Here is a 60,971-nt window from a genome sequence, read left to right on the forward strand (position 1 = left end):
TTCTTTCTTTTAAGTGGAAAATAAAGCATTTTCCCTGAGAGGATAGCAGTATAGTTACATATATTATACATTTTAAATGTTTTTTCCAATAATTAAGATAGATTTTGAAGTGCCCCAAAGAAGTATAATGCCTATTTGTCAGTTTCACCAATACTGTTGAGTTTTAAAAAATTATGAGCAATTTTTTTAGCATAATATTGCATTTTCTTGAAAATCAAATAAGAAGTCCTGTACTCAAATGTATGTTTATCTAATAGCTCTATCTAATAGCTCTATCACAATATCATAGATATTTGTATATATATATGTGATAACCATTGGGGGACTTAAAAATATGGATTCACAGATGTAAATGTTTATATGAGATGGTTCCATTGTCAACACACTGAAGATTGTTGATCCATGCTAATGAACAGAGATCATTTCTGGAAAAATTTAATACCAAATACCAAGTAGCCAGCACTTACTAGATAACATTTTATCTGTGCTGACATCGCTGATTTGTAGTATGGAGGGAAATTTAAGTGATGAATGTAGAGTAAATATTCTCTTTTCTGAGATAACAACCATTGTTTAAGGTGTCAGTATCACAAAATGAAGAGAGGTTAGAATGTCAGGATAAAGGACCATTTTAGTGACCAAAAGTGTCTTTATGAATTTGTTATATTAAGGGCTGGTGTGGTAGTACATGCCTATAATGGAGAGAAAGGAAGATAGCTATCTAAGATTAACCTGGATAAAAGAATTAGATCCAGTCTGAGACAATAAAAAGAAGCTGATAGCATTATTCAGGTAATAGAGCTTTTGCCTAGCAAGTACAAGATTTTGAATTCCATTCCCAGCATTGAAAAAAATAGTTTGATATATTTCCATGAGTTAACAGTCTAATCATCTGTTACAGTGACTCCTGAATTACATGGAAATTGCATGACCTTAGATTAAAGATATATATTCAGATCCTTGAATTTTTGGTACAGAACACCCTTTGGAGACGTCCTAAGACAGTGTTGTTCTTTAGTACTCTCCTCATGGACTGTTTCTGTCTTATTTCTCTTTTATCTCCCCGTCATTACTCCTCTCTTTTACATGCATACACACATGTGCACATGAACCCAAACACACACACACATACACACACACACACACACACACACAGAGGAAATAAAGCAAGTACACAAAGCATAATTTAGAGTGATGACTATTCATGCCATATAAACTTCCTTTTCTCAAATAGTCAAGTCTCTGTGTCTGTGGACTACTTATCCATGCTTTTGTATAAATGCTGCTAGAAACTATTTTGGAAAAAATTGCTTGTATGTTGTGAAAGGGTGATATTTCATTTTGCCACTATTCTCTAATAAGCCATTATCAGAGCTAGTTATGTAGAATTTACATTGGTTTATTTGTTGTACATTATTTCAAGTTGATTTAAAAATACAAGAAAGTAAATGTAGGTTGTGTATTAGACTTTTTTTTTTTTTTTTTTTTTTTTGGCCAGTCCTGGGCCTTGGACTCAGGGCCTGAGCACTGTCCCTGGCTTCTTCCCGCTCAAGGCTAGCACTCCGCCACTTGAGCCACAGCGCCGCTTCTGGCCGTTTTCTGTATATGTGGTGCTGGGGATTCGAACCTAGGGCCTCATGTATCCGAGGCAGGCACTCTTGCCACTAGGCTATATCCCCAGCCCCTAGACTTTTTATTATTTAGAAAAAATTAAAAACAAATAAGAGTTTTGTGTCTGTAATCTTACTTCTGCATCTGTGTCTATTGGTACAGTAATGGTATCTAAGTTTGGTTTTATAATCAGAAGCTTCTATTAGAATGATAACAATTTTTAGAAATCCTAAAAATCCCAACCAGGCTTTGCAAAGCTATGGAACAATTAGAAACATTAGAAGCAAATGGTGAACTGGAATTATTCCTTTGGAAAACCCCTCAATTTTATCTATTCAACATTCAGGAATCCTACATCCAGAAATTTTATATCTGTTTATATACTCAAACAAAAATAGATACATTTGTTTTTTAGATATGATTTACTATTAAAGGAAAATTCACAACTGCTTATAACTTAAAAATGAATCATGTTATATACCTGCTGTGAATCAATACAAAGAAGTAAAGATCTTTGACTAACCTCATGAGTTCAAATCTGTGGAACATTAAATTGAGCGAAGTATTGTCTACAAATAAAACTAATTTAGGAGAGATAGTATTGCTAACCTTTCATTCCAGTGACACAGGAAGGGTTTTCTAGATATTATTGTGCTTTCTGTCTTAACCTGGATGGATTACATTTTGCAACACTGATTTGCACCCAATTATGCTTTTTCTTTACAATTCAAAATGGCATAAAATAAAGTAGGCATCTTTATTATTTCCACTAGGTGTTCATCAAACTGTGTACTTAATTTCAGTGAACAGCTAAGTTTATTCCTTAGGTAATAATCTTAGATTAACGATCTATTAGCAATAATATTTTTCTTTAGAAAAACCCATCTGATGCGCTCTCTCTCTCTCTCTCTGCTCTCTCTCTCTCTCTCTCTCTCTCTGCTCTCTCTCTCTCTCTCTCTCTCTTTTTCTCCCTCCCTCCCATTCTCAGTCCTGGTATTCTCAAGCCTCAGAAAACAACCACACAAAGACAAGCATGTTAAAGGAGTAAATAGATAAATTAACTCATAAGAAACAATATTTATAGAGAAATACAGTTTATTTAATAATACATCTTTTCACAAAAATCGAGACAGATGTGAAAGCACTTTACATAGAATAATAAAAATGCACAACTATTTCTTCAAACTATCACACAATGAAAATAAAAGTGATAATTCAAAATTAATACTTTGTGTTCCGCTTAGTTTTTTTTATTAGAGAGTTTTATGTATAGTTGGGATTTCTGAAGACATTCAAAAATTTTTCATATGAAGAAACTTGGAGAGAGTTGCAGGAGGACAGGAGACAGCCAGTCATCTCTGAAGGGGAGAGAGCTCCTCAGTAGAAGCCATAGGACCAGTACCTTCCACAGCACAGGGGGCGGCAGCAGCCATAGCCATAGCCACCATAACCAAGGCCACCATAGCCTCCATAGCCACAGCCACAGCCATAGCCACAGCCTAGGCCTCCATAGCCATAGCCCAGGCCTCCATAGTAGCTGCCGTAGTAGCACATGGTGTCAGGAGTGGACTGTGGAGAGGAGGAGCAGAAGGTGGGGTTCTTGAGTGTGGGTGTCCCTGTGTGCCAGGTGCCTTTTATACCCCTGGGTGGTGGGTGGGGAAGCCACAGGCACCTGAGAATCATGTGCCTCCCTCAGTGCTTCCCACAGCATCCCGAGCGCCTCAATGTAGTGGAAAAACAAGGCTTTCATAACAGATGATTTTGTTCTTATGTCAGAATGCAATGAGCCAAATTCTTCTGCAATGTCATGATTTTCTCTGACTCTATATTTAGTTTATCCAGTAAATGTGACCTCATTATACATATTATGTAAATTATTAAAATAGCTATATCATGACTATTTTTGTGTGTTCATTTTTCCATAGGGAAAAGGTTTTGCCTTAACCTTCTGCTCTCTGTCTGTTACTTTCTCTCTCTCTTACACCCCCACCCACACAGAACCACACATCCTGCTGCCAAAATCCCTTATCTCTCTTCTTTCTTTTCTTGTTTTGAAACAATTTTCATCTAGAGAGATTGGGTAACTGAGTGTAGATCCTGAAGAATGAGCTAGTTTGTTTTTATATTAAGATTATTTAATGGTAAATTATGACAACCTGTATATGTATTTGAGATTATTCAGAATCTGTTACTTAGAGCATATTATTTGAAATTGTACAGAAAATAAATAACCATAATAGATAGTAGACAGTTAAATCTTACAAAAGGAAACCATAACGTTTTCTTTCTTTTGAACTGAAAATAAAGCCTTATTTTTCCTAAGTGGGTAGATGTATATGGACACAGATTTTACATAAATGTTTCTTCCAATATCTGAGATATTTTGTTCCTATATCAAAATCCCATGATCAATTTATCAGCCAAATTCTTCTTTCATTTAGAGCTTCATTTTACTCTATATTTAGGTTAGGCAGTACATATGACCTTACTACACAGTATGATGTAAATCTGGAAACTTTATCTATCGTTTCTACTCCTATTATTTTGTTTCCATTTCTCCATAGAGAAAAGATTTCTGTTTGAATTTTCCATTTGCTTACTTTTTCTCTCTGTCTCTCTGTTTTTCTCTTTCTCATACACATATATATTGTTCTTTTCATCCTTCTTACCTGCCTTCTCCTCTCCTACTTTACTCTTTGGTGCTTTTACTTTCTGCATACTTTGCTGCCCAAATCCCTTATCTCCTTCACACATCTTCTTTCTTAAAAAAAAAATTTTTATCCAGAGAGATTTGTTTACCGAGTCTTGCTCATGAACAGCGGGCTAGTTATCTTATGTTTTATTACTTGATGGCAAGTTACATATATTTCACACATATTCAGAACCCACTGTTTAGAGCTTATTATTTCAATTTTTCCAGAAAAGAGATGGTCATCATACAAACTGCAACTATAAATACTAAAATGTTCAATCATACAAAAGTGACTATAGTGTTTTCTTTCTTTAGAATTTTAGTGTGTACATGTACACATAATATATTATACGTATTAAATTTTGTTCCAATAATTATGATAGATTTTTAAGTGCTCAAAGAAACTTCAGCCTGAATTTGTCAGTTGATTTGTTAACAATAGTGTTTATTTAAAAAAATGTTATACTGGGTAGATAGTTTTGCGCAAAATGTTATGATTTCTTAAAAATCAAGTGAAACATACTGTGTTCAATTTTGCATGTAATTATTTTGCCTAATGCTTGTTTCACAATATTGGCACTTTTTTTTTTAGAAAATATGGAGTAATTGATACCATTTGGGAAAAATTAAGAAAAAAATGGGCTCACAAGTATAAACACTTATATGAGATGGATGCAATATCCCAGCATATTAGAGATTATGGCTCTGAAATGGTGAGCAGAGATCCAATCTGGAAAAATTTAAAACCAAACATGGAGTAATCAGAAGTTGTAAGACAGGGCTTTTTTTTTTTATCAGTTCTGATATTCACTGATAGGGATGATAGAGGTAGAATTATGTAATACATATGGCAAAAAATCTTCTGAGGCACCATGTTTAATAACTAACATTATACTTAAGGTGTCAATACTAGACAAAGACAGTGATGATTAGATGTAGTAACAGGATAAAGGATTATTTTGGTGACAAAAGTGTCTTTGAAAATTTATCATATTAAGGCCTGATGTGGTAATAAATGCCTATCATCATAGCTACGCTGGATACCAAGTAGGAATGAGTACACCAATCCAAGACTAGCCTGGGAAAAAGCATGAAATCCTTTCTGACACAATGAAAATAACAGTGAGAAAGAGCTGGTCCCATGAATCAAGTGATGGAATATTTACCCAGTGAGTACAGGGCTCTGAGTTCCATTTCCAGCACTGCAAAAGTAGTTGGGTGTATTAGCACGATTTGATAGGTTCATTTAATGTGGCCTCAGAATCACATGGAAGATTGCATGATATTGATTAACAAATTGATTTGCAGGTTCTTGAGTTTTGAGGTACACAGAAACTGAGAAAACATCCTAAGACAATGTTATCTGTTTCTCTCTATTTCTCTAGTTGACTGATCCTTTTCTTTGGGCGGGGGGTCAGTAGTGGGACTTTAACTCTGGGCCTGGGCATCGTTGCTCAGCTCTTCAGCTCAAGGCTAGTGCTCTACCACTTTGAGCCGCAGCACCACTTCTGGTTTTCTGATGGTTAATTGGATATAAGAGTCTCACAGACTTTCCTGCTCGGGCTGGCTTTGAACTGCGATCCTCAGAGCCCAGCTTCCTGAGTAGCTAGGATGACAGGTGTGAGCCACCAGCACCTGAATACTGCTCCTCTTTTGCATATGTATGCAATCACTGCAATCACACAACACACACACACTCTCACACACACATACACACACACACATGCAAAGGAGCAGGATTAAAAGCAAAAAATATTAAAATGAACCCAGATGCTCCTCAGTAGATGAATGATCAGGAAAATGTGGTACATATACACAATGGAATTTTATGCCTCTATCAGAAAGAATGACATTGCCCCACTTGTAAGGAAATGGAAGGACTTGGAAAAAATTATACTAAGCGAAATGAGCCAGACCCAAAGAAACATGGACTCTATGATCTCCCTCATAGGAAATAATTAGCACAGGTTTAGGCAAGTCACAGCAGAGGATCACAAGAGCCCAATAGCTATACCCTTATGAACATATAAGATGATGCTAAGTGAAATGAACTCCATGTTATGGAAACGAGTGTTATATCACTGTTGTAATTACTTTCAACATGCGATGTGAAACCGTAGCTTCCATTGTTGATGATCCTCTTGTATCCCCTTCCTGTGATTGTACCTACACTATCGCTGTATCTTATCTGAGTATATTGGAAACCGTATATACTGGTATTAGAACTAGGAAAGTGAAAGGGAATACAAATTCGAGAGAAACAGGTAAAAACACAAATGACTATAAAAGCAATACTTGCAAAACAGTTTGGTGTAAATCAACTGAACAACTCATCAGTTTGACAATAAAAATTTAAAAAAAATAAAAAGGAAAAAATATTAAAAAAGAAATTAAACTAAATTCATTGGAGCATAGTTCAGAATGATAACATTTTTTCAAATTAAACTTTATTTTATCCTATGAAATAAATGTTGTCAAACCCTCTGTGTCTGTAGATTCTCATACATTCTATTGAGAGAACTTAGATACAAACTGTTTGGGAAAAAAATTGCCTCTATATTAAAGAAGGAGAGAGATTTCATCTTGTAACCTGGTATTATAGCTAACTATAAGAAATTTACATTGTTTTTTTTAACAATAAGTTGTTTAGAAATAGCTTAAAGGTACAGGAAAATATATGTAGGTTTTGTCTATTGGACTTTTCATTGTTTTGAAAATGTATGAAATAATGTTAGGAATTTGTGGTTGTATTTCCATTTCTGTATATGTGTCTGTTGGTAAAGTAACAATATCTAAGCATATAAGAGTGGAATCTACTAGAACAATTACAATTGTTTCAAACCTGAATATAGTTAAGTTTCCAAGCTGAGAAAGAATTAGGAGCATCATTGGAAACAGAATATGAACCGGAATTATTACTTTGGGAAAACCTTCAATGTTATCTATTCACAGAGTGCATTCAAGCACTCATAGCCAGAAATTTTAGGTCTATTTCCACTCAACAGAAATAGGCATTTGTTTTCCTGATATGTTTTAATCTTAAAAAGAAAAAATCTGCAGTTCTTTATTACTTGAAAATGGGATAAAAAAGAAATAAGGGAAAAATGTAGTTACTCTTATGAATTTGAATCTCAGGAACATTAAAATGAGTACAATGAAAAGGACAGCACAATCTTATTTTTTCTTTAAATTCTATTTACAAATAAAACTAATTTAGAAGACACTATTGTTAGCTTCTCATTGAAGTGATATGCAAGGGTTTTCAGGCTATCATACTTTCTGTTTTATCTGTGGTGGGCTATAATTTGTATCAATTATTTGCATGTAGTTCGACTTGTTCTATACAATTCAAAAGTGACATGAGATAAAGTAGGCATTTTTGTTATTTCCACATGTTGATCATCAAGTTGTACCTTTAATTCTGCTGTACATTTTCTGCTCACTTTCTTTCTTGGTAAATCATGTTAGGTTCAGGATCTGTTAGAAGTAGTTAACATTTTTTTCTACTACATTTTAAAATACCCCTCTCTCATTCTCAACACTTCATTCCCATTCCTCAAAAGCCAAGAGCAAACACGCAACTAATCAAACACATATGTCAAAGTGATAGCAATTATCAACTCATAAGAAACAATATTTGTTGTAAAACATGGTTTATTGAATAATACAAATATTTTTACAATAATTGTGATTGAAACTTGAACACATTGTACTACTCCAGAGTACAAAATGAAAAATAAATCTCACCAAGTTATCACACAGTAAATTTAAAAAATGGGTTATAAGGGATTCTAGGCATTTCTCAGATTCTTTTCTGCTAGTTAAATGTGTAGTTGAGATTCTTGAAGACATTCAAAAGTTTCTCATGGATGGAACTTGAAGAGCGTTGCAGTAGGACAGGACATAGGCAATCATCTTAGCAGGGGAGAGAACTCCTCAGTAGAAGCCATAGGACCAGTACCTTCCACAGCACAGGGGGCGGCAGCAGCCATAACCATAGCCACCATAACCAAGGCCACCATAGCCTCCATAGCCACAGCCACAGCGATAGCCACAGCCTAGGCCTCCATAGCCATAGCCCAGGCCTCCATAGTAGCTGCCGTAGTAGCACATGGTGTCAGGAGTGGACTGTGGAGAGGAGGAGCAGAAGCTGGGGTTCTTGAGATGTGGGTGTCCCTGTGTGCCAGGTGCCTTTTATACCCCTGGGTGGTGGGTGGGGAAGCCACAGGCACCTGAGAATCATGTGCCTCCATGAGGGCTTCCCACAGCATCCCGAGCGCCTCGCTTTAGTGGATAAACAAGGCCCTCATAACTCGGATGGTTTTGCTCCTATGTCAGAGTTCCAGGATCCGTTTATGAGCCAAATTCATCAGTTTTGAAGGCTTTGGCACACTATATTTACTTGATTCAATTCATGTGACCTCACTACACGGTATGATGTAAATCATGAAATTAGTTATTCCCTTTCTATTTGTTTTTTATTTTTGTTTTTTATTTTTGCCAGTCCTGGGGCTTGGACTCAGGGTCTGAGCACTGTCCCTGGCTTCTTTTTGCTCAAGGCCAGAACTCTTTCACTCGAGTCACAGTGCCCCTTCTGGCCTTTTCTGTTTATGTGGTGCTGAGGAATCGAACCCAGGGCTTCATGCAAGCAAGGCAAGCACTCTGCTTTTAAGTCATGTTTCCAGCCCCTCCCTTTCTACTTAGTTCTGTGTTTTTTTTCTTTGCATTTCTCCATAAGGGAAATATTTTTGTTTTGTATTTTCCTCCTTTCCCCTCCCCTCTCATTCTTTGCCTGTTTTTAGTCATCTCTTTTTGAAATATGTTTCATCTAGAAAGGCTGGTTTACTGAGATTTTCTCAGGAACTATAGTTATTTTTTTCTATTATGATTACTTGAGATAAATTGCTATAATCTGTATCTGTGTTTGAGATTTATTCAGAATTCATTATTTAAAAACAATATTTGAAAATTTTCAGAAAATAAATGACCATCTTTCAGAGTAGAACTAAAAGTACTACAAGTTTTGATCTTACAAAAGGAAAATGTGAGTTGGTTTCATTCTTTTGCATTGAAAGTAAGCATAATTTTTCCTAAATGGTTAGAGGTATAGTTACATATAAGACATTACATATATTAAGTGTTTATCCTAATAATTAGGATAGATTTTCAAGTTCCCAAATAAAATTTGAAGCCTATGTTTACCAGTCATAGTTTCATCAATAGTGTTGAGTTTAAAAATATTATAATCAGTTTATTTCTTTGGACATAATGTTGCAATTTCTTGAAAATCAAATAAGAAGTCCTGTATTCAAATTTGAGTAAAATTCCTCTGGCTAATAGCTATTTCACAATGTTATAGATGTCTTTTTAAGGGTACAGTAGAGGGCTTTTGGGGGGGAGTTTTAAAAATATGGTTCACAAATGTTAATGTTTCTTTGAGAATGTTGCAATGTTTCAGCACACTGAATGCCGGGCTAGATTTACCTCCCCCGGTGGGGGGATGCTAAGCTTACTCCCTTATCAGTGCTCCCTTTCACCCTCTCCCCTGGGCACCTGACCAGCAGGCGGCCAAGGTGGAGCGAGGGACACGGGCTAGCCTAAGGTGCACGTGGCCCCTTTTCCTCCCTCCTTACCCACCAAGGAAGTCAGGTGCAGACGGATCTCAGAGACGCTTCGGAGAGCAATCTGGTTTATTCAGGAAGGGCTCACAGTAATATAGTAGTGATGACGAGGATTGAGCATGAGCTGCAATAGGCTGGCAAGCTTGTCCGTCCAAGAGCAGCTCCCAAGGACCTCCCTCATGGGCTAATGTCACTTCCCATAGTACCGCCCTGTGTGCTCACTGGCGCAAGGTGGGGGATGGTCTCAAAGCTACCCCTTCTGGTTCCAGACCCAGAAGTGGCTCACTTCCACACTGCCCCAGGGCTGGGGGAAGGGCGGCGTCTCGGGAGCGCTCTCCTTGCCCTTCCCGCCCTTAAGGCCAAGATGAGTCCCCAACAACTGAAGACTGTGGCTTTGCCTTGATGAACCATCATCATTTCTGGAAATTTTTAATACCATGCATCAAATAGCCAGCATCCCCCACGTATTTTTTTTATCAATACTTACTTGCTTGACATGTGCTATGGAGGTAAAATTACCTCATGTATGTAGAGTAAACATTCTCTTTTCTGAGATAATAGCCAATGGTTAAGGTGTCAATATGAACAAAGTAAAGGATCATTAGAGTGGCAGAATAAAGTACTATTTTGATCACCAAAAGTGTCTTTCCACATTTGTTATGTTAAGGCCTGTTGTGGTGGTACATGCCTATAATCCTAGCTAAGCAGCATGGAGAGAAAAGAGGTTAGCTACCCAAGGTTAAAGCATGAAATCCAACCTTAGGCAATAAAAAGAAAGGCTGGTTGCACGACTCAAGTCGTAGAACTTTTCTAAGTGTAAGGTTTTGAGTTTTATTTGCAGCACAGCAAAAAAACATTTCCATGAATTGATGGTCTCACCAATTGTCACAGTGTCTACATGGGAATTGCCTGACTCTAAAGTTTCATATTCAGATCCCTGAATGTTTGGTACAAACCACCTGAGGACACATCCTAAGGTGGTATTGTTCTTCAGTACCGTCCCCATTCTCTCTTCTTTCTCTGTATATGCTCCTCTCTTTCACATGCATACACACACACATACACATACACACACAAATAAGCAAACACACCATACACACAGAAGCAGGAAAATAAACTAAATGTACTGGAGCATCATTTTCATTCAGCATAAACTTTATTTTCTCCTATGAAATAAGTATAGTCAACCCTCTGTATCTGTGGATTTCTCATCCATTCCTTTGAGTAAATTCATATGGAAACTACTTAGGAAACAGTTGCCCATATCATAAAGAAGGAGAGACATTTCATCTTGTTACTATTTTCTAACAGCTCATTATCACTTGTAGTTTGCGAAGTTTAAATTGTTTTGCATCATAAATTATTCAGATTTTATTTGATAAATACAAGAAAATACATGTAGGTTGTATGTGTTATACTTTTTTTCAGGAAAATATATGATAAAAACATATAAGAGCTTTTTGTGTGAGGTCTTATTTCTGTATCTGAGACAGTTGGTAAAGTAACTATAACCAAGCACAAATATAGAATTAGAGACATCTACAAGACTGATTAAAATAGTTAAAAATTCTAAAAACCCCAATCAGGTTTAGCAAAGTAGAGGAAGAATTAGAAACTTTGCTAGAAGTAAACTGTGGACTTGGATAATATCTTTAAGAAAGTCTTCATTTTTATGTATTCAACAATCAGGGATCCTACATCCAGAAATTTTATGTCATTTATATTCTCAACAGAAGTAGACACATTTGTTTCCCTGATGTTATTTACTATTAAAAGTAAAGTACATACTTGGTAATTATTTACAAATCAATTATGTTATACACCTGCTGTAGATCAACATGGAAGGATACTTATTTTTTTTATTAAACTGTTTGTTTCAAATCTCAAAAACATTAGCAAGCATAATAAGCCAAAGCGCACAATCTTATTTTATTGTAAAGTCTTGTAATATAAATAAAACTAACACAGAGGACAGAACATTGCTAACCTTTTTTTATAGTGACATGGGAAGACTTTTCTGAGAATCACCATTCTTTTGTTTTAATGTGGGTGGATTACAGTTTATAACAATGATCTGCACCTATTTCTGCTTATTCTCTATAATTTGAAGTGACATGAGATAAAATAGGCATTTTTGTTTCTTCCATTAGGTACTAATCAAACTATGGATTTAATTTCACTGAACTGTTTTCTGTTAATTTTATTCCTTCGTTATTAATGTTAGATTAATAACTTATTAGAAATAATATTTTTCTATTAGAAATGTAATACACATTTGGTGTATACTCTGGTTCTCTGTCTCTTGTTTTCTGACCATTCTGTCCTCTCATTCTCGTGACTCAGAAAATAACCATATACAGATAAACATATCCACTGGACAGAAATAACTTAAAAACTCTTAACAAACAGTATTTGTAGTAAAATATGATTTATTTAATAATATAAATCTTTGCACAAAATTAAGTCACATTTAGTACCACTTTACATAGAACAATAAAATGTAAAAATATTTTTTAAACTGTGACACAATCCAATTTTAAAATGAGGAGAGTGAGCACCCTGCATATCACTTAGATTGTTTTCTTTTTAGACAGTTGTTGCCTAGTTACAATTTCTGAAAACATTCAAAATTTTCTCATGGGAAGAAATTGGGAGAGAGTTGCAGTAGGACAGCAGGACACAGCCAATCATCTCAGCAGTGGAGGGAACCCCTCAGTAGAAGCCATAGGACCAGTACCTTCCACAGCACAGGGGGCGGCAGCAGCCATAACCATAGCCACCATAACCAAGGCCACCATAGCCTCCATAGCCACAGCCACAGCCATAGCCACAGCCTAGGCCTCCATAGCCATAGCCCAGGCCTCCATAGTAGCTGCCGTAGTAGCACATGGTGTCAGGAGTGGACTGTGGAGAGGAGGAGCAGAAGGTGGGGTTCTTGAGTGTGGGTGTCCCTGTGTGCCAGGTGTCTTTTATACCCCTGGTTGGTGGGTGGGGAAGCCACAGGCACCTGAGAATCATGTGCCTCCCTCAGTCCTTCCCACAGCATTCCGAGCGCCTCAGTTTAGTGGATAAACAAGGCCCTCATAACTGGGATGATTTTGTTTCTATATTAGAATTTTACCATCAATTTTAAACCAAAATTTTCTGCAATTTTAAGATTTTCTCCAACTCTATATTTAGTTTATTCAATATATATGACATAGACGTTATTGCAGAGTATGATATAAATTATGATACTTGGTATTTCAATTTCTATCTTTATTGTTTTGTTTTCATTCCTCCACAGGGAAAATATTTTTGTTTTACCCTTCTACTCTCTCTGTCTCTCTGTCTTTCTCTCTCTCTCTCACACACATAGGGTACACACACTTGAACTACTTTCTGCCTTCATTACTCCTTTGTCACTACTTCCTCTTTCTCTTTTTTATCCACTCTCTCTCCCTATTTATTTCTAGATACATTGTTGCCCCAATCCTTAATCTCCTTCCCTTCTCTTGTATGTTTGGAAAAAAGTTTCATGTAGAGAGACTGGATTACTGAGTCTTATTCCTTATTTTTATGTTATGATTACTTGATGGCAATTTACTGCACTCTGTAGATATATGTCAGACTTATTCAGAAGCCATTGTTTAGTGTACTTTATTTGAAACTTTTGAGGAAATAAATGACTATCTTATAGAACAGAATACTAAATACTACAACATTCAGTCTTAGAAAAAGAAATATAATGTTTGGTTAATTGTGTAATTTAGATCTTTAGTGGGTAGACATATAAACGTACATAGCATATCATATATGTTAAATGGTTGTTCCACTAATTAAAGTTTTCATCCTGACCTTGTCAGTTAGGATTTAATCAATACGGTTGATTTTGAAAGTCTTATATTGCTAAATAACTTTGAGCAAAATGTTATGATTTCTTGAACATCAAATGAAACATCCAGTATTGTATTTAATTTCATGTAGAATTCTGCAACTTAATAGTAATTTTGCAATGCCACAGTGATTTGTTGCAAAATAAAATACTTGGTATCATGTGGGGGAAATTCCAAGGATAAATGGGTACAGAAGTATAAATTCTTATAGGAGATTCATACAGTGTCTTAGCACATTGAAAATTATGTCCCTGAGATAGTGAACAGATAACGTATCTAGTGAAATTTAAATCCAAATATGAAGTAATCAGAAGTTATCAGTTGTAGTATTCACTGATAGGTATGATAGAGAAAGAATCATGTATGTATGGCAGAAATGATCTCTGTTCATAGACACCATGCTTTGTAATTTAGCCTGTACTTTAGGTGTCATTAGTAGATGAGGACAAGGATAATTACACATAGTGACAAGAAAAAGCACTATTTTGGTGACAACAGTGACTTCGAAAAGTTTGTTTTATTAAGACCTGGTGTGGTAGTACAAGTCTACATCCATAGCTATGCCATATGCAGAGGAATATGGCATTCCATGCTGGGCAAATGCATGAAATCCTATTGAAAACAACCACACAAGGGAGGGAAACGGCTGGTCGCACTCATCAACTAATTGAACATTTAGCTAGTGAGTGCAAGGCTCTGTGCTTCATTCCCTTCATTGCAAAAAAAGAGCTGCAGAAGTTACCAGGATTTGATAGGCTGATCAATTGTAGTTTCTGTATCACATGGAAGATTGCGTGATATTAGGGTAACATAGATTTTCAGATCCTTGAATTTGGGGGTACACAGAAACTGAGGAAACATCCTAAGCCAGTAATGTCTTCCAGTACTGTCTGTTATCTCTCTCCATCGTATCTGCCATCACTGTTCCTTTTTTTCCACATGTATACACACACCCACACAACCCATAAACTCATGAACATTCAAAGAAGAGCAAGATCAACAGCAAAAATAACTGAGAGAAATTAAACTAAATGCACTGTGGCATAATTTGGAGTGGTAAGGTTTTATTCAACATACACTTTATTTTCTCCTATGAAATGAATAGTCAACTCTCTGTGTATCTCAACTGCCCATCCATTGTTCTGGATGAGCTCAGAATCTATTTGGGAATAATTAGAGTCTGTATTAAAGAAGAAGGAATATTTCATCTTGTGAATATCTTCTAAAAACCTGTTCTCACAGCTAGTTATGGGAAATATACCTTGTTTGTAACATCATAAGATATATAGAGTCTATTTAAAAGATATAGGGAAACATATGTAGTTTATATCTATTCAACTTTGTATTGTTTGACAAATGTATGAGAAAAGCATATGAATTTTGTGCATTCCATTCCTGTATATGTGTCTATCGGTAAAGTAACAAAATCTAAGTTTATAAGCTTGGATATATAATTAGTGGGATCTAATAGTATAATTAAAATTGTTTAAAACCGAAATACTGTCAGGCTTAGCAAGGCTGAGGAAGAATTAGCAGCATTATTGGAAACAGAATGTGAACTGAAATAATGGCTTTGGGGAAACCTTCAATTCTATCTCTTCACAAAGAACATTCAGGAACCTATACACAGAAATTTTAGGTTTGTTTCAATAATCAATAGAAATGGATGCATTTGCGTTCCTGACATGATTTCACATTAAAAATTTCTAACTGCTTATTAACTTGAAAATGAATTGCATTATAGACCTGCCATGGGGCAATATGGAAATAAAGAAAAAGAAAAATGTTCTGTTACTTTCATGAATTTGAATCTCAGGAACATTTAAAAGAGCAATGAGCAGGACTGCACAACCTTAGTTTTTCTCTAAATTCTATCTCCAAAAATCTAATTTAGAAGACATAATGTTGGTAACCTCTTATTGTGATGTGAAAGGGTTTTCAGGATGCTATCCTGCTGCTGTTTTATCAGGGGATGGATTATACTTTGAAGCAATAGTTTGTACATTATTCTGCTTATTCCCTTCAGTTGAAAAATGAAAGTCATATAAAGTTGAACTTTTTTTCTGCCAGTCCTGGGGCTTGAACTCAAGGCCTGGACACTGTCCCTGAGCTTCTTTGCACTTTTTTTTTTCAGTCCTGGGGCTTGGACTCAGGGCCAGAGCACTGTCCCTGGCTTCTTTTTGCTCTAGAGCTATAGCTCTAGAGTGCTAGCCACAGCTACCTCTTGAGCCACAGCACCACTTCTGGCCTTTTCTGTATATGTGGCACTGAGGAATCATACCCAGGGCTTCATGCATGCTAGGTAAGAATTCTTCCACTAAGCCACATTTCCAGCCCAGAAGTCATATAAAGAATATTTTTTACATAGTATGTTGAAAATAACAACAAGAGTGGTAAATGGCTTATTTCCGTAATTTGTAGTTAATTTCACTTAGCATCATCTTATATGATTATATGTACATGGCTATTGAGCTATCACAATCAACTGCTAGGACTATCCTAGACATATACTAATTATTACCAATGAGAGAAACCATAGAGTCTGTGTTTCTAAGGGTCTGGCTCATTTCACCTAGTATGATTTTTTCCAATTTCTTATAAATGGGGCAATGTCATTCTTTATGATAGAAGCATAAAAATTCATTGTGTATATATACACCACATTTTTGGATCCATTCTTCTACTGAGGGGCATCTGTGTTGATTCCATATTCTAGCAGTGGTAAATTTTTCTGCAATGAACATGGTTGTTCTGGTAGCTTTCATGTGGTCGTGCTTGTGATCCTTTGGGTAAATGCCCAAATGTGGGGTTGCTGGGTCCTAGGAAAGCTCTATGTTTAGCCTTTTGAGGAATGGGAACATCAAAATGCAGAGATGAAGGGTAAAAGACAAACCAATGCAATTGCAATACTTATGAGACAATGTGCTATAAACCAACTGTACAACTCAGGGGGGAGGAAGGGAATTGGGGAGGAGGGAAGGTGGGAGAAAAATGAGGGAGGAGCTAACAAATTTGATAAGAAATGTACTCATTGCCTTATATATGAAGTTGTAATCCCTCTGTACATCACTTTGACAATAAATAAAAACTATTACAAATTTAAATTAATTTTAAATATTTCAGAAAAATAACACATTTCTTTTTAAACAATGTCATCCCTTTCCTTGATTTCTCTCAGCTTTTCCTCCTGGCACCTCCCCGCTTAAGTTCTAGAGTTTATTTTCAACATAGTATGTAGTGAGTATTGCTGCTGCATTTGTTCACTCCTTGTCCCACAATTTCTGTGTCCCACATGGCTCTCCAAAAAGGCAGATAGGTTGTTTCAAAAGACAAATGGAAATGAAAACCAAAACAGCAGCAAAGAAAAAAATTCTTGTTAGCATTTCCTAGAGTCCATTTAGATAAATGTTATTTTGTATGATCAGATACACAAAACTGTTGTGCTTTTAGGATCCTCTATTAAGAATATCTGTCTTTAGTTTCATTCTGGATGAATGTCAACAGTTCTGTATAATTTATCATGTCCTACTGCTATTTTAAATAGCCCAATGTGTTCACTTGTACATTTATAGATACATTTGAGTTCCAAGCAATGAGGCAAAATGTGCAATCTATGTTTCTTTGGGACTGGATTATTTTGCTTAATATTTTCTCCAAGTCTTTTCATTTCCTCACAAGTGGGGGTAATGCCATCCTTTCTGTTGGAAGCATAGAATTCCATAGTGAACACACACCAGATTGTGTTCATCCATCTGGGTTGATTCCATAGCTTGTCTATGGAAAAATAAGCTAGCATTAGTCTGGCCTTGTTTTTGTTCTATTGGATACATGCCAAGGAGTGGAATTGCTAGGTCACAGGGATGCTCTATATTTAATCTTTTGAAGAAGCTTCATACTGCTTTCCAGAGTTGTTGAACATGTTTATATTCCCACCAGGAGTGTAATAGGGTTCTGTTTGGCCACATCCCTGACAGCATTTGTTATTGTTAGTATTCTAACTGAGGTGAGGTAGAATCCCAATGTTGTTTGGATTTCCATTTCTTAAAAAAAAAAAGGAAATACCAGGAAAAATCATGATAAATGAAGTTAGTCAGGCCCAGGGAGACAATAAAAATATATTTTTGCTTGCATGTGAAAGCTAGTTTAGGTTATAAGTAAATATGTAGGGTGGTATGCAAGTGGATATAAATATATAAATATGGTAGATCCAAGGGGTAACTCAGAGTATCATTCCTTAGAAAAGAAAAGTCAAAGTTCTGCAGAACAAAATAGTAAGAAGTGTGGACTTGAAAGATATGGCGTGTGGCTAAGTGGAAATTGGTGTGCAAATGAGGAAAAGAAAGAGAAAATTCAATGAAGATTCAGATGTATATGCTACAAAATCAAGAAGAGCATGGGAGGGGGAAAGTAGAAGAGGGATGGATGAGAATGATGAAAGGTACATCATCGATCAAGATATATTGTAATCATAAACTGCCTTGAAAAATAGCAACTCCTTTTGTACAAATACAGATAATAAAAATTAAAAGAATTGTGTGTATTCACAGCATTAAAAAATGACATGATTTCAATGTAGGTATTTTTGTTATTTCCACAAGGTGCTCATCAAGTTTTACATTTAATTCTGAGAGCAGTTTTCTTTTCTGTTTCATTCTTAGTCAAAAATCTTAGCTTAATGGTTTGTTAGAAATAGTCTTTTTCTATTTACTTTAAACTACCCCCTCTCATTCTCAATTCCATTCCCCAAATGTCAACAGCAAATACGTGACTAATCACAGAAACAAAGATGTATGTCAAACTGACGGAAATTATAAACACATAGAAAGCAATATTTGTAGCAAAATATGGTTTATTTAATAACATACATGTTTTCACAAAAAGTGAGATTGAAATTAGATAACATTGCAGTACAGATACGAAATGGAAAAATATACAAACTATTATAAAATCCAATTTTTAAAAATGGGTCAAAATAACTACAATATATTTCACGTAGGTTTTTTTTTATTTAGATAGCTTCATGTATAATGGAGGTTTCAGAAGACATTCAAAAGTTTCTCATGGGAAGAAATTGGGAGAGAGTTGCAGTAAGACAAGATACAGCCAATAGTCTCAGCAGGGGAGGGAGCTCCTCAGTAGAAACCATAGGACCAGTACCTTCCACAGCACAGGGGGCGGCAGCAGCCATAACCATAGCCACCATAACCAAGGCCACCATAGCCTCCATAGCCACAGCCACAGCCATAGCCACAGCCTAGGCCCCCATAGCCATAGCCCAGGCCTCCATAGTAGCTGCCGTAGTAGCACATGGTGTCAGGAGTGGACTGTGGAGAGGAGGAGCAGAAGGTGGGGTTCTTGAGTGTGGGTGTCCCTGTGTGCCAGGTGCCTTTTATACCCCTGGGTGGTGGGTGGGGAAGCCACAGGCACCTGAGAATCATGTGCCTCCCTCATGCTTCCCACAGCATCCCGAGCGCCTCGCTTTAGTGGATAAACAAGGCCCTTGTAACAGTGGATTTCGTTCCTGTGTCAGAATTCCCTGATCGGTTTATGAACCAAATTCTTCTTCCAGCCTAAAATTGTCCCTACTCTGTATTTTTTATAAAGTATACGTGGCCTCACTACAGAGTATGGTGATAATCATGAGATAACGTGTATTCCATTTCTATTTTCATTCTCTTTTGTTTCCATTCTCCTTAGAAAACTTTCTTGTGTTCACTTTCCTCTCTCTCTCTCTCCCTCCCTCCCTCCCTCCCTTTTTCTCTCTCTCCCTCCCTTCCTCTCTCCCTCCCTCTGTGTGTGTGTTTCTCTCTGTCTCACACACAACGAGCATACAAACACATAAATCTCTGTCTCTATTCCATCTCCTTCACTCATTCTTTCCTCTTCCTTTTCTTTTTTACTCTCTTCCTTTTCTTATCCTTACCTTGCTACCACACTGGCCTACTGCCCTCCATTCTCTTCATTTTTTAAAAGGTATCATCTAGAGTTTCATTTACTCTCTATTGCTCAAGAACAATGAGGTAGTTATGATGTTTACATTACTTGATGACAAGTAACTGCAATCTGTACATAGATTGAGACTTATATAGAAGCCATTATCTAGTGCACATTATTTGAAACTTTCCAGAAAATAATTGGCCATTATATAGAACAGAACTACAAATACTACTACACTGAATATTGCAAAAAGAAGCATCATGTTTTCTTTCTTTTGTATTTTGGATGTTTACTGGGTAGACATATAAGCATATTTAATATGTTATACATACTAAATCTTTGTTTCAGTATTTAAAATAGATTTTCAATTGCCAAATAAAGTTTGAATCCTGTTTGTGTCAGTTATGACTTCATCAATAGTGTTGATTTTTAAAATACTGTTTGGGGTAAATAACTTTGGGCAACATAATACTATTTTAGAAAATCAATGAAGCAACCTGTATTCAGTTTTGTGTAAACTTCTCTAGTCTAATTGTTATTTTATGATGTTGTAGAATTTTTTTTAGAAAAAAATGAAATTATTGGTATTTTGGGGAAGTTTAAAAGGAAAAATGGGTTCGGAATTATAAAGGTTTATAGGAGATTCATACAGTGTCTCAGCTCATTGAAGATTATGGCCCTTAGATTATGCACTGAGATGATATCTAGAAAAATTTATAACCAAATAAGAACTAATCAGTAGTCATCAGACAGGGATTTTTACCAGTCCTGATATCCACTGATAGGTAACATGGAGGGAGAATCATGTGATGTATGTGGCAGAAATTATCTCTCTTCTAAGGCACCATACCTTTTTCTCATCCTATATATAAGGTGTCAATAGTAGATAAAGACAGGAATTATGATGTTCAATGACAGAATAAAGGTCTATTTCTAGGACTAAACTGTCTTTGAGAGTTTGTTGTATGAAGTCCTGCTGTGGTAGTGTATGTCTATACTCATAGCAGAAGAAGCAGAGGAGTATAACAATCCAAGACTAGCCCAGGCAAAAGAATGAAGTCCTATTTCAAATGACCGAGAGAGAGAGAGAGAGAGAGAGAGAGAGAGAGAGAGAGAGAGAGAGAGAGAGAGAGACAGAGACAGAGACAGAGAGACAGAGACAAAGAGAGACAGGGAGACAGAGAGAGAAGAAGGGATGGTTACATGAATCAAATGATAGATCATTTGCCTAGTGAATACAAGGCTCTGAGTTTCATGTCCAGCATTGCAAAAATAATTGGATATATTATCATGAATTGGTAGTCTGATGAATTGTGGCTTCTGAATCACATGGAAGATTGCATGACATTAGAGTTAACAAATTGATTTTCATATCGCTGACCATTGGGATATGCAGAAACTGAGGAACCATCCTAAGCCCCTATTATTTCTCAGTACTGTCTCAGTTGCCTGTTTCTCTCTATTTCTCTGTATCTGCCATTGCTGTTTTTTTTTTTAAACACGTATATATACACAACCCATAACCACATAAACACACGGAGAAAAGTAGGATCAACAGCAAAAATGATGAAGACAAATAAAACTGCTTGAATATAATTTAAAGTGGTAAGATTTTGATCTACACAAACATCCTTATCTCCTATGAAATAAATATAGTTGACACTGTATATGTGCATTTCGCATCCATTCTTTTGAGTGAACTCAGAAACCATTTGAGAGAAAATGGGACACTATATTAATGATGGAGAAAATTTTTATCTTGTGATTATTCTCTAATAGTCAGTTCTCACTGATAGTTACATGGAATTTACATGGTTCTTGGCATCATAAGTTATTTTAGAGTTGATTTAAAAGATACTGGAAAATATGTGTAGGTTAAGTCTACTAGACTTTTTATTGTTTTGACAAATATATGAGGAAATACTATAAGAATTTTGTGTGTGTATTTCCATTCCTGTATTTGTGTCTATTGGTAAAGTAACAAATTCTAAGTTTTTAAGCTCAGGGAATCAACTAGAATGATTAAAATTGTTTGAAACCTATGTATAGTCAGGCTTAGCAAGGCTGAGGAAAAATTGGAAATATTATTGGAAACAAAATGACATGGAAGAATTGTGTTGGGAAACTTTGATATTTAGCTATTCACTAAGAGCATTCAGGCACCTACATGCAGAAATTTTAGGTCCGTTTCAATATTCAATACAAAAGGACACATTTCTCATGAAATGATCTAATATTAAAAAGTAACAATTTCTATATGCTTAGTACTTGAAAATGAGTTGCATTCTATACCTGCCACGGGGCAATGAAGAAATAAGAAAATGATCTGCTATCCTTCTGATTTTGATTCTCAGAAATATTAAATAGAACAAAATAAAGAAGAATGCACAATCTTGTTTGAACTTTAATCTACCAAAAAATCAAAGACAGACTATTGGTAACCTTTAATTTTGGTAGTGTGGAAGGGCTTTCAGGGTAGTATCATCCTTTCTGTTTTTTTTTTTCTGGCTTGGGTGATATTTTGTGCCAATGATTGGCACATAATTCTGCTTCTTCTTTATAATTCCAAATGACAGGAGACAAAGTAGGCATTTTGTTATTTCGATAATTTGCTCCTGCAGTAGTACATTTAATTCAGTAAGCATCTTTCTGTTAATCTTCTCTCTTACTTAATAATCTTAATTTACTGTTTGACAGAAATAATTAACCCTTTTCTATTATACTAGAAAGTATCCCCTCCCATTCTCAGTCCTTCAATTGCATTCCTCGAAATAAAGCCGCAAACATTATCAACTCATAGGAAACAATTTTTAGGAAAATATGATTTATTTAATGATATCTATATTTTCACAAATATTGAGATTGAAATTTGGACCCATTTTATCCCAGAATACAAAATAAAACGAATATTCCTTCAAACTAACATACAATTCAATGAAAAGAAATGGGTTAAGGGGCTGGGGATATAGCCTAGTGGCAAGAGTGCCTGCCTCGGATACATGAGGCCCTAGGTTCGGTTCCCCAGCACCACATATACAGAAAACGGCCAGAAGCGGCGCTGTGGCTCAAGTGGCAGAGTGCTAGCCTTGAGCGGGAAGAAGCCAGGGACAGTGCTCAGGCCCTGAGTCCAAGGCCCAGGACTGGCCAAAAAAAAAAAAAAAAAAAAAAAAAAAAAAGAAATGGGTTAAATGGGCATGTCATCTAGATTTGGATGTATAGGTGAGATTTCTGAAGACATTCAAAAATTTCTCATGGGAAGAAACTTGGAGAGAGTTGCAGTAGGACAGCAGGACACAGCCAATCATCTCAACAGGGGAGGAAGCTCCTCAGTAGAAGCCATAGGACCAGTACCTTCCACAGCACAGTGGGCGGCAGCAGCCATAACCATAGCCACCATAACCAAGGCCACCATAGCCTCCATAGCCACAGCCACAGCGATAGCCACAGCCTAGGCCTCCATAGCCATAGCCCAGGCCTCCATAGTAGCTGCCGTAGTAGCACATGGTGTCAGGAGTGGACTGTGGAGAGGAGGAGCAGAAGGTGGGGTTCTTGAGTGTGGGTGTCCCTGTGTGCCAGGTGCCTTTTATACCCCTGGGTGGTATGTGGGGAAGCCACAGGCACCTGAGAATCATGTGCCTCCCTCAGTGCTTCCCACAGCATCCCGAGCGCCTTGCTTTAGTGGATAAACAAGGCCCGCATACCTGAGATGACTTTGTTTCTGTATTAGAATTTTACCATCAGTTTTTCAACCAAATTCTTCTGTAATTTTAATATTTTCTCAGACTCTATACTTAGCTTATTAAATATATATGATATCACTACACAGTAGGATGTTGGTTATGAAGATCAGTATTCCATTTCATTTTTTGTTGTGCTTTGTTTCCATTTCTCCATAAGGAATACATTTTTGTGTTCATCTTTGAATATCCCTTTGTCCTCTCTTTGTCTCTCTCTCTCTGTCCGTTTGTCTCTGTCTCTGTCTCTTTCACACACACATCTGTCTTTATTCTTCCTTTGTTATTAAGACCTTCCTCTTTCCCTTTCTTCCTCATTCTTTCTCTTCTTAGTACTGCATACCTTACTGCCAAACACCCTTTTCTCCTGCTCTTCTCTCTCTCTTTTTTAAATCTCATTTACTGCTATCTTGGTCATGAATAATGAGTTCATTATTTTTATATTATGATTGCTTGAAGGCAAGTTACTACATTTGGTTGAGACATTCAGAAGCCATTCCTGTTTAGCTGACATCATTTGAACCATTAATAAAGGACTATCTCATAGACCAGTACCCTAAACACCATAACATGCAATCTTACAAAGGAAGTATAATGTTTTCTTTCCTTTGAATTTTAGGCCTTTAGTTGATAGATAGGTAAGCATATGTGATATGTCATACATATTAAATGTTTATTCCAGTAATTAAAATAGGTTTTTAATTACCCAAATAAAGTATATCATTTGACTTTATCAGTCAGGATTGCATCAACAATGTTAATTTTGAAAATATTATGTTGGGTAAATAACTTCAGGCACAATGCTATGATTTCTTGTACATCAATGAAACATTTTGTATTCAACTTTGTGTAAAATTCCCTAGTTGAATGGTTTATTTTATGTTTTTCTAGAGTTTTTTAAAGAAAAAATGTAATAATTGACATATTTGGGGGAAAATTTCAAAGAAAAAATGTGAACTCATAAGCATAAATGCACATAGAAAATAGATGTTTTAGCATAGTAAACATTATGGCTCTGAGAAGGTGATTAGAGATCATATCTGGAAATCAAATATGGCATAATCAGCCGTCATGAGATAGGGATTTTACCAGTCTTGGTATTCACTGATAAGTAAGATGGCCCAGGGAGTCACATGATATACAAGGCAGAAATTATTTCTCTTCTGAGACACCATGCTTTGATACATAGCCTGTACTTAAGTTATCATTAATATACAAAGAAGAATGATTATATATAGTGACATGATATAATAATATTCTGGTGGTTAAAGTGTCTTTCAAAATTTTGTTTATTAAGACCTGGTGTGGTAGTGTATGCATATAATCACAGCAATGCTGATGACAAGTAGAAGTAGAGCAATTCAAGCCTAGCCTGGGAGAAATAATGAAGTCCTGTTGGATACCACCAAAAACTGGTGGGCAGGGCTGGTTTCATGACTTAAGTGATAAAACATTTGCCAGCTGAGTTCAAGGCTCTGAGTTCTATTCCCAGATTGCAAAAATTAATTGGATATATAATCATGAATTGTTAATTTGATCAACTGTGGCATCTGAATCACATGGAAGATTGCATGACATTAGATGAACAAATTGATTTTCAGATAATTGAACTTTGGGTCCGTAGAAACTGAGGAAACATTGCAAGACAGTGTTGTATGTTTTTCATTTCTCTATATCTCACCATCACTATTCCTCCTCTCTATCATGAGAATGCATTCTCACAAACCACACACACACACACACACACACACACACACACACATTTATTTATATATACAGAAGAACAGGATGAAAAGCAAAAACAGTGAAGAGATATTATAATGAATGCATGGAGACATAAATTACTGTGAAATCATTTGATTCATCATGAATGTCATTTTCTGATATGAAATAAATACAGTCAGTCCTCTGTGTCTGTGGATTTCTCATTCATTCTTTTGAGTAAATTCAAACGATTTGAGAAAAAATTACCTGTATAATAAAGAAGGAAAAACACATCATGTTACTATTATCTGACTAAATTAATACCCTAGTTATTTATATGGAATTTATGTTACTTTTAGCATTGTAAGAAATTTATGAATTAGTTTCAAAGATACAGGAAAACATATATAGGGTATATAGTATATTCGAGTTTTTATTGTTTTGTCAAATATATGTGGTAAATCTATAAGAATGTTGTGTGCATTTTTCTACTTCTGTATTTGTGTCTGTTGGTAAAGAAACAATATCATCTCAGCTGTGGTGGGATGTAGGAGAACCTATTCAAAAAATTGAAATGTTTAAAATGTAAATATAGTCAGGCTTAGCAAAGCTGAGGAAGAACTAGAAACATTATTGGAAATAGGTTATGAGCTGGAAGAATTACTTTGTGGAAACCTTCAATTTTATCGATTCACAAAGAGCATTAAGGTGCCTACACCAAGAAATATTCTGTTTGTTTCTCTACTCAATAAAACAGACACATTTGTTTTCCTAATATGGTTTAATAAATAAGAGTAAAAGTTTGTAACTGCTTATTACTTGAAAATGAATTGCATTGTAGACCTGCCATCTCCTATCCTCATGAGTTTAAATCTCAGAAATATTAAATACAGAAAATAAAGAGGAGTGTACATCCTTACTTTAAATTCTATGTACAAAAGAAACTTTGGTGAAAGGGAAGGGTTTTCTGGCTGGTATCACCCTTTCTGTTTGATCTGGGGTGGGTTATATTTTGTGCCAATGATTGGCAGGTAATTCTGCTTATTCTCTATAATTCAAAAGACAGGAGATAAAGTAGGCATTTTTGTTATTTCCACAAATTTCTCATCAAGTGGTATATTTAATTCAGTAAACTTCTTTCTGTTCATTTTCTCTCTTAGTTAACAATCTTAGTTTAGTGATTTGTTAGAAATAATCCTTTTCTATTGTATTAGAAAGTATTCCCTCAAATTCTCAGGGCTTCAGTCCCAACCCTTGAAAACCAACAGCCAACATTATAAACTCATAGGAAACAAGATTTGTGACAAGATATAATTTATTTAATAATATATGTATTTTCACAAAATCATGATTTAAACAAAATAATGGATAAAATGAACATTATGCATTTAATTTAGAGGTGGATGTATAGTTGAGAATTCTGAAGATAGTCGACATTTTCTCATGCAATGGAACTTGGAGTTTGAGTAGAATAAGGACATAGCCAATCATATCAATGGGAACTCCTCAGTAGGAGCCATAGGACCAGTACCTTCCACAGCACAGGGGGCGGCAGCAGCCATAACCATAGCCACCATAACCAAGGCCACCATAGCCTCCATAGCCACAGCCACAGCGATAGCCACAGCCCAGGCCTCCATAGTAGCTGCCATAGTAGCACATGGTGTCAGGAGTGGACTGTGGAGAGGAGGAGCAGAAGGTGGGGTTGTTGAGTGTGGGTGTCCCTGTGTGCCAGGTGCCTTTTATACCCCTGGGTGGTGGGTGGGGAAGCCACAGGCACCTGAGAATCATGTGCCTCCCTCAGTGCTTCCCACGGCATCCCAAGCGCCTCAGTTTAGTGGATAAACAAGGCCCTCATAATTGGGATGATTTTGCTTCTGTATTACAATTTTATGATCAGTTTTTGAGCCAAATTCTTTAGCATTTTTAAGATTTTCTTTGACTCTATATTTAGTTTATTCAACACATATCCCAGTCTTTAATTGGTAAGCAACCATATACAATATACCTTTTATATTAAAAGTCTGTCCCCAATAATTAAAATAGATTTTCAATTGTTCAAGTAAAGCTTGAAGCCTGATTATGTCAGGATTTCATCAATAGTGTTGATTATGAAAATATTATATTGGTAAAAACTTTGGGCAAAATATTATGATTTCTTAAACATCAAGTGAAACATCCTATATTGAACTGTGTGTAAAATTGATTAGTATAAAGGTTATTTTACAATGTCTTAGAGTTTTTTTCAGAAAAAATAAATGTAAAATGTAATAATAATTTCACAGAAAAACATGACTTCACAAGAATAAATGCATACAGGAGATAGATATACTATCAGCACATTAAGAGTTATGACTTCCCAGCACTTCAAAAAAATAACTGGCTATATGATCATGAATCAATTGTGGTTTCTGAATCTTAGGAAGGATTACATGACATTAGATGATCAAACTGTTGTTAAGGTCATTAAATTTTGAGGTACACAGAAACTGAGGAAACATTCAAAGTCACTGTTGTCTGTGTTTCATTTCTCTGTATCTCACCAAAACTGTTCCTCTATTTCATATGCATATACACTCACAAGCCCCCCCCCCACATTTATTTATATATACAGCAAAACTGGTTGTAAAGCAAAAATATGAACAGAAATTATACCTATTGCATGGAGGAAAAATTTCGAATGACATCATTTTATCCAACATAAACATCATTTTATCCTATAAAATGAATATACTCAATCTTAGGTGTCTGCAGATTTCTCATGAATTCTTTTCAGTAAACTAAGAGAATTTGGGAAAATAATACCTATACATTAAAGAAGGAAAAGAATTTCATCATGTCACTATTCTCCAAATAAACTAGTGTCATGGCTATTTTTGTGGAATTCACATTACTTTTAGCATCCTAAAAAATTTAGAGTTGTCTTAAATCATACAGGACACTATATGTAGGGTAAGTATATTAGACTATTTTATTGTTTTGTCAAATAAAGGGGAAAACCTGTAGGAATTTTGAGTGTGTAATTCCATTTCTCTATTTGTGTCTGTTGATAAAGTAACACTATGGAAGTTTAGAAGCATGGACGTAGAATTAGGAGAATTAAAATTAAATTTGTTTAATAATTAAAATTGTTTAAAACCTAAATGCAGTCAGGTTTAGCAAGGCTAAGGAAGAATTAGAAACATTATTGGAAACAATGAGAACTGGAAGAATTACTATGGGGTATTCATAAAGAGCATTCAGGTAGCCTACATGCAGAAATTTTATGTCCATTTCTATACTCAGCAGAAATGGACACTTTTGTTTTCCTAATAAGATCTAAATTTAAAAGTCAAAGTTTGTAACTTTATTACTTGAAAATAAGTTGCAGTCTAGACTTGCCATGGGTAAATACAAAACTAAGATAAAGATCTCCTACCCTCCTGATTTTGGATCTCAGAAATATTAAATAGAGCAAAATAAAGAAGATGCATGATCTTGTTTTAACTTTAACTTCTATCTACAAAAACAATTTAGAACACAGACTATTGGTAACCTTTAATTTTGGTGATGGGGAAGGATTTTCAGGGTGGTATTGTCCTTTCTGTTTTACCTGGGGTGGGTTATATTTCATACCAATGATTGGCACATAAGTCTGCTTATTTTCTATAATTCAAAATGACAATGGCTAAATAGCTATGTACACATGAAGACATAAGATGATGCTAAATGAAATGAACTCCAAGTTATGGAGACAAGTGGTTTATCAGTGTTGTTATTTTCAACATACCATGTGAAATTATGCCCTTTTTCTTTTGTCTTTTTTCCCCATGGTTTAACCCTTGATGTCACTGTAACTAATTTTGGTACCCTGGATATTGTGTATACGTGTAATGGAACTAGGGAAGGGAAAGGGAATACCAAAATCTAGAGACAAAGGATAAAAGAAACCAAGGCAAGAGCAACACTTACAAAACTATATGCTATAAACCAACTGTAGAACTCATGGTGGGGGGAGGGACGTGGGAAGGGGGCAGGCAGGGGAAAATGAGGGAGGAGGTAACAAGGTGGAGAAGAAATGTGTGCATTGCCCTACCTATGAAATTGTAACCCCTCTGTACATCACTCTGACAATAAAGAAATGAAAAACAAAACAAAACAAAACAAATACACACATGAATGTGGTAAAAAAAATGACAGGTGATGAAGTAGGCATTTTTGTTATTTCCACAAGTTGTTCCTCAAGTGATACGTTAAATTCAGTAAGCATCTTTCTGTTCATCTCTGCTCTTAGTTTACTGATTTGTTAGAAATAATTAATCCTTTTCTGTTACGCTAGAAAGTATCTCCTCTCATTCTCAGTGCTTCATTCCATTCTTTGAATAAAAAGAGCAAACATTATAAACTCAAAGGAAACAAGATTTGTAGCAAAATATGATTTATTTACTTAAATACGTCATTTTACAAAATAATGTGTTAAGTGAACACGATGTGTTTAATTTGGATGTGGATGTATAGATGAGAGTTCTGAAGGCATTTAAAAGTTTCTCATGGATGGAACTTGGAGAGAGTTGCAGTAGGACAAGACATAGGCAATCATCTTAGCAGGGGAGGGAGCTCCTCAGTAGAAGCCATAGGACCAGTACCTTCCACAGCACAGGGGGCGGCAGCAGCCATAACCATAGCCACCATAACCAAGGCCACCATAGCCTCCATAGCCATAGCCACAGCGATAGCCACAGCCTAGGCCTCCATAGCCATAGCCCAGGCCTCCATAGTAGCTGCCGTAGTAGCACATGGTGTCAGGAGTGGACTGTGGAGAGGAGCAGAAGAAGGTGGGGTTCTTGAGTGTGGGTGTCCCTGTGTGCCAGGTGCCTTTTATACCCCTGGGTGGTGGGTGGGGAAGCCACAGGCACCTGAGAATCATGTGCCTCCCTCATGCTTCCCACAGCATCCTGAGCGCCTCGCTTTAGTGGATAAACAAGGCCCTCATAACTGGGATGGTTTTGCTTTCGCATTAGAATTTTATGATCAGTTTTTGAGCCAAATTCTTCGGCATTTTTGAGATTTTCTTTGATTCTACATTTAGTTTATTCAATGTATATGATGTCACTACAAGTAGGATGTAAACCATAAGAATGTATTTTATGTCTATTTTTGTTGTTTTGCTTAAATTCCTCCAGCGGAAAAAACATTTTTGTGTTGATCTTTGACTTTCAGTCTCTCTTCTCTTTGTCTCTCTCTCACACACAGGCCAGAGACACACATGCTCGCACACACACACACACGTCTTTTTCTCCAGTCCTCCTTCATTTATGCCTTCTTTCCCTTTCTTCACTCTTTCTAGTTTGTTTCCTGCATCTCTTACTACCAAGCACCATTATCTTCTGCTGTTTTTTTTTTCTTTTTATGAAGAAAGTTTCATCTAGGGATTCATTTACCTTTCCCTTGATCATGAACAATGAGGTAATTTTAATATTATGATTGGTTGAGGGCAAGTTACTACATTATGTACATGTATTTGAGATTTAGTCATTAATGTTTAGTGCATGTTATTTCAAATGTTAAGAAAGGACCAACTTTTTAAGTACTATAACATTTTAATTACTAGAACTTTCAATCTTACCAAAGGACATATAACGCTATCTTTCTTTTGAGTTTAAGTCTTTAGTTGCTAAATAAGCATGTACAAAATACCATTCATGTTAAGTGTTTGTGTCAGGATTTCATCAATAGTGTTGGTTTGGAAATATTATGTTGGTAAATATATTTGAGCAAAATATTATGATTTCTTAAACATCAAGTGAAACATCCTATATTCAGTCTTGTATAAAATTCACTAGTGTAATGATTATCTTACAATGTTTTAGAGATTTGTCAGAAAAAATGTAATAATTGCTAAAGCATGGAGGAAATTTCACAGAAAAACTTGGATTCACAAGTATAAATGTATACAGTAGTCAGGTACAATGTCTCAGCTCATTTAGAATTATGGCTCTGAGATGGTGATTAGTAATCATATCTGGAAATTTTGAAACCAAATATGGCGTAATGAGCAGTCATCAGACAGGGATTTTACCAGTCCTGGTATTTGCTGGTAGGTAAGATGGAGGGCAGAAATTTTCCCTCTTCTGAGACACCATGCTTTGTAACATAGCATGTACTTAGGAGTCATTAGTAGACAAAGCCAGGGATGATGACAGTGACAAGAGAAAGAAGAATTTTGATGACCACAATAATTTTGAAAAGTTTGTTATATTAAGGCTTGGTGTGGTAGTCTATGCACATAGTCAAAGTTGTGCCAAATGGGAAGTAGGAGTACAGCAATTCAAGACTAACACCTCCCCCTTTTCTATATAACTCAGCCCAACACAGTCCCCATACTTTTTTCTTTTCTCTCTGTTGTTATTCCCTCTCTTTTTCTCTTCTTCCCTCCCCTCTGCCTCCCCACACCTCCATCTTGTGTGGGCTGGCAGTTTGCTTTCCCCCAAAAAACTCCATTTTGCCTGCACCATGTGGCGGTTTCCTTTCCTGCGAACCTTACAGAAACATTATTGGAAACAGTAAGACATCGAAGAATTACTTTGGGGAAACTTTCCACTTATCTGTTCATGAAGAGCATTCAGGTACATCCACATATTTTATGTCTGTTTCTATACCTCAATAGAAATGAATGGGTTTCTTTTCCTATGATTTAAAATTGAAAAGAAAAAATAAGTAATTTCTTGGAAATGAATTGCATTCTAGGCTTGCAATGGGGCAATAAAGAAATAAGGAAAAGATCTCCTACCCTCCTGATTTGGATTCTCATAAATATTAAATAGAGCAAAATAAAGAAAAATGTGCAATGCTGTTTTAACTAACTTCTACCTACAAAAAAAAAAGAAAAACAATTCAGGAGACAGACTGGTGGGACCCTTTAATGTTGATGACACGGAAGGGTTTTCTGGGTGGCATCACCCTTGCTGTTTTATGTGGGGTGGGTGATATTTTGTACCAATTATTGGCACTTTATTCTGCTTATTCTCTATAATTCAAAATGACAGGAGATAAAGTAGGCATTTTATTTCCATATTTCTCCTCGAGTAGTACATTTAACTCAGTAAGCATCATTCTGTTCATCTTCTCTCTTAGTTCAAAATTTTAGTTTAATGATTTATTAGAAATAATTAATACTTTTCCATTATATTAGAAACTACCCTGTCTCATTCTCACCCTTACAATCCCATCCCTCACAAACCAATAGCAAACATTATAAACTATAGGAAACATTATTTGTTCAAGATATGGTTTATTTAATAATACATGTCTTTTCACAAAACAATGGGGTAAACAAAATAATGGGTTATAGGAGCACTAGTCATTTAATTTAGATTTGGATGCACAGTTGAGATTTCTGAAGACATTCAAAAATTTCTCATGTGGTGGAATGTGGAGAGAATTATAATAGGAAAGGAAGACATAGGCAATCATCTCAGCAGGGAAGGGAAATCCTCAGTAGAAGCCATAGGACCAGTACCTTCCACAACACAGGGGGCGGCAGCAGCCATAACCATAGCCACCATAACCAAGGCCACCATAGCCTCCAAAGCCACAGCCACAGCCATAGCCACAGCCTAGGCCTCCATAGCCATAGCCCAGGCCTCCATAGTAGCTGCCGTAGTAGCACATGGTGTCAGGAGTGGACTGTGGAGAGGAGCAGCAGAAGGTGGGGTTCTTGAGTGTGGGTGTCCCTGTGTGCCAGGTGTCTTTTATACCCCTGGGTGGTGGGTGGGGAAGCCACAGGCACCTGAGAATCATGTGCCTCCCTCAGTGCTTTCCACAGCATCCTGAGCGCCTCGGTTTAGTGGATAAACAAGGCCCTCGTAACTGGGATGGTCTTGTTCTTATGTCAGAATCCCATGATCTGTTTTTGAGCCAAACAATCCCATTTTAAGACTTTAACATATTCTATATTTAGTTTATTCAATAGATGTGACTTGAGTACATAATTTGATGTGAATTTTGAAATTCGGTATCCCATTTCTACTTTCATTCTGTTTTGTTTTTCATTCCTCCAAAGGGAAAATAGTTTTGGTTTCCGTTTTTCTTTTCTCCCTCCTCTCCCTCTCTTTATTTCCTTCCCACCTTTTTTTTTTTTTTCAAAACAGTTTCATCTGGACAGACTGGCTTGCTAAGTTTTGCTAATGAATAATGAGTTCGTTATCCTTATATGGTGATTACTTGGTAGCTTAGTACTACTCTGTACATATATATGAGGCTTTTTCAAAATCTATTGTTCACAGAATATTATTTGAAACTTTCCACAGAATAAATGACCATCTTATACACCAGAACTTGAACTCCTGCAAATATATGAGGGAAACATAAGCTTAACAAGAGAAAAGGTTTATTTTCTGCCTAGTGTTTCAGTCCAAGTTTTGCTGGACTTGTTGCTTTGGGTACCAGGGAGCCAGGTTTCCTAGTAGTAAAAGAATGTGGCAAATGTTATTTATGACATAATGATTTGGAAATAGAGGGGGCCCTGGACAAAATGTAGCCTCCAGAGTGTGTTTCAATGACCTACTTCCTTTCACAAAGCCTTATCTCTGAAAGTTCCCCTCACATTCCAATACTGTAATGCCACTGAATTATCAGTCAAAGGATTAATCCATTGATTATGTCAGAGCTTTGAAATCCAATTACCTCTCAAGAATTGGACCTACCAGCTAGGGGCCAGTCTTGCTATAAATACATATAGAAGCCATAACAACATGGAAAAGCTTCATTGTTTTGTATGAGGTTTTTGAGCATCCATAGAGTAAGTTTCACCAAGAGTTCTTAAAATCAATTTAGTAGAGACATATCATCCCCCTTGTAAATATTTTCACTGCTCTTTGTTTAAAAAAGCATTTTTAAAAGGGTATTCCTTGTTTTCAAGACTAACTGGAGAGATTTTATATTTTCCCACCTAATAAAAATGTAGGTGTTAGTTTGCCTATGATTTTTGTTAATTTCATATCTAGAATGATATGTGCCCATTAAGACATTACTAAATGCATCAAATAGGATATTGAAGAATAACAGGAAAAATTCATTTAGTAGCTTATTCAACCATTGAAAACTTTGTGAGGAAAACATGAGGAAATGCACCCCTTACTGCTGTGACTCGCCTTTGAGCCTCTGAGTGAGGAAGCTTCCGGAAGCTCAGGGAATGCTTGGGAGACTAGCTCCTTCATGCTGTGACTACAGCAACCCTCTGTTGCTCCATAAAGGACTTCCTGTTCTTTTCAAATCAATCCTGTTGAATTTTGACTGTGAGCCTATTATTGGGATACTTGGTCTTGAAATGCTTCTAAGAGAAGAGCCTAAGAAATGGGACTTCCTGTTCCTAGGATACATAAAAATTAACAGAAAGTAGAGAATAATATGGAGTTGCTTCCAAAAATGAAATACCAGAAGTTTCTCTTGGTTATACAGGTTATATAATCTTTTTCCCCCATAGAAACATTTCTTGTTCCATTTTGAAGCTCCTGTTTAGAACCTTGAATTTAGATAAGGGTCTTTCTCATTATTACATGAGAATTTTTTTTCTTTGTCAGTCATGAGGCTTGAACTCTGGGCCTGGATGCTGTCCTTAAGCTCTTCAGCTCAAGGTTAGAGTTCTATCACTTGAGCAACAGTATCACTTCAGAGTTTTCTGGTGGTTAATTGGAGATAAGTCTCAAGGACTTTTCTGCCCCGGCTGGCTTTGAACCATGATCCTTGAAAGCATAGGTCTGGGCCATCCCAGAGGACCATGCAGAGATAATCAAAGACAGGAGAAGAAGGTTCATAAGGAGGTTTATTAGTGGGGCCATAGTTCCCATGGGAGAGAGAACTACATGGCATCTGCACCTTATCCAGGTGGCAGCTTCTCTCTCTGGGGGTAAAGGGGAAGTAGGTAGGTAGTGAGTAAGAGTGGCTCATTAGGTATGGGTGGATCTGGGGGCTAGTGGGAGGAGCTGAGGACCTAAGGCTAGGGAAATGCTAACATTCCCCCATTTGTTGTTTATTAATAACAGAGGAGGGGTAGCAGGCTGGGAGTATGGGCGGAGGTTGTTTCTTCTGGAGCTACTTCCTGCTGTAAAGGGCGAAGTAGTCAGGGGTCCCTGATTCGTCATTTGGCCTGGTAGCTTCCAAGAAGTATTTGTTTGACAGTTTGGTTGGTAAAGTTCCTCATCATTTCCACGAGAATGGTTATCAGGGCCAATGGGTGTCATGGTCTCCTCTGGCTACCTCCTGCAGCTTGGGCACATCAAGGAGTCCCTGGGGCTGGGCCTTCAGGGTCCAGATCTGTGCTGGGCAGAGCAGTGTAGTAAGAGGATGGTCTTGAACTGCAAGTTCCTAGGTGGCATCCTGCATGAGGCATGTTATCCTGTTAAAAGAGACTTGAAAAGGGTCAGGCAAAATGCTAACAAGTTCACAGGACCAGTTAACATGAACGACATGGGAGAACACACCCTGGGCACAAGCCAGAAAAGTTCCATTTGGAACATAAACCCAATTGTGGCCCATTACAAGGAAGGAGGAATAACTGGACTGGGGGCAGGAAGGAAGTGTTTAGGGATAGTGGAATGGTTGGGAGTAACTAGTCAGAAGCTAATATATATATATAAATAGCAAATAACAAAGGCAAGAATGCAAGTTTCTGTCCAGATGGAAAATGGACAGGTATGGACATTAGGTGGGTAAACAACTATACCTCTTCATCTCCCAGCTCTGATTAATTTTGAAAGAGCAAGTTTAAATTGACTCCATTTAAGATGCCAAGGAGTCTTAGCCATAAAAGCCCTTTATATTTCCAATTAAAGCAACAGGAGAACAATAGGAGTATAGCTTACCTGTATCTTGTTGAGAATTGACCAACAAATACTTGCCAGAGTTCTGCTGTAACACTTAGAGAACTGCAGACTGAATGAGATCCATGTGCCATCAAATCAAATCATATCATTCAACCTTACTGGCAGGTGGAAGAGAGCGCAAATGAATAACAATCAAGAAGGCAAAGGGGGCTGGGGATATAGCCTAGTGGCAAGAGTGCCTGCCTCGGATACACAAGGCCCTAGGTTCGATTCCCCAGCACCACATATACAGAAAACGGCCAGAAGCGGCGCTGTGGCTCAAGTGGCAGAGTGCTAGCCTTGAGCGGGAAGAAGCCAGGGACAGTGTTCAGGCCCTGAGTCCAAGGCCCGGGACTGCCCAAAAAAAAAAAAAAAAAAAAAAAAAAAAAAAAAAAAAAAAAAAAGAAGGCAAAGCATTGGGACAATGTAAAAGTCTCAGCTTCAGCGGATCCGAAGTGGCTGTGTCTTCCATCCCAAATCAGCAGGCTTTGTTAGTCATGTGTGATGGAGGCAGGTTAGATCTGGGCAAGGCGGTAGTGGCATCTCTTAGAGTCCCCTGGATAGATTGTCATACCTCCTGCTGAGTTGCCTGCAAATTTCTACACAGACTGGTTAAAGACATTTGAAATCTCCCAGTATTAGAAAGATTTTTAGAAGGCTTGGGCCTTTAACCATCTTCCTAGTCACAAAATTCACACATACCAAAGGCCAACCAAGTCTGCTCTCTGCAGCAGCCAGAACAGTTTCTGAGACATGGAGGGGGAAGACACCAACACTACCCCAATGCAACCCTGTGGCCACCAAACACAACTCTGATGCTTTTAACCTTGGAGTAAGTCTCGGTCTCGGTTGCAACTCTGTCATGATAGGGCCTGCTATAAACCCAACTCTAACCTGGCGGAGAGGGGGTGGGTGGGGGGGGTGGGGGGGAGGGGGAGGGGGCAGAGCCAGGGCAGGAGCTCTCTGGGCCTGTCAAAATCTTCACAGGAATGCTAGATACCCTGAGTGGTTTTCCATGTATGAGAGAGAGAATAAGGAATCACTAGTAGTGAAACCAGGCAGTTTGGGAGCAGACTATGGAGGCAGCTTCCTGTAGCCATAGACCGCCACAGTCCATGCATCTAGCATACATGTTGACCTGCATCCTACAAAGCAAAATATCAATCCTGGGTCAGGAAAATCGAGGTTAGCAGCCACATTTGCACACTTGTTCCAAAATGACTCTGGTCCCTTGATCTTAAAGAGTTTATGAGAGCACAGGAGAGAAAAATGGAGAAGCAAAATCTTAGTCTATACCAAAGAATTGTCAGGAACAGATGTACACTTGACTTTTAGCATAGATGAACATGAAGAATAACACACTGATTTTACATCATTGTACTATATCACATGCTGCATATTAGAACTTTTTGGAGTTTTTCTTTTTTTTATGGCTCTTTTCAGTTTATTGCATGAAGTAGTTACACTAGTCCAAGTTAAAAGCAGACCCCAAATGGTTACATTATACAAGCTGTGAGGTTTTTAAACTTGTGACAAGGGACAGGAGGGAAATTCTACTAATTGCTAGGAAATCCTCACTTAAGCTTCAATGAGCCACAAGCACTTAAAACCCATGAACCTTCAGCTGATCGTCCTTAGCCAGTCCAATCTCTACCAGGAACTGGCATATGTTCTTGCGCTGGTCACCCTGTAGCTGAATTACTTCTCCATATTCTGGATGCTAAATTACAGTACCATTGCAGGTAAATTTCTTCTTAAATGCCTTCACTAGTTTCTTTTTATCGTAATCATCAGCGATCCCTTGGACAGTAGTAAGGGTCTTCCTGCCGTTTCTCTGTTGAATTCTTATATGGATATAATTCTCAGTGCCAGCAGGAAGCAGGTCATCACCCTTACTTGCATCAGCAAAGGGGTCGAAAGAGTGGAGGTTCTGGATAGCGGACATACGATACGATTCCTTTTCCTCGGTGGAAACATTTGCTTGCACCCAAACATGATCAGTTTGGGTTTAAAACCTGGGTTTTTTGTTTTGTTTTGTTTTGTGTTTTGGCTTGGAGTCTGGTGATGAAGAGTCAGGATTGCCTCCAGGCTGTTCACTGTGACTCCACCCACAGGCTGCAAAGATCAGTTTAACACAAGACTTAAAGTAAGTTAAAATAGTAGTCAAAAAAGCAAGTACCAACAGACAGACAAACAGATACACAGACAGTTGTGCACAAGCTTTGGGGTGCGCTTAGAATTTTTTTTTTAATTGGCCATGTAAGTTTTGGAAGCTAGTACCAGCCCCTCCTATCACAGGCAGGCAGGCAGAGTTTGGAGAGGCATAAAGAGAGAGAGGCAGAAAGAAAGAGGGAGAGAGAGCGCTCCATCTGCCCGAGCGCTCATAGAAGTTATGTAAGTCCTGTAAAATATTCCAAATTTGTAAGATTGGGCTCAAACTTGAGCAGCTTTTAGATTGTGCCCCTCCCATGGTAAGTGATTAGCGGAGCTGAGGAGTTAAATACCAAGCGTCCTCGATATTACTCTGGTCAGCTGAAATGTAGGAGACAATCAGCAATGAGGTCGTCACCCCAGTTGCTGTGTCCCAGACCTAGCACGGAGTGTGGCCCTGAAGCCACGGCCCTGTGGCCCTATGGTAAATCGGAAAATTGGATCCGAGCCCTCGTTTAGATGATCACTTACCCTGGGTGTGAGGGCAAATTTGTAGGTTGTCGTGGTGGATGGAAGTAGAAAACTTGGTCAGGAGATGTTACCTCGGTGGTCCTCTGGGTGGGCTTAGGACAGCAGAATAGGTCCCGGGGGCAGCTTGGACCCCCAGAAATGGGGGAGCAAATCCACCAGGGAACCTCTCCCAGGTTTCGGCACCAATGAAAGCATAGGTCCCGGCTATCCCAGAAGACCATGCAGAGATAATCACAGGCAGGAGAAGAAGGTTCATAAGGAGGTTTATTAGTGGGGCCATAGTTCCCACTGGAGAGGGAGCTACATGGCATGCACCTTATCCAGGTGGTAGCTCCTTTTCCTCTGGGGGTAAAGAGGAAGTAGGTAGGTAGTGAGAGTAGGAGTGGCTCATTACGTATGGGTGGATCCGGGGGCTAGTGGGAGGAACTGAGGACCTGAGGCTAAGGAAATGCTAACAATCTTCATATCTCAGTAGCTAGGATTACAGGCATGAGCCACTGGTGCTGAGCTTCACATGACAATTTCTAAAGACATATGTAGGTTGTACCCATGGAATACACTATAATGGAAAACAAAATCTAGGTAAATTGTAAATTCCATAATTGAAAGAATAAATTGGTCTATTCAAATTGAAGAAACAAATGAAAATGTAACGGAAGATATCACTTTACTTGGGTGAATGAATGGACACATTGTGCCCCCAAAATTAGAGAGATGCAGAGTGAACACAAAGAGAGAAAAAAGCAGACACACGGAAGTGGACAACAAAATTCTCTGTAGAGAAATTGGAACATAGCACAACAAAAGTAGGAATGAGATACCTATTTCCATGATTTATATCATACTGGGTAATGAAGTCACATACATCGAGTCAATTAAATATAGAACTAACCAGAGCCTTAACAATGGAAGAATCTGGCTCATCAACTGATCATGGAATTCTGACTTAGGCACAAAACCATCCTAGTTATGAGGGCCTTGTTTATCCACTAAACTGAGGCGCTCAGGATGCTGTGGGAAGCCCTCACGGAGGCACATGATTCTCAGGTGCCTGTGGCTTCCCCACCCACCACCCAGGGGTATAAAAGGCACCTGGAACACAGGAACACCCACACTCAAGAACCCCACCTTCTGCTCCTCCTCTCCACAGTCCACTCCTGACACCATGTGCTACTATGGCAGCTACTATGGAGGCCTGGGCTATGGCTATGGAGGCCTAGGCTGTGGCTATCGCTGTGGCTGTGGCTATGGAGGCTATGGTGGCCTTGGTTATGGTGGCTATGGTTATGGCTGCTGCCGCCCCCTGTGCTGTGGAAGGTACTGGTCTTATGGCTTCTACTGAGGAACTTCCTCGCCCCTCGCCTGCTGAGACAATTGGCTATCTCCTGTCCTACTGCAACTCTCTCCAAGTTTCTTCCCATGAGAAATTTTTGAATGTCTTCAGAAATCTCAACTACACATCCAAACCTAGATGACATGCATAGTGCCCATTTAACCCATTACTTTTTAAATTGGTTTGCATGACAGTTTGAAGAATTATTTTTTAGTTAGTACTCTGGGGTAAAATGGGTCCAAATTTCAACCTCAATTTTTGTGAAAAGATATGCATTATTAAATAAACCATATTTTGCAAAAATATTGTTTCCTATGTGTTCTTTATGTTTGCTGTGGGTTTTTTCGAGGATGAGAATGAGAGGGGATACTTTCTAAAGAACAGAATATTAGTAATTTTCTCTAACAAATAATTAAACTAAGATTATTAACAAAGAAAAAATGGACAGAAGTCTATTCACTGAATTAAATGTACAACTTGAGCAACTTGTGGAAAAAGAGTGCCTACTTTATCCCATGCCATTTTTGAATTGAAGAGAATAAGAATTATGTGCCAATTATAGCTTCAAAATATAACCCATCTCAGATCAAAAAAGGATGATAGCACCCTGGAAATCCTTCCATGTCACCAACATAAAAAGCTACAAATACTCTATCTTGTAAGTTAGTGTTTCTTATAGGTAGACGTTAAAATTAATATAAGTTTGTGCGTTTCTTTTTATTTTGCTCTATTTAAAATTTCTGAGGTTCAAACTCTTGAGGATAGGAGACTTTTTTCCTTCCTCTTACCTCTCCCCACACACAAGTTGCAGAGTTAATTTCCAACATATTGTCTGTGAGTATCTCTGTTGCATCGGTTGTTCTTCTTTCTGTAAGATATAAGAAAGCCATTCATTTTCAAGAAATAAGCAGTTATACTTTTTCCTTTTGAATATTAAATCCTGTCAGGAGACCAAATGCACCTACTTCAGTTGGCTACATATCTAAAATTTCTGGACATAGGTGCCTGAATGCTCTTTGTGAATAGATAGAATTGAAGCTTTTCCCAAAGCAATTATTTTAGCTCACATTCTGTTTTCAATAATGCAGCTAATTCTTCCTCAGCCTTCCTAAGCCTGACAATATTTAGGTTTTAAGCAATTTTAATTATTTTGTCAGTTCCTCTAATTTTATATCCAAGCTTATAAACTCATATTTTGTTACTTTACCTACAGACACACATACAGGAATGGAACACACAAAATTCTGTTGCTTTTCTCATACATTTCTCAAAACAATAGGAAGTCAAATAGACATAAACTACAATTGTTGCCCTCTGTCTTTTAAATCAACTCTAAATAACTTATGATGTTAAAAGCAAAATGAAGTCTCCATAAATAGCTGTGAGAACAGGTTATTAGAGGATATTGACAAGATGAAATATCCCTCCTTATTTAATTTAGAGGCCATTTATTCCCAAATAGTTTCTGAGTTCACTTGAAACAATGGATGGGCAATTGAGAGACATAGAGAGTTGACTATATTTATTTCATAGGAGAAAATGAAGTCAATGTTGAATAAAACCTTATCACTCTAAATTATGCCACAGTATATTTAGTTTAATTTCTCTTCATTAATTTTGCTGTTGACCCTGCTCTTCTGTATGTGCTTATGGGTTGTTTGTGCATATACATATGAAAAACAGGAGCAGTGACTGCACATATATAGAAACGAGAGAGAAACAGGCAGTAGAGACAGGACTGAAAAACGTTACTGGGTAAAGATTTTTCCTCAGTTTCAAAGATCTGAAAATCAATTTGTTCCTCTAATGTCATGCAATCTTCCATGTGATCCAGAAGCCACAACTGATTAGACTATGAATTCATGGTAATTGGTCCAATTATTATTATTATTATTTTGCAATATTGGGAATGGGACTCAGAGCCTAGGCAAATGTTCTATCACTTGATTCATGTGAGCAGGCCCTCTCTCCCCCTTTTTTGGTTGTTTCAGATAGGACTTCATGCTTCTGCCCAGCCTGGATTGCTATAATCCTCTACATTGGGTATAGCTATGGATATAGACATACACTACCACACCAGGCCTTAAGGTAACAAACTTTCAAAGGTACTGTTGTCACTAAGTGCTTTATCTTGTTACAGTGTAAAATCATCCCTGTCATTGTCTACCAATGGAACCTTAAGTACAGGCTATGTAACAAAGCTGGATGTCTCAGTAGAGATAATTTCTGGAACACACATCACATGATTCTCCCTCCATTGTATCTCTAAATGAATACCACAACTGATAAAATCCCTGTCTAAAGATTGCTGATTACCCCATCTTTGATTTTTTAATTTTTCCAGATACCATCTCTGCTCACCATTTCAGGGCCATAATTTCAGTGTGCTCAGACACTATATCCATCTCATATAAGCAACTATACTTGTCAGTCCATGTATTTACTTTGAAATTTCCCCCAAATGATATCAATTATTTCACGGTTTTCAATAGATTTCTATGACATTGTAAAATTACCATTGAAGTGAGAAATTGTATACAATATTGAGTACAATACAGGATGTTTGATTTGGCATTCAAGAAATCATAACATTTTGCCCAAAGTTATTTATTCAATTGAAAATAAACACTATTGATGAAATGCTCATTGACATCTCAGGATGCAAACTTTAATTATTGGAACAAACATTTAATATGTATGATAGATTATATGTGTTTGTGCGCCTACACACTAAATATTTAAAATAAAAAAATTAACCAAATACTGTATTTCCTTTAATACTATTGAATGTTATCATATTTATCATTCTGTCTGATAAGACAGTCATTTATTTTCTGGGAAGTTTCAGATAATGTGCACTAAGCAATGGCTTCAGTGTAAGTGTCAAATATATATACAGACTTCAGTAAATTGCCATCAAGTAATCACAACCTAAAAAATAACTAGATCATCTTTCAGGACAAAACTTAGTTATCCAGTCTCTCTACATATTTTTTTTCCAAAAAAAAGAAGAGAGGGAGGGAGATAGGGGATTTGGGTGGCAAAGTATGCAGAAATAAACAGGGATTAAAAGTGAAAAGGAAAGGGAAAGAGGAAGGAGTGATGGAGGAATAAAGGCAGAGAGAGAATTGTGTGTGTGTATGTTGTATGTGTGTGCATGTGTAGTTTGGTGTGTGTGTATTAGAGAGAAAGAGAGGAGAAAATGAGAGACAGAGTAGAGGTTTAAACAAAAATCTTTTCCATATGGAGAAATGGAAACAAGACAGAATAAAAATAGAAATGAGACACCTATTTTCCTGATTTACATTGTACTGTGTACTGAGATTTTATGTGCTGAATAAACTAAATATAGAGTTACAGAAAGCTTGAAAATGAATAAAGAATTTTTCTCATAAACAGCTTGTAAAATTCTGACATAGGAGCAAAACCATCCAGGTTATGAGGGCCTTGTTTATCCACTAAAGCGAGGCGCTCGGGATGCTGTGGGAAGCACTGAGGGAGGCACATGATTCTCAGGTGCCTGTGGCTTCCCCACCCACTATCCAGGGGTATAAAAGGCACCTGGCACACAGGGACACCCACACTCAAGAACCCCACCTTCTGCTCCTCCTCTCCACAGTCCACTCCTGACACCATGTGCTACTACGGCAGCTACTATGGAGGCCTGGGATATGGCTATGGAGGCCTAGGCTGTGGCTATCGCTGTGGCTATGGCTTTGGAGGCTATGGTGGCCTTGGTTATGGTGGCTATGGTTATGGCTGCTGCGGCCCCCTATGCTGTGGAAGATACTGGTCCTATGGCTTCTACTGAGGAGCTCCCTCCCCTCCTGAGATGATTGCCTATGTCCTGCTGTCCTACTGCAACTCTCTACCAATTTCTTCCCATGAAAAATTTTTGAATGTCTTCAGAAATCTCAACTATACACCCACCTCTAAATTAAATGCATGGTGTTCATTTAATGCATTATTTGTTTAACACATTATTTTGTGAAAAGACATATATTATTAAATAAAACATATTTCGTTACATATCTCGTTTTGTTTTTTAAGTTTTATTATCAAACTGAATTACAGAAAGGTTACAGTTTCATACATTAGGCATTGGATACATTACTTGTACTGTTTGTTATCTGGTCCCTTCTTCCTCTTCCTCCCTCCCCTTTTTCCTTCCCCCCCCCCCCGAGTTGTTCAGTTCATTTACACCAAACAGTTTTGCAAGTATGGCTTTTGTAGTTGTTTGTCTTTTTTTTTTACCCTGTGTCTCTCAATTTTGGTATTCCCTTTCAATTTCCTAGTTCTTATACCTGTGTACATGGTTTCCAATACACTCAGATAAGATACAGAGGTAGTGTAGATACAACCACAGGAAGGTGATACAAGAAGATCATCAATAATAGAAGCTACAGTTACACATGGCATGTTGAAAGTAGTTACAACTGTGGTATAACAATCATTTCCATAACATGGAGTTCATTTCACTTAGCATCATCTTAAGTGTTCATAAAGGTATAGCTATTGGGCTCTTGTAATCCTCTGCTGTGATTTGCCTAAACCTGTGCTAATTATTCCCTATAAGGAAGATCATAGAGTCCATGTTTCTTTGGGTCTAGCTCACTTCACTTAGTATAACTTTTTCCAAGTCCTTCCATTTCCTTACAAATGGGGCAATGTCATTATTTCTGATAGAGGCATAAAATTCCATTGTGTATATTTACCACATTTTCCTGCTACAATCGTCTACTGAGGGGCATCTGGGTTGTTTCCAGATTGTAGCTATGAAAATTGTGCTGCGATGAACATTGTTGTGCTGGTGGCTTTAGTGTGATTTTATTTGTGGTCTTTTGGACAGATACCCAACGTGGGGCTGCTGGGTCATAGGGGAGTTCTATGTTTAGCCTTCTGAGGAATCTCTATACCCCTTGCGAAGTGGCTGAACAAGTTTACATTCCCACCAACAATGAAGTACGGTTCCCTTTTGGCCACATCCCCTCCAACAATTGTTATTGTTAGTTTTTTTGATATATGACATTCTTACTGGGGTGAGATGGAATCTCAATGTTGTTTTGATTTGCATTTCTTTTATGGCCAGTGATGTAGAGCACTTTTTCATATGTCTCTTGGCCATTCTCATTTCCTCATCAGAGAAGTCTCTTTGTAAGTCTTTAGCCCACTTGATGAGGGGGCTATTGGATCTTTGTGGTTCTGTTTTGGAGGAAGGTAATTTTTTTGGTTTTGCATATATTTTAGATATGAGGCCTTTGTCTGTTGTATGGCCGGTAAAGATCTTCTCCCAATCTGAGGGCTTTCTGTTTATCTTGCGAGCTATGTCCTTTGCCATGCAGAAGCTCTGCAGTTTGGTGCAGTCCCATTTGTCCAACCTTTCTTTGATTTGTAGCTTTTCTGGGTCTTTGTTAAGGAAGTTCCGTCCTGTGCCAAGGAGCCCAAGTGTTTCTCCTACTCCTTCCTTTAGTGTTTTCAGGGTGTCTGTTTTGATTTTGAGGTCTTTAATCCATTTGGAATTGATTTTGGTGCAGGGTGATATGTAAGGATCTAGTTTTAGTTTGTTGTATATGTTGAACCAGTTTTGCCAGCACCATTTGTTAAAGAGGCTATCTTTCTTCCAAACTATTGTTTTAGCTCCTTTATCAAAGATTAAGTAGGCGTAGTTCTGTGGGTTTATTTCTGGGTCTTCAATTCTGTTCCATTGGTCTTCAGGCCTGCTCCGGTGCCAATACCAAGCTGTTTTTACTACTATAGCTTTATAATGCAGCTTGAAGTTGGGTATTGTAATTCCTCCAGCAATGTTCTTTCTGCTAAGGATTGTCTTTGCTATTCTGGGTCTTTTATTGTTCCATATGAATTTCTGGATTGCTTCCTCTATTTCATCAAAAAATGGTGTTGGGATATTAATGGGTATTGCATTGAATTTGTAGATAGCCTTTGGCAATATTGCCATTTTGATTATATTAATCCTCCCAATCCAGGAGCATGGGAGGTTTTTCCATTTCCTTAGTTCTGCCTTAATTTCATTTTTCATGTTTTTAATGTTCTCATCATAGAGGTCTTTCACTTCTTTGGTTAAGGTTATTCCTAGGTATTTTATGTTTTTTGAGGGTATTGCAATGGGAGTTATTTTCCTGATTTCAGCCTCAGTCTTCGGGTCGTTAGCATAGAGAAAGGCCATTGATTTTTGAGGGTTTATTTTATATCCTGCAACTTTGCCAAAGTTTTAGATCAGCTCTAGAAGCTTGCGGGTAGAGCCTATGGGGTTATTTAGGTATGGGATCATGTCATCTGCGAAGAGAGAAAGTTTAACTTCATCTTTTCCTATTTGGATCCCCTTTATATTTTCTTCTTGCCTAATTGCTCTGGCTAGGAATTCTAGTACTATGTTGAAGAGAAGGTGAGAGAGTGGACATCCCTGTCTTGTTCCTGACTTTAAAGGGAATGGCTTTAGTTTTTCATCATTTAGAGTTATGCTTGCTGTTATCTTGTTTGTTATGAATTTATAGTGTTTGATGTTGATATTCAAAGAATGAAACTGATGCACTGAAAATGAGAGGGAATAGTTTCCCACATAACAGGAAAGGATTATTTCTAACATATAGGTAAGCTAAGAGCAGAGATGAACAGAAAGATGTTTAATGAATTAAATGTATTACTTGAGGAGCAACTTGTAGTAATAACAAAAATGCCTTCTTTATCTCCTGTCATTTTGAATTATAGATAATATGCAGAATTTTGTGCTAATCATTGGTAGAAAATATCACCCACCTAGAAAAAAAGAGAAAAGATGATACTACCCTGAAAAAACTTCCACTTTACCAAAATTAAGGGTTACCAATGGCCTGTATTCTAAATTGTTTTTTTCAATAGAAGTTAAAGTTAAAACAAGATCGTGCATCCTCTTTATTTTGTTCTTTTTAATATTTTGCGATCCAAAATCAGGAGGGTAAGAGACATTTATCTTAGTTTGTATTTACCTGTGGCAAGTCTAGAATGCAACTCATTTTCAAGTAATAAACAGTTACAAACTTTTACTTTTAAATATTATATAATATTAGGAAAACAAAACATCCATTTCTGCTGAGTATAGAAATGGACATAAAATTTCTGCATGTAGGCTACCTGAATGCTCTTTATGAATACCCCATAGTAATTCTTGCAGTTCTCATTCTGTTTCCAATAATGTTACTAATTCTTCCTTAGCCTTGCTACACCTGACTGCATTTTGGTTTTAAACAATTTTAATTATTGTAGTTGATCCTCCTAATTCTATGTCCATGCTTCTAAACTTCCATAGTGTTACCTTATCAACAGATACAAATAGATAAATGGAATTACACACTCAAAATTCTTACAGGTTTTCCCCTTTATTTGACAAAACAATAAAAAGTCTAATATACTTAGCCTACATATAGTGTCCTGTAGGACTTAAGGCAACTCTAAATTTTTTAGGATGCTAAAAGTAATGTAAATTTTACAAAATAGGCATGATACCAGTTTATTTACAGAATAGTGACATGTGGAAATTCTTTTCCTTTTTTCATGTACATACAGGTAACATCTTCCCCAATTCTCTCAGCTCACTGAAAAAAATCCATGAGAAATCCACAGACACAGAAGATTGACTATATTTATTTCATAGGATAAAATGATGTTTACGTTGGATAAAGTGATGCCATTCTAAATTTTTCCTCCATGCAATCAGTATAATATTTCTCTTCATTATTTTTGCTTTATAACCTGTTCTGCTGTATGTACAAATAAATGTGTTTGTGCATGTGTGTCTTGTGAGTGTGTATATGCATATGAAATAGAGGAACCGTTATGATGAAATACAGAGAAATGAAACACAGACAACAGTGACTTGGAATGTTTCCTCAGTTTCTGTGTACCTCAAAATTCAGTGACATGAACAACAGTTTGTTCATCTAATGTCTTGAAATCCTTCCTAAGATTCAGAAGCCACAACTGATTCATAATATATTCAATTATTTTTTACAATGCTGGGAATGTACACATAGCTCTGAACTCACTTGGTAAATATTCTGTTACTTGATCCTTATCCTCCATTTTCTGGCTTTTGTGTTTTTTTTTTTTTCTGGTGCTGTTGTTGTTTCAAAAGGATTTCATACGTTTTCCCAGGCTAGTCTTGATTTTCTGTATTCCTACTTCCCATCTGGCACAGCTATGACTATGGGCATATATTGCCACACTAGGCCTTAAACTTTTCAAAAATATTGTGATCACCACAATGGTCCTTTCTCTTGTCTCTGTCATTATCCTTGTCTTTGTCTACTAATGATTCCCAAGTACATGCCATGTTAGAAAACAGAAGAGAGAAAATTTCTGCCTCATACATCATGTTATTCTCCCTCCATCTTACCTATCAGTGAATACCAGGACTGGTAAAATCCCTGTTTGATGATTGCTGATTATTCCGTATATGCTCTTGAAATTTTCCAGATATGATCCCTAATCACCATCTCAGAGTCATAATTCTTAATGTGCTGAGACATTATGTCTATCTCCTGTATGCATTTATGCTTGTGAATCCATGTTTTTCTATGAAATTTCCCCCATAGTTTAGCAATTATTACATTTTTTCTGACAAATCTCTAAGACATTGTAAAACAAATTTTACACACAGTTGAACATAAGATTTTCTATTTGATGTTTATGAAATCATAATATTTTGCCCAAGTTTTTACCAATATAATATTTTCATAATGAACACTATTGATGAAATCCTGACACAATCAGGTTTCAAGCTTTACTTGAGCAATTGAAAATCTATTTAATTTTAAGAACCAACATTTAATATAAATGGTATATTGTACATGCTTATCTAGCAACTAAAGACTTAAAATTCAAAAGAAAGGAAACATATTTCCTTTCATAAGATTGAATATTATAGTATCTAGAGTACTGGTATGTAAGTTGGTCCTCTATCTTCCTACCTTCTCAAATAACATACACTAAACAAAAATGATTTTGAATATGTCTCAGATATTTGTACAGACTATAGTAACTTACCTTCAAGCAATCATAATATTGAAAATGATTCCCTTGTTGTTTATGACCAAGACAGCAATAAATGAATCTCTACATTGAACTTTCTTCATAAAAACAAGAGAAGATCAGGAGTTAAAGGGGTTTGGTAATAAGAGATGTAGTAACCTAAGAGGAAGAATGAGGAAAGGGAAAGAGGAAGGTGTAAGTGAAGGAGGAATGGAGACAGAGGTGTGTGTGTGTGTGTGTGTGTGTGTGTGTGTGTGTGTGTGTGTGTGTGTTTGCTCCTGCCATGTGTGTGAGAGAGATATTGACAAAAAGAGCAGAGTGAGAAAGTCAAAGATCCACACAAAAATGTTTTTCTGCTGAAGAAATTGAAGCAAAACAATAAAAATAGACATATACATTCTCACGACTGGCATCATGCTATGTAATGACATCATATATGTTGAATAAATTAAATATAGAGTCGAAGAAAATCTTAAAAATTCTGAAGAATTTGTCTCATAAACGGATCCTGGAATTCTGACATCGGAGCAAAACCATCCCAGTTATGAGGGCCTTGTTTATCCACTAAAGCGAGGCGCTCGGGATGCTGTGGGAAGCACTGAGGGAGGCACATGATTCTCAGGTGCCTGTGGCTTCCCCACCCACCACCCAGGGGTATAAAAGGCACCTGGCACACAGGGACACCCACACTCAAGAACCCCACCTTCTGCTGCTCCTCTCCACAGTCCACTCCTGACACCATGTGCTACTACGGCAGCTACTATGGAGGCCTGGGCTATGGCTATGGAGGCCTAGGCTGTGGCTATCGCTGTGGCTGTGGCTTTGGAGGCTATGGTGGCCTTGGTTATGGTGGCTATGGTTATGGCTGCTGCCGCCCCCTGTGTTGTGGAAGGTACTGGTCCTATGGCTTCTACTGAGGATTTCTCTCCCCTGCTGAGATGATTGGCTATGTCCTGCTGTCCTACTGCAACTCTCTCCAAGTTCCGTCCATGAGAAAAATTTAAATGTCCTCAGAAATCTCAACTACACATCCAAACCTAGATGACATGCATAGTGCTCTTTTAACCCATTATTTTTAATAGGAATGTATGGTACTTTGAATAAATATTGTTTTATTTTGGATTCCAGGGAATAATCTGTCCAAATTTCAGTCTCAAATTTTGTGAAAATATGAGTATGATTAAATAAATAATATTTTGCTACTAATGTTGTTTCTCATGAGTTTATAATGTTTGTGGGTTTCTTTTTTCTTTTTTTGGCCAGTCCTGGGGTTTGAACTCAGGGCCTGAGCACTGTCCCTGGCTTCTTTTTGCTCAAGGCTAACACTCTGCCACTTGAGCCACAGCGCCACTCCTGGCCGTTTTCTTTATATGTGGTGCTGGGGAATTGAACCCAGGGCCTCATGTATAGGAGGCAAACACTCTTGCCCCTAGGCCATACCCCCAGCCCTGTGTTTCTGGCTTTTTCTGTGTATGTGGTGGTAAGGAATTGAGTCCAGGTCTTCATGCATGCTAAAAAAACACTCTACAACTAGGCCACACTCACAGCCCAAAATACTAACGAGTTTTATGTATTGCTGGTGGCACTGTGGATCAACCCTGGGCATTGACCATGCTAGCCAAGGACTCTACCACTGAGCTAAATCTCCAGCCTTTTGTTGGTTTTTGAGGGATTGAAGTATTGAGAATGAGAGGTGTTACCTTGTAACAATTATTTCTAACAATTCATCAAGTTAATATTATTAGCTAAGAGAGAAAATGTACAGGAGTCTACTCATTGAATTAAATATGCTTCTTGATCAGCTATTTGTAAAAATGACAAAAATGGCTATTTTTATCTCATGTCATTTTTGAATTATTGACCAATCACTGGTAGAAAATAACATCCACCCCAGTCAAAACAGAAAGATGATACCACCCTGAAAACCCTTCTAGGTCAGCAAAATTAGAGGTTACCAATACTCTGTCTCTGAATAATTTTTTTTTGATAGAAGATAAAGTAAGACTGTGCATTCTTCTTTATTTTGCTCTATTTAATATTTCTGATATTTCAAATCAGGATGGTAGGAGGCCTTTTTTTTTAATTTCCCTATTTCCCCATTGCAAGTTCAGAATGCAATTCATTTTCAAGTAATCAGCAGTTACAAATTTTTACTTTTTAATAATAAATCATATCAGGAGAACTATTGTGTTCGTTTGTATTGAGTATTGAAACAGACCTAAAATTTTTGGGTGTAGATGCCTGAATACTCTTTGTGAATAATTAAATATCAAAGGTAATTCTTCCAATTCAACTTGTTTCCAATATTTCAAATACTTCCCCAGTCTCGCTAAACTTGACTATATTTAGGTTTTAAACAATTTAAATTGGGCTGGGGATATAGCCTAGTGGCAAGAGTGCCTGCCTTGGATATACGAGGCCCTAGGTTCGATTCCCCAGCACCACATATACAGAAAACGGCCAGAAGCGGCGCTGTGGCTCAAGTGGCAGAGTGCTAGCCTTGAGCGGGAAGAAGCCAGGGACAGTGCTCAGGCCCTGAGTCCAAGGCCCAGGACTAGCCAAAAAAAAACAACAACAACAAAAAAAACCAATTTAAATTATCCTAGTTGATTTCCCGAATTATATACCTAAGCTTATAAACTGAGATATTATTACTTTACAATAGATAAAAATACATAAATCGAAATGGACGCACAAATTCTTATGTTTTCCTCATAAATTTTTCAAAATAGTAAAAAGTAGAATAGACTTATGTACAGATATTTTCCAGTATTTTTTAAATCAACTCTAAATGACTTATGATGCCAAGAACCATGTAAATTCCATTTAACTAGATTTGACAATTAGAGAATAATCGCAAGATGAAAAATTTCTCCACCATTAATATAATGGCCATTTTCTCTCAAATAGTTTCTGAGTTCACTCAGAAGACTGAATGAGAAATACACATACACAGAGTGTCAACTACATTTATTTTATAGGAGATAATGAAGTTTATGTTGAATAAAATATTACCACTCTAAATCATATTCCAATATATTTAGTTTCATTTCTCTTCATTATTTTTGCTGTTGATTCTGCTCTTCTCTGTGCATTTACATGGTTATGGGTTGTGTGTTTATACATGTGAGAAAAAGGAGCAGGGGTGGCATATACAGAGAAACGAGAAATAGGTAACAGAGACAGAACTGAGAAACAATACTGGCTTAGGATGGTTCCCTAGTGTATTTGTATCCTAAAATTCAGTGATCTCAATTTGTTCATCTAATGTCATGCAATCTTCCATGTGATTTAAAAGCCACAATTGATCAGACCATCAATTCATAATATATCCAACTATTTTTTTGCAATGCTGGGAATGAAACTCAGAAACATTTATTCACCAGGCAAATGATGTATCACTTGATTCGCGTGAGCATCCTTTCTTCTCTCTCTGTTTCTCTGTCTCCCTGTCTCTCTGTCTCTCTGTGTCTGTCTCTCTGTCTCTTTCTGGTTATTTCAAATAGGACTTCATTCTCTTGCCCAGCTTAGTCTTGGATTACTATACCCCTCTTCTGGGGTAGCTATGAGTATAGACATACACTACCACACCAGGACTTCATGCAACAAACGCTCAAAGACACTTTAACCCTACAAATAGACCTTTATTTGCTCAGTGTACATAATCATCCCTGTTTTTGTCTACTACTAACACCTATGTACAGGATGAATTAATAAGTATGGTGCCTTACAAGAGAGATAATTTCTGCCACATACGTCCGTTGATTCTCCCTCCATGTTACATATCAGTGGATGTCAGGACTGGTAAGATCCCTCTGTGAGGACTAATGATTAGTCTTTATTTAGTTATAAAAATTTCCAGATATCATCTCTGTTCATAATATAAGGGCCATAATCTTCAATGTGCTCAGACAGTGTATGAATATCCTATAAGCCTTTATACATCTGAACCCATTTTTCCTTTGCAATTTCCCCAAAATGATAATTTTGGTTTTCCTAACAAATCTCTAGAACATCATAAAATAACCACCAGACTAGGAGATCTTACACAGAATTGAATGCAGATTACTTCAGTGATTTTCCAAAAATAATAACATCTTGCCCCAAGTTATTTACCCCAGACAATATTTTAAAAATCAACACTATTGATGAAATCCGAACTGACAGAGAGCGGCTTCAAACTTTATTTGGACAATTGAAAAATCGATTTTAAATATTGAAACAAAGATTTAGTATGTGTAACTTACTGTATGTGCTTATATGTCCACTAAACATCTAAAATACAAAAGAAGGAAAACAATGTTTCCTTTTATAATATTCAACACTGTGGTATTTATAGTTCTGTTTTATAAAATGGTCATTTTTTTGTGTGTGGAAAGTTTCCAATATTGCTCATTAAACAATGGCTTCTGAATAAGTGTCAATCACATGTACAGACTGTAGACAATTGTTATCAGGTAATCATAACATAAAATGTGATTAGCTTATTGTCCTTGAGCAATAGAACAGTAAATGAGATTCGAGAAGAAACTCCTTTCAAAAAATGAAGCAGAGGGAAGGTAATAAGGGAGTGTTGTAGCGAGGTATGGATAAGAAAAGGAAGATGGTAAAAAAGAAAGGGAAGAGGGAGGAATGAGTGATGGAGAAGGAATAGCGATAGAGATTTTTGTGTGTTGCTTGTGTATGAGAGACACACACACACACAGAGTTGGAGGCGAACACAAAACATTTTCCTGATGTGGAATGGAGACAAAACAGAAAACAAATAGAAATGGACTATGTACTCTCATGATTAACACCATACTGTGTAATGACGTTACATGTTCTGAATACACAGTATAGAACCAGGGAAAATCTTAGGCTCTAAAAAGAAATTGGCTCAAAATTAATCATGGATTCTGACATAGGAACAAAATCTTCTCGGCTATGAGAGCCTTGTTTATCCACTACATGAAAGTGCTCAGGATGCTGTGGGAAGCATGAGGGAGGCACATGATTCTCAGGTGCCTGTGGCTTCCCCACCCACCACCCAGGGGTATAAAAGGCACCTGGCACACAGGGACACCCACACTCAAGAACCCCACCTTCTGTTCCTCCTCTCCACAGTCCACTCCTGACACCATGTGCTACTACGGCAGCTACTATGGAGGCCTGGGCTATGGCTATGGAGGCCTAGGCTGTGGCTGTGGCTGTGGCTATGGAGGCTATGGTGGCCTTGGTTATGGTGGCTATGGTTATGGCTGCTGCGGCCCCCTATGCTGTGGAAGGTACTGGTCCTATGGCTTCTACTGAGGAGCTCCCTCCCCTGTTGAGACGATTGCCTGTGTCCTGCTGTCCTACTGCAACTAGCTCCCAATTTCTTACCATGAGAAATTTTTGAATGTCTTCAGAAATCTCAACTATACATCCACCTGTAAATTAAATGCATCGTGTTCATTTAACCCATTATTTGTTTAACACATTATTTTGTGAAGACATATATTATTAAATAAATAATATTTTGTTACAAATCTTGTTTCTTATGAGTTTATAGTGTTTGATGTTGATATTCAAAGCATGAACACACTGAGAACAAGAGGAAATACTTTCCTTCATAACAGAAAAGGATTATTTCTAACACATAGGTAAGCTAAGAGCAGAGATGAACAGAAAGATGTTTACTGAATTAAATGTACTACTTGAGGAGCAACTTGTAGTAATAACAAAAATGCCTACTTTATCTCCTGTCATTTTGAATTATAGATAATAAGCAGAATTTTGTGCCAGTCATTGGTAGAAAATATCACCCAACCTAGGAAAACACAGAATAGATGATACCACCCTGAAAAAACTTTCACTTTACCAAAATTAAGGGTTACCAATGGCCCGTGTTCTAAATTGTTTTTGTAGATAGAAGTTAAAGTTAAAACAAGATCTTGCATTCTTCTTTATTTTGCTCTATTTAATATTTCTGAGATCCAAAATCAGGAGGGTAAGAGACGTTTATCTTAGTTTTGTATTTACCCATGGCAGGTCTAAAATGCCATTCATTTTCAAGTAATAAACAGTTACAAACTTTTACTTTTAAATATTATATAATATTAGGAAAACAAAACATCCATTTCTGCTGAGTATAGAAATGGACATAAAATTTCTGCATGTAGGCTACCTGAATGCTCTTCATGAATCCCCCACAGTAATTCTTCCAGTAGTCACTCTGTTTCCAATAATGTTTCTAATTCGTCCTTAGCTTTGTTAAACCTGACTGCATTTTGGTTTTAAACAATTTTAATTATTGCAGTTGATCCTCCTAATTCTATGTCCATGCTTGAAACTTCCATAGTGTTACTTTATCAACAGACACAAATAGAGAAATGGAATTACACACTCAAAATTCTTACAGGTTTTCCCCTTTATTTGACAAAACAATAAAAAGTCTAATATACTTAACCTACATATAGTGTCCTGTAGGACTTAAGGCAACTCTAAATTTTTTAGGATGCTAAAAGTAATGTAAATTTTACAAAATAGGCATGATACCAGTTTATTTACAGAATAGTGACATGTGGAAATTCTTTTCCTTTTTTCATGTACATACAGGTAACATCTTCCCCATTTCTCTCAGCTCACTGAAAAAAATCCATGAGAAATCCACAGACACAGAAGATTGACTATATTTATTTCATAGGATAAAATGATGTTTACATTAGATAAAATGATGTCATTCTAAATTTTTCCTCCATGCAATCAGTATAATATTTTTCTTCATTATTTTTGCTTTATAACATGTTCTGCTGTATGTACAAATAAATGTGTTTGTGCATGTGTGTCTTGTGAGTGTGTATATGCATATGAAGTAGAGGAACCGTTATAGTGAGATACAGAGAAATGAAACACAGACAACAGTGACTTTGAATGTTTCCTCAGTTTCTGTGTACCTCAAAATTCAGTGACATGAACAGCAGTTTGTTCATCTAATGTCATGAAATCCTTCCTAAGATTCTGAGCCACAACTGATTCATAATATATTCAATTATTTTTTGCAATGCTGGGAATGTATGCATAGCTCTGAACTCACTTGGTAAATATTCTGTTACTTGATCCTTCTCCTCCATTTTCTGGCTTTTGTGTTTTATTTTTTCTGCTCCTGTTGTTGTTTCAGAAGGATTTCATACGTTTACCCAGGCTAGTCTTGAATTTCTGTATTCTTACTTCCCATCTGGCTCAGCTATGACTATGGGCACATATTGCCACACTAGGCCTTAGGCTTTTCAAAAATATTGTGGTCACCACAATGGTCCTTTCTCTTGTCACTGCTATTATCCTTGTCTTTGTCTACTAATGATTCCAAAGTACATGCTATGTTACAAAACATGGTGTCTCAGAAGAGAGAAAATTTCTGCCTCATACATCATGTTATTCTCCCTCCATCTTACCTATCAGTGAATACCAGGACTGGTAAAATCCCTGTCTGATGATTGCTGATTACTCCATATTTGGTCTTGAAATTTTCCAGATATGATCACTAATCACCATCTCAGAGTCATAATTCTTAATGTGCTGAGACATTATTTCTATCTCCTGTATGCATTTATGCTTGTGAATCCATGTTTTTCTATGAAATTTCCCCCATAGTTTAGCAATTATTACATTTTTTCTGACAAATCTCTAAGACATTGTAAAACAAATTTTACACACAGTTGAACATAAGATTTTCTATTTGCTGTTTATGAAATCATAATATTTTGCCCAAGTTATTACCAATATAATATTTTCATAATGAACACTATTGATGAAATCCTGACACAATCAGGTTTCAAGCTTTACTTGAGCAATTGAAAATCTATTTAATTTTAAGAACCAACATTTAATATAAATGGTATATTGTACATGCTTATCTAGCAACTAAAGACTTAAAATTCAAAAGAAAGGAAACATATTTCTTTTCATAGATTGAATATTATAGTATCTAGAGCACTGGTATGTAACTTGGTCCTCTATCTTCCTACCTTCTCAAATAACATACACTAAATAAAAATGTTACTGAATACGTCACAAATATATGTACAGACTATAGTAACTTACCTTCAAGCAATCATAGTATAGAAAATGATTCCCTCATTGTTTATGACCTAGAGAGTAGTAAATGAATCTCTAGATGGAACTTTCTTCATAAAAACAAGAGAAGATCAGGAGTTAAAGGGGTTTGGTAATAAGAGATGTAGTAACCTAAGAGGAAGAATGAGGAAAGGGAAAGAGGAAGGTGTAAGTGAAGGAGGACTGGAGATAGAGGTGTGTGTGTGTGTGTGTGTGTGTGTGTGTGTGTGTATGTGTGTGTGTGTTCCTGCCATGTGTGTGTGTGTGTGTGAGAGAGACATAGACAAAAAGAGCAGAGTGAGAAAGTCAAAGATCCACACAAAAATGTTTTTCTGCTGAAGAAATTGAAGCAAAACAATAAAAATAGACATATACATTCTCAGGATTGGCATCCTGCTATGTAATGACATCATATATGTGGAAAACTAAATATAGAGTAGAAGAAAATCTTAAAAATTCTGAAGAATGTGGCTCATAAACGGATCCTGGAATTCTGACATCGGAGCAAAACCATCCGAGTTATGAGGGCCTTGTTTATCCACTAAAGCGAGGCGCTCGGGATGCTGTGGGAAGCACTGAGGGAGGCACATGATTCTCAGGTGCCTGTCGCTTCCCCGCCCACCACCCAGGGGTATAAAAGGCACCTGGCACACAGGGACACCCACACTCAAGAACCCCAGCTTCTGCTCCTCCTCTCCACAGTCCACTCCTGACACCATGTGCTACTACGGCAGCTACTATGGAGGCCTGGGCTATGGCTATGGAGGCCTAGGCTGTGGCTATCGCTGTGGCTGTGGCTATGGAGGCTATGGTGGCCTTGTTTACGGTGGCTATGGTTATGGCTGCTGCCGCCCCCTGTGCTGTGGAAGGTACTGGTCCTATGGCTTCTACTGAGGAGCTCCCTCCCCTACTGAGACTATTGGCTGTATCTTGTCCTACTGCAACTCTCTCCAAGTTTCTTCCCATGAAAAATTTTTGAATGTCTTCAGAAATCTCAAGTATGCAACAAACTCACTGAAAAAAATTGAAGGGAACAGTGCTCATTTTGATCCATCATTTTAAAATTAGATTGTGTAAGAATTTGAGGAAATATTTTTACATTTTATTATTCTATGTAAAGTGATATTGAATGTGACTGTCTATTTTTGTGAAATGATGCATTATAAAATAAACCATAATTCAAAGCATACATTATTTCTTGTGAGTTTGTTAAATTATTTTTGTCAATTTTGTATGTTTATATGTGGCTGCTGAGTTATGAGAATGAGAGTATAGGGAATGGGAGGGAGAAAAGGAGAACAAGAGCATACACTAGATGTGTATTACATTTCTCATAAATCATTGATCTAAGTTTATTAACTGTGGAATACTGTTAACAGAAAACTGTCCAGTGAAATTAAATCCACATTTTGATGAGCACATGGTAGAAATAACAAAAATGCCTATTTTATTTCATATCATTTTGAATTATAGAGAATAAGCAAAATTAGGTGTGAATCATTGTTATAAAATGTAATCCACCCAGATTAAAATAGAAAGTATGAAACTACTCAGAAAATCCTTCCTATGTCATTATTAGCAATTTTCTGTCTTCTACGTTTTATTTATAGACAAACTTTTTAAGATAAACTAAGATTTTCCCCTCTTGCTTATTGTGCTCAGGTGAATGTTTCTGAGATATGAAATAATGAATTTGGTAAAAACTATGTTCTTCTCTTGTGTTTGTTGATGTATGGTGGGTGTGTGACACAATTCATTTTTAAGTAATAAGCAATTGTGTACTTTACTTTTTAATAGTGATTCACAACAGGAAAACAAATGTGTCTGTTTCTGTTGAGTGTATCAATAGATATCACATTTCTGTACGTAGGATCCCTGAATTTTGCCTATATAAAATTGAAGGGTTTACCAAAGTGATTATTCTAGTTCACAGTCCATTTCTAGCAAAATTTCGAATTCTTCCTCTACTTTGTAAACCTGCTTAGGGTTTTTAGGATTTCTAACAAGTTCAACCACTTTGTTGGTACTTTGATACCAACAGACACAGATACAGAAATAATACCTCACACACCAAAAAAAGCTTGTATGTTTTTCTCATATATTTTCCTGAATAATAAAAAGTCTAACATATAGCACCTACATGTATTTTCCAGTATGTACTAAATAACTTAGGATGCCAAAAAAAAGTAAATTTCACATAACTAGAAGTAATAATGGGCTGTTAGAGAATAGTGACAAGATGAAATGTATCTACTTTACTATAGGGGCAATTGTTTTCTGTAAGATTTCTATATGAGTTTACTTGAAAGAATGGATAAGAAATCCACAGACATGGAGAGTTGACTATACATACGTCATAGGAGAAAATAAAGCTAATGCTTAATGAACTGTTATCATTCGAAATGATGCTCCAATACATTTAGTTTAATTTATTTTTCTGTTTCTGTGTGTATGTTGTATTTGCTTATTTGTGTATGTGTACGTGTGTGTATGCATGTCAAGGAGAGAAGAAGTTATGGGGAGATACAGAGAAAGAAGAGAGTATAGGGACATTATTGAAGAACAATACTGTCTTAGGATGTCTCCTCGGGTGCTTTGTAGCATACATCTAAGAATCTGAATATAGAACTTTAATTTAGGGTCAGGCTATTTCCATGTGATTCAGAAGACACTGTGAGAGTTGATCAGACCATAAATTTTCTTATTTTTTGCAACACTGGGAATGGAACTCATAACCTTACACTTGTTTGGCAAAAGTTCTACTACTTGAGTCATGCCACCAGCCATTCTTTTATTGCCTCAGATTGGATTTCATGCTTTAATCTTGGGTAGTTATCCTCTCTTCTCTCCATGCTGGTTAGCTAGGATTATAAGCATGTACCACCACACCAGGCCTTAATATAGCAAACTTGTAAAGATACTTTTGGCCACGAAAATCATCCTTTATCCTGACACTCTAATGTTCCTTTACTTTGTTAATATTGACAAAGGAGCACTGGCTGTTATTTCAGAAAAGAGAATATTTGCTCCACATATATCAGGTAATTTTTGGAATACAAGTCAGTGAAGTCAGATAAAACCCTGTCTAGTGGGCATTTGGTATTAAAAATTTCCAGAAATGATCTCAGCTTAAAGCAAAACTCAGTGTGCTTAGACATTGCAACACAACATTCTCATATAAACATTTACATTTGTGAACCATATTTGTAAAATTTCCCCCAAAGGCTGTCACCTACATATTTTTTTGAGAAGCATGTAATACATTGTGAAATAGTTATTAGATAAAGGAACTTTAGTAAAAGATTTCTTCCTTAATTTTCAAGAAATTGCAACATTATACCCAAAGAAATTTGGCCACTATAGTATTTTAAAACTCAACATTACTGACAACATGCTGAAACCAACTGTACAACTTCGGCCAGGGGAGGTGGGAGAAAAATGAGGGAGGAGGCAACAAGTTTGATGAGGAATATATTCACTGCCTTATGAAGGAAATTGCAACACCTCTGTACATCACTTTGGCAATGAATTAAAAAAAATACAACATTATTGATGAAACTATCACTGACAAACTTAGGCCTTAAATTTTATTTGGGAACTTGGAAATTTATCTTAATTATTAGAATAAACATTTAACATATGCAATGTATTATATGTAAACATACCTCTCAACACTGAGGAAAAGTAATGCTTATAATCAATTAAAAGAAAGAAAACATGATGCTTTCCTTTTTTTTTTTTTTTTTTTTGGCCAGTCCTGGGCCTTGGACTCAGGGCCTGAGCACTGTCCCTGGCTTCTTCCCGCTCAAGGCTAGCACTCTGCCACTTGAGCCACAGCGCG

General features: G+C 36.9%; 13 protein-coding genes and 1 pseudogene across 13 annotated transcripts; 5 read left to right on the forward strand and 9 right to left on the reverse strand.

The window, feature by feature from the left end:
• Nucleotides 1-2,988: 2,988 nt before the first annotated feature.
• LOC125351193 (keratin-associated protein 20-2-like) lies at nt 2,989-3,165 on the reverse strand. The gene has a single exon (XM_048345901.1). The coding sequence runs from the start codon at nt 3,163-3,165 to the stop codon at nt 2,989-2,991; it is 177 nt and encodes a 58-aa protein (XP_048201858.1).
• Nucleotides 3,166-8,239: 5,074 nt separating this feature from the next.
• Nucleotides 8,240-8,416, reverse strand: LOC125351194 (keratin-associated protein 20-2-like). The gene has a single exon (XM_048345902.1). It carries the CDS (start codon nt 8,414-8,416, stop codon nt 8,240-8,242), a length of 177 nt encoding a protein of 58 aa, XP_048201859.1.
• A 4,220-nt stretch (nt 8,417-12,636) lies between these two features.
• Nucleotides 12,637-12,813, reverse strand: LOC125351195 (keratin-associated protein 20-2-like). The gene has a single exon (XM_048345903.1). It carries the CDS (start codon nt 12,811-12,813, stop codon nt 12,637-12,639), a length of 177 nt encoding a protein of 58 aa, XP_048201860.1.
• A 6,118-nt stretch (nt 12,814-18,931) lies between these two features.
• LOC125351197 (keratin-associated protein 20-2-like) lies at nt 18,932-19,108 on the reverse strand. Its single transcript, XM_048345904.1, has one exon. It carries the CDS (start codon nt 19,106-19,108, stop codon nt 18,932-18,934), a length of 177 nt encoding a protein of 58 aa, XP_048201861.1.
• Nucleotides 19,109-23,062: 3,954 nt separating this feature from the next.
• On the reverse strand, nt 23,063-23,239 carry LOC125351198 (keratin-associated protein 20-2-like). Its single transcript, XM_048345905.1, has one exon. It carries the CDS (start codon nt 23,237-23,239, stop codon nt 23,063-23,065), a length of 177 nt encoding a protein of 58 aa, XP_048201862.1.
• A 3,441-nt stretch (nt 23,240-26,680) lies between these two features.
• LOC125351199 (keratin-associated protein 20-2-like) lies at nt 26,681-26,836 on the reverse strand. The gene has a single exon (XM_048345906.1). It carries the CDS (start codon nt 26,834-26,836, stop codon nt 26,681-26,683), a length of 156 nt encoding a protein of 51 aa, XP_048201863.1.
• Nucleotides 26,837-29,774: 2,938 nt separating this feature from the next.
• On the reverse strand, nt 29,775-29,951 carry LOC125351200 (keratin-associated protein 20-2-like). Its single transcript, XM_048345908.1, has one exon. The coding sequence runs from the start codon at nt 29,949-29,951 to the stop codon at nt 29,775-29,777; it is 177 nt and encodes a 58-aa protein (XP_048201865.1).
• A 2,696-nt stretch (nt 29,952-32,647) lies between these two features.
• On the reverse strand, nt 32,648-32,824 carry LOC125351201 (keratin-associated protein 20-2-like). The gene has a single exon (XM_048345909.1). It carries the CDS (start codon nt 32,822-32,824, stop codon nt 32,648-32,650), a length of 177 nt encoding a protein of 58 aa, XP_048201866.1.
• Nucleotides 32,825-37,497: 4,673 nt separating this feature from the next.
• LOC125351202 lies at nt 37,498-37,984 on the reverse strand (annotated as a pseudogene).
• Nucleotides 37,985-39,862: 1,878 nt separating this feature from the next.
• On the forward strand, nt 39,863-40,039 carry LOC125351203 (keratin-associated protein 20-2-like). The gene has a single exon (XM_048345910.1). The coding sequence runs from the start codon at nt 39,863-39,865 to the stop codon at nt 40,037-40,039; it is 177 nt and encodes a 58-aa protein (XP_048201867.1).
• Nucleotides 40,040-43,664: 3,625 nt separating this feature from the next.
• On the forward strand, nt 43,665-43,841 carry LOC125351204 (keratin-associated protein 20-2-like). Its single transcript, XM_048345911.1, has one exon. The coding sequence runs from the start codon at nt 43,665-43,667 to the stop codon at nt 43,839-43,841; it is 177 nt and encodes a 58-aa protein (XP_048201868.1).
• A 5,953-nt stretch (nt 43,842-49,794) lies between these two features.
• LOC125351205 (keratin-associated protein 20-2-like) lies at nt 49,795-49,971 on the forward strand. Its single transcript, XM_048345912.1, has one exon. The coding sequence runs from the start codon at nt 49,795-49,797 to the stop codon at nt 49,969-49,971; it is 177 nt and encodes a 58-aa protein (XP_048201869.1).
• A 4,204-nt stretch (nt 49,972-54,175) lies between these two features.
• On the forward strand, nt 54,176-54,346 carry LOC125351206 (keratin-associated protein 20-2-like). Its single transcript, XM_048345913.1, has one exon. The coding sequence runs from the start codon at nt 54,176-54,178 to the stop codon at nt 54,344-54,346; it is 171 nt and encodes a 56-aa protein (XP_048201870.1).
• A 3,501-nt stretch (nt 54,347-57,847) lies between these two features.
• LOC125351208 (keratin-associated protein 20-2-like) lies at nt 57,848-58,024 on the forward strand. The gene has a single exon (XM_048345915.1). The coding sequence runs from the start codon at nt 57,848-57,850 to the stop codon at nt 58,022-58,024; it is 177 nt and encodes a 58-aa protein (XP_048201872.1).
• The last annotated feature ends 2,947 nt before the right edge of the window (nt 58,025-60,971 follow it).

Source organism: Perognathus longimembris, chromosome 5 (assembly GCF_023159225.1).
Source record: "Perognathus longimembris pacificus isolate PPM17 chromosome 5, ASM2315922v1, whole genome shotgun sequence".
In the NCBI taxonomy this organism is placed as follows: domain Eukaryota; kingdom Metazoa; phylum Chordata; class Mammalia; order Rodentia; family Heteromyidae; genus Perognathus; species Perognathus longimembris.

Coding starts and splice junctions, on each gene's coding strand:
- LOC125351204 (XM_048345911.1), top strand. CDS start 43,665: ATGTGCTACTACGGCAGCTACTATGGAGGCCTGGGATATGGCTATGGA.
- LOC125351203 (XM_048345910.1), top strand. CDS start 39,863: ATGTGCTACTATGGCAGCTACTATGGAGGCCTGGGCTATGGCTATGGA.
- LOC125351200 (XM_048345908.1), bottom strand. CDS start 29,951: ATGTGCTACTACGGCAGCTACTATGGAGGCCTGGGCTATGGCTATGGA.
- LOC125351198 (XM_048345905.1), bottom strand. CDS start 23,239: ATGTGCTACTACGGCAGCTACTATGGAGGCCTGGGCTATGGCTATGGA.
- LOC125351199 (XM_048345906.1), bottom strand. CDS start 26,836: ATGTGCTACTATGGCAGCTACTATGGAGGCCTGGGCTGTGGCTATCGC.
- LOC125351195 (XM_048345903.1), bottom strand. CDS start 12,813: ATGTGCTACTACGGCAGCTACTATGGAGGCCTGGGCTATGGCTATGGA.
- LOC125351197 (XM_048345904.1), bottom strand. CDS start 19,108: ATGTGCTACTACGGCAGCTACTATGGAGGCCTGGGCTATGGCTATGGG.
- LOC125351201 (XM_048345909.1), bottom strand. CDS start 32,824: ATGTGCTACTACGGCAGCTACTATGGAGGCCTGGGCTATGGCTATGGA.
- LOC125351193 (XM_048345901.1), bottom strand. CDS start 3,165: ATGTGCTACTACGGCAGCTACTATGGAGGCCTGGGCTATGGCTATGGA.
- LOC125351194 (XM_048345902.1), bottom strand. CDS start 8,416: ATGTGCTACTACGGCAGCTACTATGGAGGCCTGGGCTATGGCTATGGA.
- LOC125351208 (XM_048345915.1), top strand. CDS start 57,848: ATGTGCTACTACGGCAGCTACTATGGAGGCCTGGGCTATGGCTATGGA.
- LOC125351206 (XM_048345913.1), top strand. CDS start 54,176: ATGTGCTACTACGGCAGCTACTATGGAGGCCTGGGCTATGGCTATGGA.
- LOC125351205 (XM_048345912.1), top strand. CDS start 49,795: ATGTGCTACTACGGCAGCTACTATGGAGGCCTGGGCTATGGCTATGGA.